The sequence below is a fragment of the Eumetopias jubatus genome, unplaced genomic scaffold (assembly GCF_037043125.1).
Source record: "Eumetopias jubatus isolate StellerSeaLion01/CBP00866 unplaced genomic scaffold, mEumJub1_p1.0 scaffold_10, whole genome shotgun sequence".
Classification (NCBI taxonomy): domain Eukaryota; kingdom Metazoa; phylum Chordata; class Mammalia; order Carnivora; family Otariidae; genus Eumetopias; species Eumetopias jubatus.
Genome location: NW_028274816.1, coordinates 106,507,728 through 106,579,438, shown reverse-complemented (window position 1 = coordinate 106,579,438; position 71,711 = coordinate 106,507,728). Strand labels below are relative to the sequence as shown.

Below are 71,711 nucleotides of genomic sequence, written 5' to 3'. Positions count from 1 at the left end.
AGAATCATGGGCAGAATTTCTCAAGGGAGAAACCGAGGCACAGAGCTGGGGAATGATTTGACCCAGGTCTTAGAGTAGAGACCCCTCTCTCCCCTCCCATCCGCTACTTACTAGGCCATGCTTATCCTTTCCCCAAATGGGGCAGATCTTGTCAGCCTGGAGGGGAGCCAGGGAAGGTGTGGATTCTAGAAGAGAGAACTGGACTGTGGCCAGGACAGCAGAGCTGGTGTCCTCCTTGCCAGACGCTGCGGGCATCATGAGGTCAGGCTCTTGGTTTCGCGTCTCCCTGGAAGGTCCTGACATATGGGTGGATCTTTCCCAATCCCTTGGGGGAGGCCAACATTGCAGACGTGCAAAACGCCCCACTTTTTTGCATCAGAGGCCATATTCAGCATCCTGGGAGAGGAATTACAAGATTCAGCGTCTTGTAAAGATGGGTCAGGCCTAGAAGCAGACGGACAGACAATGGCTCAGAGACAAGGAAAGTAGGGTGTGTGTGTGTGTGTGTGTGTGTGTGTGTGTGTGTGTGTTTGCATTTGTTAGCAGAAGGCTGCCCTGTGGTGACATGCCGCTGCTTGCCAAGATGAGATCAAAGGGAGAAAGACTGGAAGGAAATGTGAAGGATGACCCGATGCTTGGGTGGGGGACTGAGCAGGACCCCACAACATGCACGGACCCAGTCTAGCCGTGGGAGCCCCAGGAGAAGGGAGGGCGTGGCCTGAAAAGCTGCAGGCTGAGACCCAGCCTGTAGGGGCTAGAGTCACCCTCTCTACTATTTGCTGTCAACCTAGAGAGTAGCAATCTTTGGGAACATCTTCTGGCTTAAAACAAAGGTGGGATGGCACAGAAGACTAGACGGAGGCATTTGGAGCAGAGAAGACAGGCAACACAGCCCTGGGGGCCTCCACACGCTTTCAGATCCTCAGTGCCTCCCAGGGTTGGCCAACCAGCCAAGCATTCCTTTATCAAGTGTTTATTTAGCAGCTACTATGTGCAAGGCACTCTTCTTGGAGCTGCGGGTGTAGATACATAAGACGTGACCTCTGTCTGGGGCTCCTGGCTGGCTCAGTTGGAAGAGCGTGCAACTCCTGATCTCAGGGTTGGGAATTGGAGTTCCAAGTTGGGTGCAGAGATGAATAACACATAAACTTAAAAAAAAAAAAAAAAAAAAGACATGGCCTCTGTCCTCAGGAAGCGCTCTCTGGAGAAAAACAAATCTTCTCTTTTGGCTTCACCCCCATTCCACGTAATACGACACCAGGATCCCGAGGCATCTTCTTCCTCCTTGGCCGTTCTTGGCCATGACTGCACTGGCCTCTGCTCCAACTGCCACCTCCCCGAGTTCACACGGGAGCAGGGCTCATCCCGAAGCCCACCCGGCTGAGCCATTCCGTCTCCAGCCACAAAAGTCACCTCTTGAGCTCGCCCCAGGGACCAGGCTGCTCCAAGAGGCACTGCTCTTTGGTGGCACCCTCCCCTCTTCCAGACCCAATGCTGCTTCTTAAGCCTCTACCTACTTGCCGGCTCCTGGGGGTGACCCGGAGAACCTGCATCATTCCCCTGTTGCTTAGCAGATACAATTTGAACTTGTGGGCTATTTTCCAGGGGCCGCCCATGTGTTTCTAACTCTATTATTATTATTATTATTATTATTATCATTATTATTACCCAATGGCATCCCTTCCCATCCCCAGCACACACCAGCGTTTGCCATGGAACTCTGCTTCTGGACAAGAGCGAGGAGCTCTTTAAGGGGATCCCTTCCAAGTTTAGAGTTGATTTATTGAGCAAACATTTACTGAATGGTGGCTGTGTACCAGGCACTGTGACAGGTACTGAGCCGGCTCGGATGGTGACTAGGACAGACATGCCTCCTGCCCTGGGGGAGCCCATGAACTTGCAGGGAGGATAGACACCAAGAATCAAAGGAGAGTGTGGTGCGTGGTCAGACTGGATGGCCACCCGGGGCCCGGGAATCTGGGCTGTCCTTCCACCGTGGCTTTGTAGATCCCTCTGACCTCCTGCTTGGATTCTCCACAGAGCGGAGTGGATCTTGCTGAGGAGGAGGGGAGAATGTTCCCACAGGATGTCCACATGGTAAGACCCAAAAGGCTCCAGCCCCCATTCTGTGTCCCCCTCCCCCTCCCCAGAGGTGAGGTCCCTCCCTTCCAGAATTTGAATTCCGTCTCCTAGGGAAGTGGCAGGAAGCAGGGACAGAACTAAGAGCCTAAGAATTCCACGTGCAAACAAACCCATTGAGCAGGGGTAGTGAGGAGGCACTTCACCATGTCGCTGCCATGCTAGGAACTGTCAGATCCTTCCAGAAAGCAGCCACCTTGTTGCCTGTGAAACCCACTCTCCTCCGCTCTCTGACGGCACTGCCCATGACGGGTGGTGCTGTCGTGTCTCATTGTGAAACTTGTCCATGAATGAAGGCTCTGACACCTCATGAGGCTGTTGGCTGTTGAGTCAGTGTTTAACCACTATAATTGGGAGAAACGTCTTCCAAGTGTCTAACGCAGACGAGACAGACGCTGCAAAGTCCACCCCCTTGCTCGTGGGCCGCCCTCTGCGGAATGGAGAAAACAAGGACAAGTCATAAAGCGCTCCCTACTCCCAATGCTCCCGAAAATCCTCTATAAAACCGACCTAAGTAAGAGGCCTTTGGATCCGATGACTCCTTCCCTCCAAGTGTCAACATCCCAGGTGGAGTTGTTTTCGAGGGTACGGAGGGCCAGGGAGGGTGCTTGCCTGGGGCGCTCTGGCAGGTGCCCTTCTCCCCCTACTTGGTGCCTCTGTCACGGGGGGGGGGTGTATGTGTTGGGGGGGGATGATGCTAATGGTCAAGGAACTGAAATGGGCCCCAGGAATGGTGGGGGGTGGGGGTGGGGGTGGGGCTCCGCATATGAATTGCAGTGCTAGAGGGTTCCTTCTTCGGTGTGCCTGAAAAAGTGAAAGTGGTTGGGGCTCTAAATCAAGAAACGCATTAGAGAAATAAAATTTTCAAAGGCTGCTGCCCTAAGTCTGAGGGAGTTTCTGAGATGGAGAGGCAACTCACTATATTGGAAAGAGTTTCCTTCCTTTCCTTTCTTTTCTTTTCTTTTCCTTTCCTTTCCTCCCCTCCCCTCTTCTTTCCTTTCCTTTTTTTCTCCCCTCCCTCCTTCTCCCTCCCTCCCTCCCTCTCTCCCTCTCTCTTCCAAAATCCAAACCAGTGAGTTGCTACGGAAGGATATTTTCATCCCTCTAGAGCCACACCCCAAACACCTTCCTCTTCTGTCCTCCAGCCTAAGCCCTACAATCCTTTCAGGTCCAGCTAAAGCCTAGCATCCTCACTGCCACCTTTCCCTCATCTCTGGTGGAATGCTCCTTTCTGTGAATTCTCATTTAATTCCATTAAACTGTGCAGCTTGGTGTGATTACACAGCATCTCGTGCTCCCCCACTGTTTCATGCACACAAATCTTGTCTCCTCAACCAGGTTGCAAGCTTCTAGAGGGCAGAGGGCGTTCTGTACATTTTGGACTCCTTCCGAACACTGAGCACAGGGCTGGGTATATAATAGGCCTTTATTGAGATCTCCATTTGCCTTTTACTTCTCATTAAACATCAGAGAATTCATACAGGGGAAAATGTTCATAAGTGTAATAAATGTGAATAAGTCTTTATTTGGGTGGAGTAACCTTCCTATACAACATCAGAGAATTCCTACTGGAAAGAAACTCTGTGTCTGATGTGTCCATGGGAGAGCCCTCAGGTGAGTTTGGAGGTTCGGAAGACACATCTGACTCAGTATTCTGGAACTCAGTTCCATGAATGCAGTGACTGTGGGGAACCCTTTGCTCAGGACGATGATACCTACCATTGGCGTGCCTATTAGAAACCATGAATCCAAAGAATGTGGGAAAGTCTCCCCCAAGATCTGCAGCACCCAACACCCGAGAACTCACTTGAGAGTAAAGAGCAGTGCTAGCAGTGCTGGGGTCGGGGGGAGGATATGATGGTGTTTGAAGCCACCACAGTTCCTGTTTCTGTGTAGCTTGTCTCTAGACCCATTTCCCAGCTGAAGAAACCGAGACCCGGAGAGGAAGCGTTGTACACTTGTACACTGTAGGTGCAATGGGACTATTACAAAACTTTGATTTGTGCCTTTTTCTTTCTTGAACTTGAAATGCTGCTATGACTGATTTCCTTTGTCTTCATCTCTCACTTGGAGGGGGAGGGGAGGGGAGGGAAGGCTCTCCCAATGCTTGTTATGGAAGGAGAGATGGGGCAGGAGGGGCTGCATCACATCCAGGGCACAAGTCCGGATAAAAGCTCTAGTTTCTGGGGACCTTTATTTCAGGTACCGGGGACCGTGCCGGGCGCAAAGGGAGATCAAAGGCGAGAAGAGACATCCTGTGCCCTCAGATAGCTTATAGTCCAGGGAGAGAACAGACAGGTCCTTTAATGGGAGCACATATGAAATGCAGGAAAGGAGCCCCAGGAAAGGCTTCACAGAGGAGGTATTGTTTGAGCTGAGACAGAAAGGATGAGAACTTAGCCAGACAAACAAGTGAGGAGCCCGTAGTTCCTGGTGGAAGAAACAGCACACGCAAATGCACTGGAGTAAGAGAGGCCATGGCCTCTTGAGGATCCTGGAGAAGTTCAGTAGGTAAAGCCTGGCAGGCAGTGGGGGAGGGGGGGGGCAGATAACCCAAAGCCCTTGAATGCCTTGCAGAGTGGTTCTGGTTTCCCTGTAAGTAATGGGGAGCTGTATTCGTTTTCTACAGCTGTTGTAACACATCACCACCAATGTAGCGGCTTCAAACAACACAGATTTATTATCCTACAGTTCTGGGGGTCAGAAGTTTTTCTGGGCCCAAATCAAGGTGTCCATAGCTTGTGTTCCTTCTGGAGGCTCTAGGGGAGATCCGTTCTTTGCCTACTCATTGCTTGAGGCTGTCCACACTCCTTGGCTCATGTTCCTCTCCCATCTTCAGAGCTAGCACTCACAGCATCCTGACCCTTGCTTCCATGGCGCCTCTCCCTCTCTGCCTCCAACGCTCCTGTCTCTCTCTTCTAAGGACCTTCATGAGTACACTGGACCCACCAGATCATCCAGGATAAAGTCTGCATCTCAGGATCCTTACCTTCATCCCATCTGCAAAGTCCCTTTTGCCAAATGAGATAGCGTATTCACAGGTGCCAGGAATTAGGATGTAGACATCTTTAGAATATGGACATCTGGGTGCCTGGGTGGCTCAATCGTTAAGCATCTGCCTTTGGCTCAGGTCGTGATCGCGCCCCGCATCGGGCTCCCTGCTGGGCGGGAAGGCCGCTTCTCCCTCTCCCACTCCCCCTGCTTGTGTTCCCTCTCTCGCTGTGTCTCTCTCTGCCAAGTAAATAAATAAATAAAACCTTTAAAATAAATAAATAAATAAATAGAAAGAAAAACATGCTATACAATGCATGCTTTAATTGTCTTTGATCTTGACCAGGAGAAGGATGATGACTCTCATTTGAGTTTTCACATCAAAGTTCTTTAGGCATTTGTGGTGACCGAGTTCTACATTTCTGTACTCATCCCGTTTACGCATCATTTCTAAATAAATGGAAAAGCTTGTAACAGTTTATGAAGCCCTAAAGAACCCTGGGTTTTCTCTCTCTGTAAATGAACTACCCCACCCAGCCAATGGCGACAGGCCGGAAGGCACAAGGGTCGTCTGTGCCCTCTTGCACTCCTGTTACTGCTAGAGAAAGGTGGCCCGAGGGGCCAGAAGAATTAATGACTTAATGCCTACAAAGCTCTAGGAATAACTTGCTGCAGATAAGGTCTCATTATCGTTAATTGTTGTTATTATTATTGTTATTATTGTTATTAACTCAACTCATATGAAAAGCTGCCACAGCTTTGTTAACCACCTCAGGTCAGGGGTTTAATTAATACCTCCTCTGAATGCCAGAGGCCCCAGGCGCCATGTTCCCGCCTCCACATCTGGGCTCCACCTCCTCTGAGCTCCCCCCACAGGGTCCTCTTCATCCCCGGTCTTCGTAGTCCTCACCTGAACAGGTCCATCTTGCTTCACTGCGGCCAACGCCCCAGCCCTGAACCCCCTCTTGTCCCTTGACTGCCCCTCCCCATAATCTCACATACCTCCTTGGACCTTGCCTTCCCTTTCCTGCAGTTCCCTAGCCCCCCCCAACACACTTCTTTTGACACCCAAACAAGAGCCAAGATTCTGGGGGGTTATGAAAGGAGAGGGTCCCCTGACCCCCCCCCACCACAACCACCCCCCAACTTCTCCCTTGCAGCCCTCGCTTCCTGCACTGCGTTCCAGGTCTCCCATCCCACCTCCGTGAGAACCTCAGGATTGTTCCTCAGGTGGTGAGGCCGGTTGGGTGGGTTGGCTGGTTTAGGGTTACGGAGTTTGGCACTAACTCACAGCCCAGTACAGCTGCCTTCTTTAATTAATTAATTCCAATTTTTTAAAAAACCATCACTTCAATTGGACCTCAGTGCATGCCTCTGGGGCGTATGTCACATCAATTACAGACAACAATTAAGCATGCTGCCTCAAAGAATCTGTGAGCCTCTTTAAAGACTCAAACACAATTCGGACCTAACTACCTTAGATCACTGTGCTGGAGACAGACCCTGAGGCAGAACCCCCAGGGGAGGTATTGGGCTGCTAGAGTTCAGCATAGGAGGATGTTCTGCTGGGGTTCCTGCCCTCAGCTGCCCACATTCCCTAACCCCAGGGTCCTCTCTGCCTTCGCTTAGATACACAGAAGCTAAGCTGTTGCAGGTGGGATGGTGGCCTTGCTTCTCTGGAATAACACCAATGTCCCCCAAATTCCAAACTCACCTCTGAGCTGTCCTAACCGGCTGTCTTGCATGGATAAACATGAATCTCGGGCCCTCTAACAATAGGATGGGCACTGAGTTGATCTGTCCTTTTCCCATCAATAGAGGTCATAGAGGCGAAGTGAATGGAAGCTTTTGCAGCCGTTTGCTTTAGGAAAATGGTTGAAGATGTCACTTAAGGGCAGAGATGATTTCATAATGATGGTTCTTGATTCCCACCTTGTGTGACACTCGGTAGCTGTTCCAGGAATGGTGACACACTGTTGAAGACACGGAACCGAAAGTACGAAAGAACGTACGGCACAACTACGGTATTTTTCCATGTGCGAAGTAGGCAGAGGTGGGCCTGGCTGAAGACCTGAGCCTCATTAACATCGCCCTCTCTACTAATAGATTAAAAAAAAAATTAGTAGACCAGGTAAACATAGCTTTCCTTATCTGTTTAACTCATTTATTTACTGGCATATGTGAATTGACTGTGAATCACTTTGTCCTTTTATGTTTGCCGGAATTGTGGCTGTCCATTTAAGTCCAAACTTCCAGAGAGCAGAGACCACATCTGTTTAATTTGCTTTGTCTGGTATCCAGCAAAGAGCTGCGGCACGATGTCACAAAGTCCGGGACTTGGATCCTGGAGACCCAAGTTCTGGCCATTTGACCCTTAAAATCCAGACCTCATTCTTATTTGCTATTTAGAAAAAAAAAAAAAGGGCAGGGGAGGGGCGCCTGGGTGTCTCAGTCAGTTGGGTGTCTGCCTTTGGCTCAGGTCATGATCCCAGGGTCCTGGGATTGAGCCCCACATCGGGCTCCTTGCTCAGTGGGGAGCTTCTCCCCTGCTTGTTTGCTCGCTCTCTCTCTGACGAATAAAGAAATAAATAAAATCTTATAAATATCTGTATATTAAAAAAATAATTATAAAATGCATTTTGATGAGAGACCAAGTGGCAGCGGGCTGTGAGCCCGATGATGGCCTCAGGCCATGTTGCAGCTGAAACCAAGCTTTGCCCAAAGGGACACGGGCTACCCCAATAGCCTCCCTCACCTCTATCCCCAACGCAAAACAGCTGCATTCATGGGTCTGGCCTTTTAGGGTGTGCTCTCTTTTTCTTCTAGGACATCCTGGCATTTATCTCGCCTCTTCACTAGAATTCAGGCAGGTGTGGTGGGAGGTGAGGGGTCACAGAGCGAAAGTGCCCTTGACCCATATCCCTTTAAGACTGGACAGAAACATACATACACGCCGCCCGAGGGCACATATGCATGCAAGCCCTATGGCAGAAAAGCCCGAAGTCCATCTTTCTGATCTGTCTCTACACCCCGTCACTTAGAGAAGAAGTGAATAAAACAGGAGAGTCCAGGCCAGCTTTCTCCATTCTGTGAAGGGGGCAGCTTCTTGTAGGCAAGGCTCAGAGATAGGAACTGGTTAGTGATTCTCAGCGAAGGATTGGCATTGTAAGATATTAGCGAACAAAGTCAACTTTCTAGAATAGCATCCTAGGTACCAGACCTGGAAGACTCTAAGAGCCGGAAAATCCTGTCTTTTTTGCAAGGTCTAAAAGGTGAAGGGATTGAGTAAAGGTTGCAGCACAGCAGGTATGAGAACCTAGGAGCCCATGACCAGGGCCCTGGCCCCAAGTCTGGTGTGCTAGAAGCAGCTTAGATCAATGAGGGGACAGAGAGCCACAGCCACCGCCCCTATTTAAGTAGAGGCGGTAAGAACTATCAGGGCCTGTGGATACATTCCCGGAAGCTTGGGGAGTGAGGAAATGCAGTGCACTGGGAGCTTGTATGAGGCCGTTTAAAGAACCAGATATATCTGCTGCTGTTTAAATGAAATCTTTGAAGATTTTCAGAACTGTCAAAGTGTGCAGAACTTTATACTAAAACTATTTATTTATTTGAGTATAGTTGACAAACAATGTCACATTAGTTTCAGGGGTACAACAGAGCGATTTGGCTTCTCGCTGCCTTATGCCGTGCTCACCAGGAGTGTAGCTACCACCTGTCACCATACAGTCCTATTACAATATCACTGACTATATTCCCTCGCAGTGCCTTTTACTCCTGTGACTTATTCATTCCATCACTGGGAGCCTGTACCCCCCACTTCCCTCCCCCCATTTTGTCCAACCCCACGTTTCTTCCCCTCCGGCAACCATCAGTCTGTTCTCTGCATTTGTAGGTCTGATTCTGCTTTTTGTTTGTTTATTCATTTGTTTGGTTTTTTAGATTCCACTTCTAACTGATATCATATGGTATTTGTCTTTCTCTGACTTAGTTCACTTAGCATAATACCCTTTAGGTCCTTCCTTGTTGTTGTAAATGGCAAGATCTCATCCTCTTTTTATGGCTGAGTAATATTCCTGTGCGTGTGTGTGCGTGCATGCAAATGTGTGTGTCTACTAAACCTTTTTTTTAAATGGCTTCTATGGGGTGCCTGAGTGGCTCAATCAGTTAAGCGGCTGCCTTCGGCTCAGGTCATGATCACAGGATTCCTGGATCAAGCCCTGTGTTGGGCTCCTTGCTCAATGAGGAGTCTGCTTCTCCCTCTCTCTCTGCTGCTCCCCCAGCTCATGCCCTCTCCCTCTCTCTCTCTGTCAAATAAATATATAAAATCTTTTTTTAAAAAATGGCTTCTACTGGGTTTTGTCCACTGCCTTAATGAAGAAGTTAGTGAAGAACTATCCAAGGCCAGGAAACCAGGATGACAGAAGCCCGATCTTCCAGTGAGACCAGCTGTGGGTGCTTGCAAGAAAAAAAAAAATTAATGGTGCTTGCATTGACTGTCAGTTGTAATGCCAGCCACTGAAGAAGGGGGCATGGGCTTTGCAGTCTGGCTGAGAGCAGAGGCCCTCTTCTTATGACATGTCGAGAGAGGACACTGGTCTGCAGCCCCCTGCTGTGGGTAAATACATGTAAGGGAAGAGTTAAGAGACAGCAGAGCACCTGGGATCTCCTTGTTAAGTCCTGCGGCCCAAGGCCTTCCAAAGTACTGGTCACCAAGGCCTCAGACACACAGGAGCAAGTCCTAGGGTCCTGAAGAGAAGAAAAGGGGAAAACACATGAAAGAAAGGAGATGCAGGTGTAGAACTGAATTATTCTCTATCACGTGCCAAGGCTACCTGTTTTTTTTTTTTTAAGATTTTATTTATTTATTTCACAGAGAGAGACAGCGAGACAAGCAGGGGGAGTGGGAGCGGGAGAAGCAGGCTCCCCGCTGAGCAGGGAGCCCGATGCGGGGCTCGATCCCAGGACCCTGGGATCATGACCTGAGCCGAAGGCAGACGCTTAACGACTGAGCCACCCAGGCGCCCCAAGGCTACCTGTTTTTGCCCACAGGAATATGTAGCAGTCTTTCAGAGTCAAACCCTCCATTGTTTTCTAGGTTGAGTGATCGACTGGGCCATTAAGCCTTCCTTGGCCCAAATTTCCTTCATTGGGAATAATAATACCTGTCCTGCTGGCCTCACAGAGTTGTTGGAAGATCTCATGAGATAATGGACATAACTTCCCTGCAGAAACCATAAAGCACTCCTCAAGTGGAAGGCGATAATATTACTGTTGTAATTACTAGGAGCCCTTCAGAGGGCTGGCCTGTGGGTGGAGAGTCACAGACACTTGGAAGGTTACCTTGCTTCTTTAGCCATCGCTCTGCACACCGGTCTTCCAAGCTGGATTGCCCTGACAGGCAGAGTAGGGAATGGATTAAATGTCCTAGAAGGGCAAAACTAGACATCTCAGTCAGATGTTCGGGGCTCACCAGCCCCCGTGGAAGCCAAGTTCTTTCTTACAGTAAATCTTTTTTTTTTTAAGATTTTATTTATTTATTTATTTGTTTGTTTTCAGTAATCTCTACATGCAAGGTGGGCTCAGGGGTACAACCCTGAGATCAAGAGTCACATGCTCCACCAACTGGGCCAACCAGGTGCCCCTAAGTCTTTTCTTTTATTATTTATGCATGCTTATTTCCTCCTGCTCTGCCTGGAGATGTTCTCTCTACCTGCTGAATTACGATGTCACCTTTAGTGTTTATCCACTGAAGACGCTCACTACTGAGGAACACAACCCAAAGGTGCCAAATTACACTCCCTGGAATGTGGAGTCCAAGTATAATAAAGACTGAGCATTTGTTTTCGGAAGGTGCCAAGGACAGGGCTAGCCCTGGAACCCTTTTGTGTATCAAGTTTCAATCTCTTCCCTAACCCTATCCCAGATTCAGGCCATTTTACTTGCTATAGGGACTTTTTTCCGGGGGTGGGGGGGGAGAGGGAGGGGTGGCTATTTTGGAGAGAAGTAGCTGCATCTGTATTGAAAATGTGTGAAGAGATAGGTCTTAACGCAAAGACATTTGTTAAGTGTGCTTTTAATAATGGAAGGAGAATGAGGAGTTCCAATGGAGATAAGATTTGGGAAACATCAGGGAAGTTTGGTTTACTGTGGGAAAGGGTCATCCTGACCCTCCAAGTTGCTGTCTTGGGTCCTCTCCTCCCTAGGCCTTTACCTTGCCTGCCTCACTTCCTCTCTCTGTATGCCAAGCACTTGCAATTATGGACACCCTCTCTTGGCTCAGGAACTTGGATAAATGCTACCTTGTTAGCTAATAGTACCATTAATTATATTAATGATTAATAGCTAATTAGTCATAATGCTGTAATACTTTCAATGGAGGCTTCCTTTCTTGCAGCAGTTCAATGTCTCAAGCACACACACATGCTCTATTCCTGGCCACAGAACAAACGCCGCTCTAAATTTGTTTTTCTGACCATTCCGGCAATCTCTAAATTTCTCCAGGTTTTATTAGCTGTCCCCATTTATCTCGTGACTGACCACTACTGCTTATATTTTGCCTCCTTTATTTCTGTCCTCTGTCACTCACCCTACCCTCCAGGAACAGAGGCCTCCAGGAAAAGAGGCCACGGGTTCTTTTTTAATTTTATTTCATAAGCCAAAGGCTCCTTTACTTCTAAATCTCACTTGGGCCCAATTTCCTACTTCGGCCCCTTTTCTTCACTTACCTTTCCTTAATCCTAACCCGCCCCTACTTCAGGGAAACTCACAACCTCTACCCCAAGCTCCCTCCCACTCTGCGTTTTGGCTTCCTTTCAGCAACCACGCCCCCAGACCCAGGGAGAGAGGTGCGCACGCGCAGTCCACGCCTTTACCTGGGCGCTCGGCAGTGGGCGGAGTGGGGGAAGGCGGGGGTGGAGCGGGAGTCGGCGGTTATCTGGGCGGCGGGGCGCTCACATTGTGGCAGCGGGGAGAAAAGGTGCGCCAGGGCCGGCCCGAGGGGCTGCGCATGCGCGCCGCCGCGCCCCGCGGCCGGGATGCCAGGGGGGCGGGCAGAGGGAGGTGTCGGCTCCCCGTTGGGCGGGGATGGGGGGGCGGGCGAGGGACGGGGCCGCGGGCGCGCGCGCGCTCTCGCCGCCGCTCCCCCTCCCTCCCTGCCCCCGGCTCCGCACACACAACCACACACGCACACCCCCTCCCCTGCCTCCCTCCCCGCGCGCCGCCCGCCCCGCCGGCCCCGCTCGCCCTCGCGCGCTCGGAAGGGAGTCGCGAGACGTCGGAGCGGCGGCCACGTAGCGCTGCGGCGGCGGCGGCGGCGGCGGCGGCCGAGGCCGGGTCTGCGGAGCGGCCCTGAGGACAGACGTTGGGCGGGGGGGAGGGGCCGGCCCGGCCGGCGGTTGTTACTCGAGCGCCGCGGCTACAGGCCCCCCGCCGCAGGGATGGACCGCCAAGGCGGCGGTCGGGGCGGCGGAGGCGGAGGCGGCCGGCCAGGGTGAGTAGGGGCCCCTGCCCCCCACGCACACGCCACAGTCGCGGCTGCGCCCCTTGCAGCAGCCTTTCCTCTCCGCCGCCCGCCGGGCCGGCCGGGGCTTGGGCGCCGGGTTAACCCTTCGCCGAGGCAGCTGCGTGCACTAGGCCGGAGCAGCCCCCATCCGGCGGGGAGGCCCGGGGCGCTGCGCTCCTCTGGCCGCGAGCTCGGGCCGGGGGCGCCCGCTTCTGCTCCTTCGGCCCCTCGCTCCCGGACCCGGACCGGGCTCCAGTTTTGCAGAGAGCCCGCTCGCCCCGAGGCCCGAGGGGAGGCTGGGGTTGCCTGGGTTAGCGGGCCGAGGGAGGTTTGCACCGGTCCTCCAGCGAGCATTCCCCTGCCCTGCAGCTGGTGGCGTGCACCCATTGCCTCCCGGGCCCTGCGGTTGCGCCCAAACCTCCAACCCCTGGGAGTATTGTGCCGCTCGAGATAAAATGCATCTAGTGTACACCCGCCCAACACTCACCCCAGAGGGTAATTCAGACCTTTCTCCACCCCCACCTCCTCCTCCCCTCCAATCAGGCTCTACTTAAGATTCTTAGATGGGAGACACTAAAGGTAGTGACACCCCCGTTACATCTGCACATAACATGTTCATTGTCGAGGGATGTCTCCTGTAGAAATGATAAATGCCCCTGCCTCACCCTCGAAGTCTGTCTTCACGATTTGAGATCTCATATGCTCTTCTTTGAAGAGGGCCAGTCTTTGATCACATTTAAGTACATCCCTCCCCCACAACACACACACACACTTCCTGATTGCCAGAGCAGCCCCTGTCATTGCGGATCCATTGTCAGGAATGGCTTGTGCCAATCAGAGGAATGTGCATTTGCTTTTGGAGAGGGGTTCTTTCCACAACCATGTTCTCAGGATGTTCCTGCGTGAGTCTGTCTTTGATTGTCCCCATGTTCAAGCATCATTATCATAGTGTTTTCCTGATCTGCATCTCCAGTGTGCCCTGAGTAATACCTGAGTGATGCTTTTTTCCTCAGTCGATTAGATACATGTGTGTGGGCATTTCGATTTATTTTGTTTTAATATGTAAGAGCGGTCATCAAGGCATAGTTAACTACATAGGGTCGTGTTTTGGGAAGAATGTGTTTTTTTTTTTTTTCCAGAGATGGCCAGGCCTGTGTATTGTTCTGGGAATGGCAACTAGCACATGCTTTGTTGACAACATGTGTATGCTTAAGGAATGAAGAGCTGCTGTGGCTAGCATGTGTGTGTGCCCCGAATGCAGGGGATGATCCCGCCTGTGGCTGATTTGAGAGTGGTCAGCTGCACAGTCCTGTATCAGGACTGTGCACACGTATTCTGATAGATACTACCTTTAGTATAATTTTGTTTAAAATGATCACCTCTGAGTTTTAGTGATTCTGGAAATGTCTGTTTCAGTGGTTCTTAACCAAAGAGATGCTCATGATTTTTATATGCAATTACAGTCCTCTTGAAGCTAGTCCTGGGACAGTCAGGTTGAGATCTATATTATGCAAAAGTGAAAGGAACTTGAGTTTTGTGTTTTGTTTTGTTTCTTGAGGATTGGCATTACAGTACTTTGGTCCTGAGCAGTAAGCAACAAAGTAGATGATATATGTATCCTTGTGTTTTGTTCTTCCATTACGTTCCCTGTCTTCCTGTAAAAAGGAGATGTATGTGAGAATTTCAGAAAAAGTTAAAACTGGAGTCAGAATAATTTGTCTGAATTTGACCAGTTGATGATGTATGTTCCTTGCACTGTTTTCTAAATGTAGCATATTTCAACAGCAAAGTCAGTGGTCTCTTTCATGATACCTATCCATGATGTGTTGATGGAGGTTGACTTGATTTATTAAAAGAAGGCTTTATCATTCCCATAGTAGAGCACCTGCTCTGTGCAGATTTTTTCAACTTTATTAAATATGATTTCATGTCTTTATTCAGGGTGACATTGCCATCAGAATCATCCATTTTAAAGTTTTGTTTTAATGGGAGGATCCTAATTGCAGTTAGGAATTCAGTCCCTGTGTTTAGAATTTAGAACAAGGAATGAACGTTGCACTATTCTATCAACAAGCAGGGGATAAATATCAGCTATTCTTGTTTAAATCACTCTGCATCCAGCTTTTGCCTTTTGATTATGTTTCAACCAAGGGGGATTTATTTCACTTGTGATAGTGTTGTGATGGGCAGTGACATTAAAGAAACATAGTCCCCAGCTCTCCAGGAGCTTACAGTTCTGACAATATTTTTTACTTACAGAATCCTTTGAGACCTTTTATTTATTTATTTATTTTACATTTTTGGGGTTCTGAGAGGCTAACCAATTCATGGTATTAACTTTTTTTGGAAGGCGGTGGGGAGGGGCTTGGAATCTTGCATAGAACCTGTTCCACACACCTGAAGAATAGCATTTATTCTAATAATTAGGCAGTGTACCCTATGAAGTTTGAAAGCATGCTGAGATGGCAAATACTGCATTTTTAATTATCTAATAAACATGCTTGAAGTGGCTTATATTACAGGTTATATTTTTTGTTCATGTCATGCCTGAAGCTTTACTGTCGGAAATTATTTGCCTATCCTAAACCCAGACCATTTCAAAGTTGCAAATATGTTACTTTGTCAGCGTCGTAGGGTGACAGATCACTGAAATCCCAGGGGACAGTGTGCTTCCTTGATTTAATATTGCAGAACCTCTTCTAACCAGTCACTTACCTAGTTAAACACCCACACACCACAGAGCAGCTGATCATAGAGTGTGTATGGCTGTGAGAACAGCATTCTCTGCCAGATTCAGAGCTTGGAGGCTGGAAAACAATTGCATGGCAGTGAAACACTTAAGGAGTAGTGGGGCCAGCATCTCCCTCATTAATACAAACAGCTTGCTTTAGATTCTTCAGCACTCTCAGACACCCTTCCCTTAGGAGGTTTCAGATCAGCGGCTCCTACTCAAGGGAAACAGCACCTACTTTCTGCAACTGTGGCCTCAAGATCTGATTCGTGACGCCCAGAGCTGTTTCCATTTCTGCTCAAAGTATGGGAAGTAATCTTGTAGTGTGGTAAGAAAATACTTTTCAAGTCTGTAGAAAAAAGTTGATTAGTAATGCTACTGATGTGATTTTGTTTTTGAATGTCTGGAGCCTGTCGAAGAAGTAACCTGTAAAAGTGAACTGTTAAAAAAAAAAATCACCCTTTACTCAAGGGTTTTAGATAATTTCACCAAGAATGTGAATATACTCTTGAGTTTCATTTCCCTTGTTGTAAAAAGTCGTTGAAGAGACAGCCAACAACAACAACAAAAACCCTTGTGAATTCTCTTATATTTTGAACCATAGCCTTTGGAACTAGTTATTCTAAAGGAGATGACTGCATTTCCTGGCAGGGAACTCTTGGGTCTTGTGCTCCACCTTTAGGTATGATAGTCTTCTCAGCTGTTGTCACCATTTCTGACAGTTAACGCTTGAATTTACTTTGATAGAGGGAAACGGTGTTGCAGGTAGTGAATTTAGCTGAAGGAGGATCAGGGAGATGGTCCTTTGGAGCCTGGCAGAACAGGATTTGAATCAGCTCCACCAGGTACTGGCTCTACGGCACTACGGCATTGGGCAAATCTCGACCTCTCTGGCCTCACTTACCTCAACAGTAGAATGGGATTTGTTTTAAGGATTAGAGATAATATATGCAAGCTGCTAGCACAGTTCCTGGCACATGTCCGTTTGAAGGACTCAAAAACAGTAGGACACGGCTGATGTGGGAAATAGAGATCACTTTGGCTGACAAGAGGTCTGGTGCTGCGATCTGCATACTTTCATTTGCGCAGATTTGGGATGAAAAAATTGCAAATATTTGACTTGGAGCATACCTAAGTCTTGCAGGTGCAGCGTGCATATTGGAACTTTGATTTGTTGCTCTGTGACTGGCTGAATGTGGTAGAGACAATAAAATTTAGCTCCAAATTCTGCAGCGCTACCCATAGGCTGTCTTGTTTTAAGCCTATTCAGAGCTTGTGTGGTGAAAGGGGTGTTTTAGGACATAAACGTGTCTCAATGAGTTCTGTGTCCAGAGTTGAATCACGTGCAAAGCCTTGTGTAAATTTTCATGGTTAATGCAAGCCATAAAGTGCTTGGTAGAATCAGTGAAGACATCAGATGCTTATTTTAGTTAATCTGTTTGTTTATATAGCAGTTACGTATGATTTTAAAAAACACTTATGAACATTTTCTCCTGAAGAATTCCCATTGCTCATCTGAGGTTTTGATCATAAACTGTTATTAGGGTTATAAGTTTGAGTGCCTTAGGCATTTTTGCTTTGGTGGGTGAAGGAAAGAAAAGTAAAGTTCCCTTACCTGTCAAATTTTATCAACTCTCCACTTTAGGCCTATACCTACAGATTGTGTGTGTGTATTCCCTAGCCTTGTTTTTAGCCTGAAAGGTAATTTTATGGTAAAATATGACATTTTTTTCCTCTTTAAAATACAGTTTAAGAGATTGATTGCTTTGGAGAGTAGATTCAGGGACGTGTATACAGTTTTATTCAGTTCATAGAGCTTTTAAAATAGAATTTCTTGGCTTCTGTAGAATTAAATTATTCTGTCATTTTTGCAGGATATCATTGTGATAAGTCTGTGAACCCCCAAGAGTTACCTAGAGACTTTTCTGATAAGTTAGACACATCAGTAATGCATTAGGATTTACCTCAAGGGACTCTGCTAATCCGTATTTTCTTTATTATTGAGCCACCTAGGGCTTTCCCATCAATGGAATCAGTCACTAGTATTGGATTGCTGATAAAGAAGGATTGGCAAATAATGGTCTTAGACTTGCCTTAGATTTTGCAGAACACTTGAAAAAATTTAATCTCACCCAGATGTATAATAATAATAAGAGCACTTACGCTATGTGAGCCCAGACTAACTAAACAAATAAAATTTAGATGATTGAGTTACATATTTTTTTCTCAGTGATAATCCATTTTGCTAAGAAAACTTTTTCTGGGGAGGAGGGTGCTATTTTTTTTTTTTTTAACTCTTATTTTTTCTGGTTTACTAGAGTCAAATGGCCTAGCGGAGATCTAGTTGCTCCTGTCAGTTTCTTGATAAACCAATCAGTGTGTAGCGAGAAGGGACTGTTGGAAGGGAACAGAAATAGAAGTGATGTGGAGTGTGGCTCCAGAGCCTGATTTCTTGATCTTTTTTTTTTTTTTTTTTTTTGATTTCTTGATCTTGCTATGCTATGTGGTATCAGAGGGTTCTTACTCTTAGCTGGATTTCACAAAGATATACAGTGTTGGGTGATTCCTTTTTTCTTTAATGCTAGTGAAGAATAGAGTCTTTAACCGCTTTGGAATTTAGACTTTTTAGCTTTGGAATTTTGATTCAGTTTTGGAGATTCAATGGAATATAACTTACTAATTACACTGTGTGGCCTACAAAACGAGATTTATAACTAGGCCCTTATGAATTGTTTTCATCCTTTCTCATGTACCATTTTAATGTATCTGAAGTAATGTCAGTGGCCTGTGAACATTGAAACACATGGTGAAGTGTTGGGTTTTTTGAGGTTTCGTTTTGTTTTGTTTTGTTTTGTTTTGAGGGGATGAGTAGAGTGTGATCTTAGTTGTCTAGGTAAATCTATGTTTTTTCCCCAATTCCTCTTAAGACTGTGACCCAGATGCCCAGAGGCTTTTCTGTATTAATAGACTGTTCGAGCTGGGATTTGAAGTTACCTTGCCTAAAAGATCCTCCTTGTAGAGAGCCCTACAGTTTTCTTTCTAGCCTACAAATTCATCTAAATAAACTCAACAAAAGTTTGGGAAAAACCTAATGTCTGTCAGTATAGAATTGTAAGTAAATTAGGGTATATTCAAGCAGTAGAATGAATTTTATAACTGCAAAAAAGAATGAGGAAACTCTTCATGTGTTGCTGTGGGAAAATCTCTAAGCTATACATAAGTGAAATACAGTATGTACTCATTTGTGCATGGTGTCCTTAGCTCAAAATTATGTTTGTAAAATTCACTCATATTTTCGTGTGTAACAATAATTAGTTTTTCCTCATATAATATGCAAATGTATGCAAATTTTATAATTTATTTGTCCATTCTACCATTGATTCACATTTGGATTATTTCTGATTTTGGCTATCATGTGTAATGGTGCTCTATTCACTATATTTTCTTCTGTACTTAAAAATTTTGATCCGGGACGCCTGGGTGGCTCAGTTGTTAAGCGTCTGCCTTCGGCTCAGGTCACGATCCCGGGGTCCTGGGATCGAGCCCCGCATCGGGCTCCCTGCTTGGTGGGAAGCCTGCTTCTCCCTCTCCCACTCCCCCCACTTGTGTTCCCTTTCTCGCTGTCTGTCTCTGTCAAATAAATAAATAAAATCTTAAAAAAATTTTTTTTGATCCATGTGAATGTATACCCACTAAATAATTTTTCATTTAAAAAGTATCCCTCAGGGCGCCTGGGTGGCTCAGTTGGTTAAGCAACTGCCTTCGGCTCAGGTCATGATCCTGGAGTCCTGGGATCGAGTCCCACATCGGGCTCCCTGCTTGGCGAGGAGCCTGCTTCTCCCTCTGACCCTCCCCCCTCTCATGTACTCTCTCTCTCTCATTCTCACTCTCTCAAAATAAATAAATAAATCTTTAAAAAAAAAAAAGAACTTTGAAGGAATACTAGCTTTGTATTTAAAAAAAAAAGTATTCCTCAACTATCCATAGGAAAATTATAATGTCCTATTTTAAATTAAATATTGAAATATTTAGTGGGGCAAAATAATTTCAAACCTTTTTTTTTCTTTTGAGTACATTCTCAAAGACCTAGCTTGGATTTTTACAATATTAAGAAAATCCCCAAGTCAACCTGAGAGCAAACCCTATATACTTTTATCCTTAAAGAGGGGTTAAATATGACAGAATATATCTTAAAAATAGTTACATCTCTTGAAAGATCTGTCTTTGTACCTGATAAATATTTCTTTCATTGCCTCATTTCATAACAATGATATAATAATCCTTCTTGCATTGCTAATTATTAAAAATGTTTACTTAGTATTTTTATAACTGTGGTATATTTAAACTTTTTAGAAACCCAAGGTTTTAAACAAATACCAACAGGAGAAGCTTACTTAAATATAGTTGACCTGGTTTGGAATATTGTGAAGTGCAGCGGACCTGCCGCCAAGCCTGGTGGGAGAAGGTGCTCCTGCGGGCCCAGGTGCTGTAATCACTGCTGGGGCACCATCATTTCCGTTGAGAAGTGCATTTGGTCACATTTTTTTGCTGTAATTGCACTATTGTCATTTTCTCCTTCTTATTGCCCAAACATGGAAATAATGATTAAAAAATAAACCTGTAAAGCAGTGGTTCTCAACCAAGGGCAATTTTGCCTCCAGGAGACGTTGGGCACTGTCTGGAGATACCTTTGATTGACACAAGTGGGGCCCCGGGGGTGCTGCTGGCATCCAGCGGGCAGAGGCCAGGGAGGCTGCGGATCATCCTACAGTGCACAGGACAGCCCCTCGCAACAGGAATGATCTGGTCTAAAATATCAGCTGTGGTGAGGTTGAGACATGCTGCTCTACAGCAGCTCCCTAAGCTGATGCTCCGAAGCAGGTAGCAATTTTAGCATTGACTTTGTTAGATTTAGCACATGAAAGTCATATTTAGCTTATCTGGTCTAGAGAAGAAATAAGCTAGGAAATTGTCTAAATTGTAATAAGGAGGGAGCCTGGGTGGCTCAGTCGTTAAGCGTCTGCCTTCGGCTCAGGTCATGATCTCGGGGTCCTGGGATCGAGCCCTGCATCGGACGGACTCCCTGCTCCGCGGGAAGCCTGCTTCTCCCTCTCCCACTCCCCCTGCTTGTGTTCCTGCTCTCGCTGTGTCTCTCTCTGTCAAATAAATAAATAAATAAATAAATAAATAAATAAATAAATAAATAAATAAAATCTTAAAAAAAATACAGTTTTTTACAGGCACCCCTGTAATATGGTTTTAAATATGAAAACTGATTTTAGTATACGTTTTAGTGAACGAGTCCTCTCAAAAATTTTTTTTTATTAAGCGCTACCCCCAATGTGGGGCTGGACCCATGACCCCAAATCTAAGAATCAATTGCATGCTCTACTGACTAAGCCAGCCAGCCAGGTGCTAATTGTGATCTTTTTAAAAAATAGGCTATTTATAGTCTCCTAGTGGGTAAAACCAGATTATTTTGGAAGATAGTTCTTATCTACAAGATTATTCACGAAGAGAAAGTCTATATATATTATACAGTGTGAAGACTTTTTTTTTTCAAAGCAGATACATTTTAACTGTTATGATCCTAAAGTGTATCTTGTTCTGCTCTAAAAGAAAATATTTGGTTGTTTGATATAAAGTATATTTAAATCTTGTATAATGTGGTAAGTTAAACAATATTGGTGACACAATGTTTAAATTAAATTTGGAATATACATGTATAGTACAAAAATTTTCTACTTTCATATGGCTAGTTACTTCCTGTCAGGTTATGGGAAAGAATGTATACACTTCTGCATCTGTTCCGCCTTGTCAGGTATTATAATAATATCCAAAAGACAGTTTGTCCCACCTCCCAGTCTCTCTTCAACCCTTTCATCAACTCAAATGGAAAGTTAGATTTTCTTTTTCTTTGAAGATAACTTCTGCCTCTAAGGTCAGGTGCTGCAGTGAGCACTAAAAGAGTTGTCCACAGAAGCCAAATATTGCAGAATTGGACCGTCCTCAATCCAGAACTGTTTATTGAATTCCCTCTAGCACTCTTTCTTAAGCTTTTTGACCATGACCCCCAGTAAGAAGCAGTACACGTGTGGTCACGTGTGTTATCTTACATTTATACCCCCACCCACAACTGAAACAAAAACTTCATGAAACAGTACTTACCCTTACTGGTCGTTAGGCCGTCTGTTGTTTTTTTAGTCCATTTCATTTTTCAAAATTGGGGTGGGTCAGGCAGTTTGAAAATCACCCTATGTGAAAATCACCCTTTTGTGCTTAACAAAAATTATTTTCTTTTTTTTTTTAAAGATTTTATTTATTTATTCATTTGAGAGAGTGAGAATGAGAAAGAGAGAGAGCACATGAGAGGGGGGAGGGCCAGAGGGAGAAGCAGACTCTCTGCTGAGCAGGGAGTCTGATGCGGGACTCGATCCTGGGACTCCAGGATCATGACCTGAGCCGAAGGCAGTCACTTAACCAGCTGAGCCACCCAGGCGCCCCACAAAAATTATTTTCTTGAAGTAGATGCAAACAAATGCTAATTGGGTTAAAGGGGGTGTTGGGAGAGTGCTCAAATTAAAAGCTATGCTTAGAGGTATATGTTTGAAGTAGAAATCCAAGTAATGCGGCATGAAGAAAATCATTGTATTTATGACCTTATTCCATGTAGAAAGGTAATTCTTTTTTTTTTAAAGATTTTATTTATTTGAGAGAGAGAGAACGAGAGATAGAGAGCATGAGAGGGAAAAGGGTCAGAGGGAGAAGCAGACTCCCCGCTGAGCAGGGAGCCCTATGCGGGACTCGATCCCAGGACTCCAGGATCATGACCCGAGCCGAAGGCAGTCGCCCAACCAACTGAGCCACCCAGGCGCCCCGAAAGGTAATTCTTAAAGACCAAAAACTCTAGAAGGGTTGAGGTTGGATCCTCATTTTGCCTAGTGTTTTTTTGGTTTTTTTTTTTATTAAGATTTTATTTATTTGACAGAGAGAGACACAGTGAGAGAGGAAACACAAGCGGGGGAGTGGGAGAGGGAGAAGCAGGCTTCCCGCGGAGCAGGGAGCCCGATGTGGGGCTCGATCCCAGGACCCTGGGACCATGACCTGAGCTGAAGGCAGACGCTTAACGACTGAGCCACCCAGGCGCCCCTTGCTTAGTGTTTTAAGCTATGGTATTCCAAGAGGTAGTACACTTACTGTTGCTTAGTACACACACACACACACACACACACACACACACACACACACACAGTCTACCTGTTTGTTTATTAAGTTAGGTAGAACTGAGGATTAACGAATATGTGGAAAGATTTTTTTTAACTCTGTAATATGACTTTCTTCAACACAGAGCCTGGTTTAGACAATAATTTGCTTATGTAGAATGGTTACAGAATAAAAATCTACCAAGGATTCAGTAGTGAGCGTTTACTTCTGTGTGAAAATCTGATTCCAGGGTTGGACTGTATTTCAGAGACAGCTCTATCAGAAAAGCACTCATCAGAACCTAGTTCTCCAGAAGGATAAAACTTTAAAGTTACTTGGTTGGCATTGTCTTTCATTTCTGTCCCAGAGTTATATATACCGTCGGTAGTTTTGTTATTCATCAACCTTTACAAAACATTTGCCATTTAAGCCTCTATAACCCTTTAAGGTAGTGTATTATTAATTGCCCCATTTTACCAGCAGGGAAATTGAGACAAAGTGAGGGTATGTAACTTGCCAAGTTAAATATGTTCTTTTCTTGGCAAAGAGATTTTATAAGAAAGGACCCGTTAAATCATTTTATTTTGCCAATTAAAAACTGAAGTTGGGGTGCCTGGGTGGCTCAGTCGTTGAGTGTCCGCCTTCGGCTCAGGTCATGGTCCCAGGGTCCTGGGATTGGGCCCTGCATCGGGCTCCCTGCTCAGCGGGGACCTGCTTCTCCCTCTCCCTCTCCCCCTGCTTGTGTTCCCTCTCGCTGTCTCTGTCAAATAAATAAACAAAAATTCTTAAAAACAAAACAAAACCAAACCCTGAAGTTTAGGGGCGCCTGGGCAGCTTAGTCTCATTTAAGCATCTGACTCTTGATTTCGGCTCAAGTCATGATCTCAGGGTTGTGAGATCGAGCCCCATGTCGGGCTCGGACGCAGCAGGGAGTCTACTTGAAGATTCTCTCCCTCTGCCCCTTCCTCCCGCTCACTTGCACACACACATGCTCTCTCTCTATCAGCTAAATAAATCTTCAAAAAAAAAAAAAAACTGAAGCTTAAAAAATAGAATTTAAAAATCCATAAATATTTCTGGCTTTTAGAAACCAGAGACTGAATAAGTCATTTGTTTTAATTTTTAAATTAACGTACAGTAAAATTGACATTGTGGTGTGTACAGTTCTGTGAATATCAGTACATGTTAGCGATTCACGTAACCACCACCACAGTCAGGATGCAGAACAATTCCATCACCTGAAAAACTCCCTGCTGCAGCCTTCATACACTCCCCTCCACCGCATCCCTGGCAAGCGGTGACCTGTTGCTCATACCTATCCTTTTCTTTTCTGGAGAATGTTCTGTAAATGGGATCATACCATATGTAACCTTTTGAGACTGACTTCTTTTGGCATAATGCCTTTGAGATTCATCCCAGTTTTTGTGTGTATCAGCAGCTCCTTTTTATTGCCAAGTAATATTCCATTCTGTGGATGGATTACAGATTGTTTTTCCATTCACCTCTTGAAGGACATTTGGATTGTTTCCATTTTGAGATGATTATGAACCAAGCCTCCAGAAATATTCATGGACTGGTTGCTAATTGATAGTCTTTACCAAGTAAACCTGAGAATGTTTAAAAACATCAAAGCCTGAAAAGACAAAGTTTTTAAAAATCTCACTTTGGAAAAAAAAATCTCACTTTGGAGAAAAGTAAACAGATAAAGCAACATGCTTTTTTAATTCAAAGAAAATCTTTCAATTAAAGTGATTATAACTCAATTTTTGTTATCCCAATAAGTCTCTTTTTAAATTTTTTTAAGATTTTATTTTTAAATAATCTCTACACCCAATATGGGGCTTGAACTCACAACCCCAAGATCAAGAGTTGCAAGCTCCACTGACTGAGCCAGCCAGGTGCCCCTCTTTTTAAATTTTTTTTTTCAAGATTTTATTTATTTGACAGAGACACAGCGAGAGCAGGAACACAAGCAGGGGGAGTGGGAGAGAGAGAAGCAGTCTTCCCGCGGAGCAGGGAGCCCCATGTGGGGCTCGATCCCAGGACCCTGGGATCATGACCTGAGCCGAGGGCAGACGCTTAACGACTGAGCCGCCCAGGTGCCCCTCTTTTTAAATTTTTTAAAATAAGTTTTTAATTTTGGAATAGTTTGAGGTTTACAGAAAAGTTGCAGAAAGAGTATGTGTATACTCCTCATCCAGTTCCCCTGATTGTTAAATTCTTACATAACCATGTTAAAGTATTACATAAACTGCGGAACCAACATTGGTATATTACTGCCAACTCCAGAGTTAATTCAGATTTCACTGCGTTTTCAGCTAATATCCCTTTTCTATTTGGAAACATCCTAAATCAGGCTTTTAAACTCTATGTTTAAATGAGCTCGAATATCTGTTCATAGATTAATTTTAGTCATACATGGTATGCGTCATATATAATGTGTCTAGATCTCCACTTAGATTAAGTTATCTTTAACATTAATACCTTGAAAGTTATCTTTTGGCATTTACAGACAGTTATGCCCAAGGCCATTTTAGGGTACGCTTGAAGATTTTTTTCCCCACCCCTCTGTGTTCCATATAAAAACATGATCTGTAATGTGGATGAGTGTAACTCTTGCTCAGTGGTACCCCTTCCAGTGAAGTTACAAGTTGCTGTCTCCGAGAGCACATGGGACACAGCCATCTTTTGTTTACCAGGAAATTAACTTGTCTGTTAATTCCAAGTGGTAGTCACCAGTCTACTATGCTGGATGGTTTCACATTCTGTGATGACTGGCTCTGAGAGAATTTAAGTATTAGATGGCTCTTCAGAAAAAGGTGCTGGCCTTGAGGCAGAATACCATGATAGATAGGGAAGTACTTGGGTATCTTTCACTCCACACTTGCTAATGCAAAGAATACCTCCTAAGGCAAACCATGGCATCTAAACTCATGATATTAATTTGAATCATTCCTTGAAACTGTTTGATTTATGGAAGGGGAGGAAGGAATTGGCAACATCAAGTAGGTGTGGATTTTTAAAAATCACTCTCCTCCCAAAATAAGTGGAACTCTTGAGTGTTCCCTCTATTAACATGCCACATTTTTTTCTAAACAAAAGAATCCTCTTAAGCATTCTAGGAAACAAAAATGTGGTCAAGAAAAGCTTCAAGAAGGAAGTGCATTTGAGCTAGGTCTTGAAAGATGGCTAGGATTTTATCATCGAATGGCAGGGGAGCCATGTTTTAGGTGGAAGGAAAGAATGGCATAGTCAAAGGTTTAGAGGTGGAAAAAAATCAAGGTGTGTTTGAGGAATAGCGTGAGGATGTTAGGAGAGGAGGCCTTTGGGAGCCAAGACTGAAAAAGTGGGGCTCAGGTGGTGGAGGGCTTTTGGAATGCTCTGCTGAGGAGTTGTATTTTATTCCAAGGCTTTAGAAACCAGTAAAGGTTTTGTAGCTAGGGAGTTACATGATCCAAATTCTTTAGGGAAATGGAATTTAGAAGATCTCTGTGTAAAGCGGTTTAAAATAGGGAGTCAGAGGGGCGCCTGGGTGGCTCAGTTGGTTAAGCGACTGCCTTCGGCTCAGGTCACGATCCCAGGGTCCTGGGATCGAGCCCCACATCGGGCTCCCTGCTCAGCGGGAAGCCTGCTTCTCCCTCTCCCACTCCCCCTGCTTGTGTTCCCTCTCTCACTGTCTCTCTCTCTCTGTCAGATAAATAAAATCTTTAAAAAATAAATAAATAAAAGAGGGAGTCAGAGAGCCTGTTATAATCTGTGTATGAGGTGATTAGGGCCTGAACTGGGAGGTTGTGTTAGCAATTGGAACAGGGAGGACAAGGCAGTTTGTAAACCTAGATTTGTTGGTTCATTACATAGTGGGGTACAGGAGCGGGAACAGCCAAAAATGAGCAGGAGGTTTGGAGCCTCAGCCAGAGACTATAGCTGATTCATTTGGATCTTCCATAGACTTGACCATAAAATAAACACTTAAAATCAGTAGCATCCTAGAACTGAGGGAAAATATGTAGCAGTCTTGTTTTAGAAACAAATGTATGGCTTAGAATTGAGGACACATGATATTTGCTGACTCAGGATGGAGGGAGCAAACCAAGAAGGGAAGAAGGTGGGTTTTTATTTAACAGTGAGAACTGTGGTTATCACCTGTGCTTACGTCCGATTTTTGTGCAGCCAAATGCTTCAAACTGTTGTACTCACAGTAATGCCACCACCCCAACACTGAATAAGAAGAGAATCCCGGTCATCTCACAGTGCAGCGAATTGAGAAAACCATCTGGAATGATCTCTGCTCATGCCTGTGTGTCTGTAAATGTGTGTGTACTGTGTTTGCATAACACAGTATAGGTGGACCTGCCTATACAAAGGTGGCAGAACCTTCTGTGTAGTGTTATCAGCTAGAGAGCACATAGAAAGCAGCCTGAATGCCAGTTCCTGCGGAAACACTGGCTGTGCACTTGAGCAGTATAGATCTACACCCTCACCTGCAGCCAGATCTGCTTAGTTCCACATAAGAACATAGTTTTTGGCTTGGTTTTATTGTTCTGTCCTTGGAAAATTAAAAGCAAAATACAGTGGTGGCTACTGTCTAGAAGGTTGGATTCTAATCTTGACTGAGTGGTGACCTTCCTAGGTGAATTGTTTCACTTCTAACATATTTAATTTTTCCTTTATGTTTGATCATTATGTGTGAGCATATATGGGTATCAAAGTTTTATTAAATCAGAAATATACCATATTGCCTGCATTACAGTTTTTAGAGATATGAGTTTAAGTTGTATAAAATATACAGTAGTCCTAGTATGAAGGAATTTTCACACTATATTTTACTTGCTCTCTAATTCCTTAGTCATACCAAAAAGTTAATTTAGGGCGCCTGGGTAGCTCAGTCGGTTAAGCGACTGCCTTCGGCTCAGGTCATGATCCTGGAGTCCCGGGATCGAGTCCTGTGTCGGGCTCCCTGCTCAGCAGGGAGTCTGCTTCTCCCTCTGACGGCCCCCCATGCTCTCTCTCTATCTCCTTCTCTCTCAAATAAATAAATAAAATCTTTAGACAAAAAGTTAATTTAGATTTAATTGTAGTTGTTATAATGTTTTTTTCTCCAATGTCAGGTTAGGGTCCTATTATGTTTCTAAATTGTGATACTGTTTTTGGCCTTTCAAAGGAGATAATGCTGCTTTTGAAAAGAAAACCTTTTTATATTATAGAAATTCTCAAATATAAAAAATAAAAGGTGTCGGGTGCCTGGGTGGCTCAGTTGGTTAAGTGACTGCCTTTGGCTCAGGTCATGATCCTGGAGTCCCGGGATCAAGTCCCACATCGGTTCCCTGCTTAGCAGGGAGTCTGCTTCTCCCTCTGACCCTTCACCCTCTTGTGCTCTCTCTCTCTCTCTCTCTCTCTCTCTCAAATAAATAAATAAGATCTTTAAAAAAAATAAATAAAAATAAGTAAAAAGTGTGACAGACCTAATATGCCCATTTCTCATGGCCAATCTGTTTCATATATATCCACCCTCACTACACTCCCCTCTCCAATTACTTTGAAGCAATTCTAGGGACACCTAGCTGGCTCAGTTAGTAGAGCATCTGACTCATGATCTCTGGGTTGTGAGTTCGAGCCCCATGCTGGGTGTAGAAATTACTTTAAACAAATTCTAGACATCATATCATATTTTTTATAAATATAAGAATTTTTTTTAAGATTTTTCTTTTTTGTTTATTTATTTGAGAGAGAGAGAATGAGAGAGAGCACATGAGGGGGGGAGGGTCAGAGGGCGAAGTAGACTCCCTGCCAAGCAGGGAGCCCAATGCGGGACTCGATCCAGGGACTCCAGGATCATGACCTGAGCCGAAGGCAGCCGCTTAACCAACTGAGCCACCCAGGCGCCCAAGAATTCTTTCTTTATAAGACAACTGCAATACCATTATTACACTAAAAAACTTCCTGAACATCATTAAGTATTCAGTCAGTGTTTATATTTCCCAGTGAAGTCATAATTGTTTTTTCAATTTGTTTTTTTTGACGAACACTGGCTAGAATGTTGAATTAGAGTCCAAAGAAGAATGATTAGTTAATATGCCTGTTAAGTCTCTTTAATCTGTGGGTGCTCCTTCCTTTCTTCTCTTTTTTTTTCTTGCGGTTTTAGTTGAAGAATCTGGATCATTTGTTGTATAATTTCTCATAGTCTGGATTTTGCTGATTGTATCCATGTGGTGTCATTTAACATGTTCCTCAGTCCCTTTTATTTTTTATAAACTGGTTGATTTTTAGATCTACAAGCTTGATCAGATTGAGGTTCAGTTTTTCTTGTGGATGTCAGGGGAAGACTGTTTAATAGGTGCTGGCATACAATTCTACCCGGAGTCATATAGTGTTGGTTGTTTCTTTTTTGGTACTGTTAATCAGCCAGTGATGATCTTTTCCTGTATCTACTCATTGGGGGTTGCAAAATAATATCAAGTGCTATAATTTCTTCTTCAACTATTAGCTGGAATACCTCTATAAAAAGAAATTTCCCTTCAACAAGTATTTAGTTTCTTTAAGGTATAGATCTGATAGGAATGGCAGACTAAATGCTTGATTCTTGCCCTTCACTTACCAGTTTTTAAAAGAGTGAGTTGGTTCTTTTAGTATCCTCTAAAGATAACCAATGGATTTAAGCATATTTGATGTGTTTCAGTCCACTGCTATTGTTAATCCTTGTTGATACTCAGTTGTTCTATCTTTGTGCATTAGGAGCTTCTCTTGCTGGCTCCTGAGTCTTTTTTGTTTTGTTTTGTTTTTTAATGTTCAGTGTCACAGAGTTGCATTTTATTTTATTTTATTTTATTTTATTTGTTTTATTTATTTTTTTAAGTAGTCTCCATGCCCAGTGTGGAGCGCAATGTGGGGCTTGAACTCACCACCCTGAGATCAAGACCTGAGCTGAGATCAAGAGTCAGATGCTTAGCCACTCTACTGACTGAACCACCCAGACGCCCCCTGAGTCTTTTGAAACAGCCCTCGTAGTCTTTTGATAGCTTCCTTGCTTTCCACTATGACAAGATGTTCCAGACACATCTTACACATTTTCTGTCCTCTTTCCTTTTAATAGAAAATATCTGAAAACCACAGTACATTCTCAGTACTGAGCTAAACACAGGTTAGAATATTGAAGTAGTATTTTGAAAAGAACTACCTGCCCTCAGGGGTTCATAGTCTTTAAAGTTTTTGTTTTTTTTATTCATTTGATTTATTTGTATACATTTTTGATGTGATAAAATCAGATTTTGATTTTTAAAGCCAGTCTTTGATTTCATTGTATAACAAGTACATATAGCAAAGTGAGATGAATGTCTAAAATAAGTAACTTTTTGGGGCGCCTGGGTGGCTCAGTCAGTTAAGCGGCTGCCTTCAGCTCAGGTCATGATCCCAGGGTCCTGGGATCAAGCCCCGCATCGGGCTCCCTGCTCATCGGAGAGCCTGCTTCTCCCTCTCCCTCTGCCTGCCACTCTGCCTACTTGTGCTCTCTCTCTCTATCAAATAAATAAATAAAATCTTTTAAAAAAAGTAAGTAACTTTGTATAATTTAAGAAAATTTAATGTGTAATAAAAAGGAATAAATGAATTTAAAAAGAAAGATAAAACCTTGAAATGATATATATTTTACAAACATGTTATACCCTGTGGGAAGAGTAGTTTGTTTTTGCATAAGTAGGTAACCATATAATTTATTGTCCAGACTGGGAGGTACGTGAGAGGGACATTCTTAATAATTACTTTGGGAGAAACAGGTATAAACCAGGACTTTGCCCAGCAAAGTAGAACATATGCTCACCCTACTTATAAACTAATTGACAATATCCATAAGCCTCCTGAGACCAGGGATTGTATCTATTACATTCACAATAATGTCTGTGGCACCTCACATGTTATTGGTGCTCAGTAAGTATTTGTTGACTAAGAGCCTGCTGATACTTAGAAGCTTGGTGTAGATTTTAAGTGTTTTTTGTGCTTAAATTATGATTGCACTTTTTCCCCAACTTTCTTTCATTAACACTTGCATCTAAATGACCTGTATATTGAATCTGAATGGTTATGATGAATTCATTTATTTTTTAGTTTACAATTTAGCACAATTAGATGTTTATTATAGAAATACATGTTCATTATAAAAATATGAGAAAATCTAGATAATCTCCTTACTACCACCTCTCCCCTCCACTTCCAAGAAAAAAACACCAAAATCATCTGTCTTCTGGTTGGATTTTAAGGGAGAAAAGAGCATAACAGTTATATTTTCAACTAGTTCTTGCTCTTTCAGAATCCCTCTGACTCACCTTTTAGCCAGTGGGCCTTGTTTCCTCCATTTATAAAAGAGACTAGTACTTATCTGACAGGAACTTTGTGACTCTTAGATAAATGTGGTTTTTTAGTGGGGAGGAGCTGAGGAGGGAGGGAGGGAGTGATTACTTGAACAGTGTTTCTGTGATCAGAACTATCTTCGGTCGCTCTAGCCACATTTCTTAAAGATACTGCTGAGAGTAGTGATAGAAAATTTGCATTGATGTGAACTACTGTGAAAATTCTTTGATTGTGGTAAGGGAAGTATATGTGGAGTCAGAGTCCACATTACTGACTGAAATCTTTTCCCCAACGTAAATAGATGAAGGGAAATTAAGTTTAGTCATATGTCCTCAGGCCTCTGACTGGGCAACCTGCTTGGTCATGTTGGCTTGGTTTTCTTGACCACTGACTGGATTTGAGTAATGACAAAAGTTATTTAAAAAACACAACAAGCAAGCAAATAAATATTTATTCAGGTTTTTTATTACATCTATTTATAGCACATAGATTGTGAAGAGCTGTGGTTTCCCTTAGATTAAGAAACTATATAAAAATCATCCTCCCCACATAAATGTTTCCTCCACCTACTCATTTGTCTGCAAGCCAGGAGTCTGTTCACTTCCTCTTGAGCTCGGTGCCTTTGCTGTTCATAGGCTCATTTTTTTAGACATTCCAGTGCAGTTAAAATATAAATCTCTAAAGTGTGTATTGTTACTAATTAATTTATTTCATACCCTAAAAGTAACTTCTCTGGAGTTTCTGAGCAGATAGTGTCTTAAAACAGATTGTTCATTCAGAAACCTGGATGTTTGGGGGCGCCTGGGTGGCTCAGTCGTTAAGCATCTGCCTTCAGCTCAGGTCATGATCCCGGGGTCCTGGGATCGAGCCCCACATCGGGCTCCCTGCTCGGCGGGAGGCCTGCTTCTCCCTCTCCCACTCCCCCTGCTTGTGTTCCCTCTCTCGCTGTCTCTCTCTCTGTCAAATAAATGAAAATAAAATCTTAAAAAAAAAAACACCTGGATGTTTGGGATTTTTGTCTTACTGAAACATGCACATTCACAATTCACTATGGAGAACCGTATTTGGGGAAAATGTAATTAAGAATTCTATGTGGAAAAATAACTTTTGTATTTGAACGTCTTCCATCAGCTTTTCCCGCTCAGGTTATTACTGACCAGCGTTGGGCCAGGAAGCAAATAGAATAATTTTGCTTGATGCTAAGGGTTTTTTTTTTTTTCCTCCTAACAAGCAAATTATTAAATTGCTACATGTTCTGTAGGTTAGCCTGGAGTTAAAATTTCAGTGTTATGTCACCAGTAACAGAGAGGTTTGTCAGTATGGTGCGTGCGTGCGTGCATGCGTGTGTGTGCACGCGCACGCGTGTTCATAAGGATTGAGCCTTTCTTTCCTTAACCTGAAGAGTTAAGATGAGTTGTTGTATGAAGATGTATTAAAATTTCCCCCCCTATGCTTTACCTGTTATCTGGCATTTAATGAAAAAAACTTGCTCGAAAGTTGCAGGTCCCTTGAGGGCAACAAACACTATACTCAAAATGAAACTAGGTTACTGTTTCTGTAACATGCAGTGGTTTGTATCAAAAGCTGTTTTGGTCTTAACTTTGAGATTATCCCTTGTTCTTTGAAGTGGTCATATTTTAACTTGGAGTGGTTTTAAATTTTAGAATTTCCTGAAGTGAACATAAAAATGTTTTAATGTTTTCTTATGTTGTTGTTGTACACAAGTTTATAGAAAACTTATCTCCAGACAACACATTTCTTTAGTAAGACCAAAAGAAAAAAATACTTAAGATTTGAGAAAGTATTGAAGACTGACAGTGTTTTAGGAGGGTATTGCACATGGTTTTAGGTAGCTATATAATAGATTTCCTTTGCGTTTGATATCTGGACTTTTGTGATTTAGTACTTTGTGTTTTAGTGTTAGAACCGTCTTTATAGTATAACCAAGAGAAAATTAGGCGCTTTCCATTTACTCTTTACTCTTACTACTTTTTGTAATGTATCCTCTTATTTCTTTGGGTTGATAGGTTCTGAAATGAGGTGGAGTTTAAGATTGTGGCTTTATCATACTTTTTCCTCCTATATACAATTTTTTAAAAGCTTAACGATCTAACCTCCCAGTGTTATGAATTGCACAGTGTTTTCTTGTAATGGATTCTTTGTGCTAAGAGGTGTTCCTTCCCGTCAGCATTCATACACATTCAGGTCTCTCTCATCTTTCAAAACCAAACTCAAACCTTTTCCCTGTTTTGACTCCGACTCCAGCTTCTGTTCCTCCGCTTCCATTCCCTCCTGGTCACGCCCTCGCTAGCTGGTTGAGGAGGCCCCACAGTTAGGGAGTGAGAGCTCAAGAACCCAGCCCAAGTCTGAGCCCTGAGCCAATATACTAATTAACTCAAGACTGCTTTTTTTTTTCAGGGAATAGGAGGCTCGCCGAAGGACAAGGGGGCCTTCAGGTTAGGGAATGATTCAGCCACTAAATTCTGTGGTCAGTTTTCTCTGTCTTACTCAGTGTTTTGAGCAGCATTTGCTGCAGTTGATCAGTTCTTCTTTCTTGAGAAAATGTGTTTATGTCCTGGCTTCTGTGCCCTGCAGTTTAGTGTTTCCTTTTACCTCTGTGTTTATTTCTCTTTTCTTCTTTGTTGGCTCTTTCTCCTCTGCCCTGAGGGTGCCCCAAAGCTTTCTTTTCTCTATTTATCCTGTCTTCCCAGCCCCCAAATTTAAATTCTTTCTGTTTGCCAATGTCTCCCAAATATTCACCTCTAGGCCTGACTTCCCCTTGATCTCCACACTCTTCTAGCCAACTGACTACTTGACATCTGTATTTAGAAGTCTAGTTTGCATCTTAAACGTCACTATATCAAGTAGGATGCTTTGAGTTTCAACTGATAGAAAATCCAATTCAAAATAATTTTAAAATAGAGAAAGTGTATCATTACAAGTAACAAGGTGCCTCAGTCTAGGATTGGTTTAAGTCTGGTTTAGTGACATCATCAAGGACCCATGTTCTTTCCACCTTTCTACTCTGCCATCTTGGAGATATCTCCTTTGTCTTTTGGCCATCTCCCATCATGTGTGCAAGATGGGCACCTCCATTCTAGGCATCATACCCAGACAGGAGGACATCCAGCAGGGGGTGGTTATTGCTTTATTTTGCTTTTTAAGAGTTTAGAAATCTTTCTCAGAAGCCTCCCAGCTGACTTCCACATAAATCTCACTAACCAAAACTTGGTCAAGGGCCCACCCCTACACCAGTCACTGGCAATGGGAATATGGACATGTAAACAATTTTTATACAAAATAGAATGAATAATGATACTAGAGGTAGTAGTTACAAATACAGGAGAAGTGATGGGGCTGGGGAATTTCAGAAAGAATAAGTAGTGTTTGAACTGAATATTGAAAAATTAGCGAGGTTCACTTGTTAGGGAGGGGATAAGGGCATTCTTGGCAGATGGGGCAGGATACACTGATGACTGGCATAGAGAAATTCTGGGATGCTCAGGAAACACTGAGTAGACCCTAAAGCTGGTACATAGGATTTGTGGGGGGATGTGGAGAGAAATGGGATTAGAGAGGTAAGGTGAGGGGTCTAACCTCGAAGGAGGTTTGGCTTTAATTTTTCAGTAGTGGTTGTCACTGTAAAGGAATTTTAGCAGAAGGTTTCTCTAGTCACTGCAAAAGAGGTACTCTTCTTGGAGTTTGAAGCTGATTGTCTTACTTATATTTTTTGTTCTGCCTCTACCACCTGTGTTTTCCTCTTAGCTGTAGGAATGGAAATTTAAGTTGTGTATATCATCTTTGATCTAGTTCTTCCTTTATCCATCACATCTAATAAGCAAATTCTGTTGACTTCTCCCTTTTTGCCTCTCTGCCACCTTTGGTGTTGCATGTATTTCTCAGCCCTGCGATCAGAATCCTCCATTTTTTGTCCCTACTCTGTATTTACAACGTTATCACCTCCTAATCCCCGGTCACACTCCTTTGGCTGGGACTTTGTCTTCATCAGCCCCAGAATATACTGTGCTTATTCCTGATCACAGCTCTACTCACACAGCCCTCTCCTCCACCTGTCTTTTCATTTCCTCTCTGCCTTTTCAGATCCCTCCCATTTGTCAGGACCTAGCTCAGATCTCATGCCCTGCACAGGGCCTTCCATAGCCTGTGCATCCGACATCTTTCTTGCTCTCTTAAATAATTATATGGCACCTTTGAAAGAAATAGCATTTGTTTTATTTGGCAATTGCGACTTATTTTTTCTGTATAGTTGCTTGTTCTCCAGACACTCTTTAAGCTTGTGAAGATTAGAGCCAACACAGTAATTATTTGAAGGAAAGAGTAATTAATATCTTCTCCTTATATTAGATTCTTGGTGCTTTGTATGTAGACGATAGTCAGAGCTTATGAATAAAAAGTAGAGTGTGAGAATTGGACAGAAAATGCTTCATGGGGGTGCCTGGACAGCACAGTCGGTTAAGCGTCCAACTCTTGGTTTCTGCTCAGGTCGTGATCTCAGGGTCATGAGATCAAGCTCTGCATGGGGCTCCAAGGTCAGCGCCAGATGGGCTTAAGACTCTCTCTCCGTCTGCCCCTCCCCCCAACTCTCTCTCAAATAAATAAATCTTTTAAAAAATGCTTAATGTATAAACCCTTTTTAAGTATAGATGTCACCTTTATAATCAGGAAAAAAATAAAAAAGCTATTTCTCTGGAGGAAAAAAAAGGAGATCTGGGCATTCATAACTAAACCTTGTGTTTGAATAACAGTTTTAGTAAACAGAGTCCCATCACTTCCAAGACTATGAGATGCTGAATATACTGTCTTGTGAGATTCATAACCATAACTCACTGTCTTGTGAGATTCATAACCCCAACCCTGGTCATCCACTTCTTTTCTGTGCTCAGCTCTACTTCCCAAAAGGGAGAGAGGATCCGTTGGGTCCATTTGCCAGCATCCAGTATAGAACACCTCTACTGAGTAAAGTTGTGCTCTATGCCATCACTTTTGCCTTTAATTTTGACATAGTTATGGCATGGTCACCTGGTTTTATTTCATTCAGCCTGCAACATATATATATATTTTGAAGGACCATTAAAAAAAGGAAAAGGCAGTAATGGATATTGGCCAGTATCTGAGGCTTCATGGATTTCTTCCACATCCTGTTGGGCATCTTGCCTTAAATGCTTTCTTACTAAGGCAAAGGACTGAATAGAATCATCCAAGGATTGGTGTTAAGTGTGGTCATGTCTCTCTACCCTGAGAAAGTGTGGTGGACCCAGTTTTGGAAAAACCGGTTTTGGAAAAACCTAACCTATACCATGGGTAAGGTTGTGGGCTTGATCTCATTTGTATCATACCTATTTCAAGACCATTCATAATATATTCCCTTAACCCAGGCATTCCCAACCTGAGATTCATGAGCTAATTTTAAAAATTTTATTTATTTATTTGAGAGAGAGAGAGTGAGCACGAGTTGGGGGGAGGTGCAGAGGGAGAGGGAGAAGCAGGCTCCCCACTGAGCAGGGAGCCCGATGCGGGGCTCAATCCCAGGACCCTGAGATCATGACCTGAGCCGAAGGCAGATGCTTAGCTGACTGAGCCACCCAGGCACCACAGTAAGCTAATTTTAATGTTCAAAAGTCAAAAGGAAATTATAGTAAAGCTGGACGGTTTAACCAAAAAGTTAGATGGCTGGTTTGTTTTTTTTTTTTATGTTTGGTTAGTAAGAAATAAAAAAGTATGATCTAAATGCAAATTCTGAGACAATATTTTAAAAGCAGTGCTCCATGGGAACCTGATGGGGGAGTTGGGGGTGGAGAGGGGCAGGTGTGACATCCCTTCCTGTTCAAAAGGTTGGGTGACCAGATGGATTAGGCAAAAGAAGGGAAACAAATAACACAGACAGTAAGTGTCAGTGCTGGAAGGGAACCCCTTAGCCAGCAAGGTGAAGTCGCCTGCCCAGCGGAGCAGTAGAGCGTAGCAGAGCCCCGGTCACGGGGGAGGGCATGGTCGCCGTGGTTCAGGGTCACCACGTCCCTGCTGTTAGAGCACAGCCCTTAGTTTCTGGCCTGCCTCGCCATCCAGTAGTGTCATTTTTATGTGAACTGTCGTAATTTTCAGGTAATATTTTTTCAGACCACCTTGAGACTATTAGTGTCCAGGTAGCCTGTTTCATTTTCCCCCTTTTGTTGAGATAGAATGCATCAACCACATAATTCACCATTTAAAAAATGTACCGCTCCGTGGTTTTTAGTATATTCACAAGGTTGTGCAACCATCACCAGTATCTGATTCCAAAACATTTTCATCCCCCGAAAAGAAACCTGGAACCCATTAGCAGTCCCGTCCTGCCTACCCGAGCTCCTGTCAGTCACTAATTTACTTTCTGTCTCCAGGGATTTGCTTATTCTGACCACTTCATATAAATGGAATTGTACAACGTGTAGCCTTTTGGGTCTGGCTTTTTTCGCTTCGCGTAATGTTTTCAGGACCCATCCGTGTTGTACTCTGTATCAGTACTTCATTCCTTTTTTTTTGACTGATAATATTCCATTGTATGGATATACATTTTATTCATGCATTCATCAGTTCATGTATTAGGATGGTTTCCACTTTGGGGCCAGTATGAGTAATGCTATGAACAACTTTTTGTATGAACATTTATTTTCACTTCTCTTGAGCATATACCTAAGAGTGAAATTGCTGGGTCATATGGTAACTCTTTGTTTAACATTTTTGAGGAACTGTCAAGCTGTTTTCCACAGTGGCTACACCAGTTCGTATTCCCATCAACAGTGCACGAGGGTTCCTTTTTCTCCGCATCATCGCCAACACTTGTTGTTTCTTGTGTTTTTGGTTTTAGCCCTTCTGACAGGTGTGAGGTGGTATCTCACTGTGGTTTTGATTTGCATTTCCCTGATGATGAATGATGAGCATCTTTTCATATGTCTGTTTAGCCCATTTCATTCTATATATTTATTTATACGGAGGGAAAGAGAGAGAGTGAATGGGGGGTGCAGAGGGAGAGGGAGAGAGAGAATTTTAATCAGGCTCCACGGTCAGTGTGGAGCCTGATGCCGGACTCGATCTCACCACCCTGAGATCATGACTTGAGCCGAAATCAAGAGTTGGATGCTTAACCAACCATGCCACCACGGCCCTCTGCCCATTTCATTTTTCAAACTTATTTTCCCTTCCCTATCTTTTGCCTTTTTTCATCTTCATTACCTCATGTTCACTGTGGAAAAATGTGTGCAGCAAACTCTAAAATTACATAAATCTCTGCTCTGCCACCCATAATTTGTAACTTCTTTAAGAGTTTCTCAAATAAGGAGAAAGGAGCCAGCAGTGAACCCCCCCACCGACCTGCTGGGTGGGAACTTTGCCTGTTACCAGATTCTATCAGCATGGGTACATTATTCTGGTTTTCCAGGGTGAAACTGGGTGCGATCAGTTGCCTTGTGCAAAGTCATATACCTGGATAAGTAGTATGTTGGGGTTCATACAAGATCTTTTATTTTACATTTAATGTTACTCATCACTGTTCTTTCATTCAACTGTTAATTCACTTATCATGCATATGCTGTAGAGACTGAGAGGAAGGAGGGTAGGAAGAGGAGAAAAAATTAATTTATAAACCTAATCTAAATATACATTACAAATAAGGAGAAGTAAAATCTTCTCTATGATATGAGGCTTAGCTTGGGGTTTTGGGATCCCTAGGGGTTCCATGGGCGGGTTTCTGGAAATGGGCAAACTCCTTGAAATTGCATGTAAAATTTTGTATGTTCATTTTTCTGGGGGAGAAGATTTTTTATTTTCCAAAGATTCTCAAAAGTCCAAGAATTGCTGCTAAGAAGAATAACATACAGACCTATGGGAAGGAAAAGGCAGGTGGTATGTTACCATTTGTTTTTTCCCATTGGCCATGTTTTGGGTATGTTATGGTTTGGGTTAAACCTTCTCATCTGCTGTCAAATATTTTTGTTTTAGACTATTTGTTTATACCTGCTGATTGAAGACTATTTCTGTTAAACTTTTTTTTTCCGAGTATTAATTTTTTTAAAAGATCTTATTTATTTATTTGAGAGAACACGAGCAGGAGGAGGGGCCGAGGGAGAGGGAGAAGCAGACTCCCTGCTGACTCCCTGCTGAGCAGGGAGCCAGACTCAGGGCTTAATCCCAGGACTCTGGGATCATGACCTGAGCTGAAGTCAGAAGCTTAACCGAGTGAGCCATCCAGGCACCCCCCAAGTGTTAATTTTTGAAGTGTAAAATATCTTCTGTTAATTAGAAAACAGTAACAGTCCTTTGTCTTTTGGTAGGTCTAATGTGTAAATTCTAGCATTTTCTGATGTTTATATGTCTGAAATATTTGTGATTTTTATTTCTGTAAATGTGAGAATGTAATGAGGGCCTTTCTCAGTTATTTTCTTTTTTTTTAAGATTTTATTTATTAGAGAGAGAGAGAGAGAGAGAGAAACAGCATGAGAGGGGAGAAGGTCAGAGGGAGAAGCAGGCTCCCCGCTGAGCCGGGAGCCTGATGTGGGACTCGATCCCAGGACTCTGGGATCTTTCATTCAAATTCATGATGATCACTTCATTTGACATATAGATAGGCCTCTCATCATAGCCACAGTGTGAAGAAAGATTCACAAGGCCTTTTAAGTCTCTAATTTTTCTTAATAAAGCTAATGAGCAGGATACCAGTTAATAATGATCAGGGTACCCACACAGGTAGCCATTTTGAAAACAGACTAGTGCATTAACTAGTTGCATTCCATAAAGCAACTTTGGTCAAGGCCAGACTGAGACTTTCCAAGATTATGTATCTTGTGGGTATGTTCTGACTGTTTAAAGGCATAGAATTTCGTTTGAGCATTCCTGTAGCCAGGACTTTGTCAGACTTTTAATGGAAAAGATAGCAGTAATACAAAATTCTTACTCTCCTTTTAAAAAAGAACTCCTTTGTGGGGCGCCTGAGTGGCTCAGTCGTTAAGCATCTGCCTTCGGCTCAGGTCATGATCCCAGGGTCCTGGGATCGAGCCCCGCATCAGGCTCCCTGCTCGGCGGGAAGCCTGCTTCTCCCTCTCCCACTCCCCCTGCTTGTGTCCCTCTCGCGCTGTGTCTCTCTCTTTAAAAAAATAAAATAAAATAAAAAGAACTCGTTTGTTTAAATTATATTCTCCTGTCTATAGATGACGTTTGTGAATTGAATAATGGAAAGATGTTCTGAATATACCATGTGATTATCCAGGTCCTGCAGTGTAGCCTACTTAGTATTTGATTTCTTCTTTGGCCGTAGGGGGTTAGGGGTGAAAGTTAAGGTTGCTTAAGCCACTGTGATGAGTAATGCATATTCGTTTTTATTGTCTTCTGTGGAAATGTGGGGACTGTTGATGCTTGAAGGTAATCAGGTGGTACCTTAGGAGGAGCACCTCCTTAGGAGGAGCACGGCTTCCATGTCCTCTTCTCCCAGCTTCTCTTGCGTATTCGTGAGGAAGCACAACGGCAGTCTCACTTAAATGCATGTGTAAAAAAACTACAGTGGAATTTTATTTTTATAAAAGCTTTGTCTAAAACTGAAGGTGACAGCCATTCCTCAGTTCCATTTCTTACAGATAATGGATTAGATGGACTGCTTAAAAAATAATTGATGTATGAAATTGTATTAGGTGAGATTGCATTAAAATTAGTTGTATTTTTCAACTATATGAAATATAGGCATCTGAGAACATTTTATAATATTTATCTAAAATATGGCACAGTGATGTGTGTCATTTGAGGTTTTGCTTGTTGTAAGGTTGACTCCCACATGTTGTGTTGGTAGTGTTTCTCGTGCAACCCAGGTTGATTTTGTGCTCACCCTTGAAATGAAGGACATTTATAGGATGCTGCAGATCTTGTGACACTACTTTTTTCGCTGTAAAGTTTGTATCTGTAACTTGCACTTTACACATCGAGTTTATTTTTTTTTTTAAAGATTTTATTTAGTTATGTGACAGAGAGAGACACAGCGAGAGAGGGAACGCAAGCAGGGGGAGTGGGAGAGGGAGAAGCAGGCTTCCCGCCGAGCAGGGAGCCTGATGCGGGGCTTGATCCCAGGATCCCGGGATCATGACCTGAGCCGAAGGCAGACGCTTAACAACTGAGCCACCCAGGTGCCCCACACATCAAGTTTAAAGTCCACAGATTTATTTAGGTTTCATCCATTGAAAACCTAACAATTTTGTTGGAAGAAAATGAACTGGGGGCGCCTGGGTGGCTCAGATGTTAAGCATCTGCCTTCGGCTCAGGTCATGATCCCGGGATCCTGGGATAGAGCCCCACATCAGGCTCCCTGCTCCTTGGGAGCCTGTTTCTCCCTCTGCCTCTCTCTCTCTCTCTCTCTCTCTGTCTCTCATGAATAAATAAATAAAATCTTAAAAAAAGAAAATGAACTGAAACATAATTTAAATCTTTACTTGGTCAGACTGGTTACTGTGAAACACAAAGTGCAGAGGAGTCACTCTGAAAACTGAAATGTACCCGTGTGAATTTTTTTAAAAAGATTTATTTATTTATTTATTTAAGATTTTATTTATACAGAGAGAGACACAGCGAGAGAGGGAACACAAGCAGGGGGAGTGGGAGAGGGAGAAGCAGACTCCCAGCTGAGCAGGGAGCCGGATGCGGAGCTCGATCCCAGGGCCCCGGGATCATGACCTGAGCCGAAGGCAGACGCTTAACCAACTGTGTCACCCAGGCGCCCTCCATGTGAATTAATCCAATATTCAAGGCGTTGTGGAGGGAGGTGGGCATTCACTAGCTACGGTTAAAACTTAGACCCTTGAATACTAGTCTAGAATTTTATTTTTTACTTTGTGTCATTAGAGGTATTTTTTTTGTTCAAGGCCTAAATACATCTTTTGTACATCTTTTGAAGTAATTGTTATCTACCATGTTAGCTCAATAGAAGATGGTTGGTAAACTGGGACGAGGAGTTAGAAAACAAGAATTCCAGTCCTTACTCCATCACTTAACAAGCAATGACAGGGTGAAAGTTATTAAATTGAGCCTTAGCTGTGAAATAGGAACAACAGTCCTAAGTCAGTGTAGGGCAATGCTGCTTACAAACAAAACCCTATGTGGTTTCATTCCTGTCTTGTTCATGTTGAGTTTCTTGCATGCAACCTGCCTGCTTCCCTTCTTCATCTCTCTGACTTCTGCTTGTCCTTCAAAACCAGCTCCAGCTTTGTCTCATCTCTGAAACTTCCTCTGCCGGGTCCACCACCTTCTACACCAGTTAATCACCTCCATTTTCTGCGCTGCCTCTATTCCTTATATGTAGAGGTGAGTGTGTTCATTCAAGAAACGCTTATAACAGTGCTCTGTAAGCATCTATACTTAACTCATTTAATCCCGGTAACACACCATGAGGTAGACACAATTATTATCCCCATTTTACAGTTGCAGAAAATGAGACGTAGAGAGGTTAAATAATTCTCCCAAGGCCACCTAGCTCTAGTATGTGTCAGAGCCAGGTTTCCAGTGCAGGTGGCCAGGCTTCATTGTGGGCTCTTCACCCCTGGGCTGGGCTGTCTTTTGTAGTTGTCCTTATAACGTAGTACTGTGATTACTGGTTCCGTGTCTGCCTCCCTAGTTAGACCTTTGAACACCTTGATGGCTCCAGCTTCTACAATGCCGAACACATAGTAGGCACTTAATACATATTTAACAGATGTATGATAAATGTGCTCTGTGCAAACTGAAAAACAGCATATAAATGCAAGTTATTATCACCACTACCGTATACACTTGGTCAGTCAGAGAGTACAATTCCCCGAGCTTTCAGCTGTGCAGTTTGTTTTCTTGGCCCCCACATTTCAAGGTGGCTGAGGGATAGAGTGGTAAAATTTCAGGGTTGACAGTACCAAAGCTCTGGTTAAAAATAAACTGTAGTTATTGGTCCCATCATTAAGCCTGTTTGGTCACACATTCTTTGCCATATAATGTAGCTTGTTTTATATAAAAGAAGATCAGAGAGGTCCGAATAATTCTTACTGCACTTGTTAAAATTACATAGCAGTTTAGGATCTTAAGTAGTCAGATTTCCATTGTCAGTATCTTGAAAGTTGTTTTACTCTTAGAGGTTCTTTTTAAGAAAAAGACAAGGACACAGTAAGATTTCATTCATTTCAGACAAGTAGAACCTACTGTATTAAGAAAAAAATTAGGGGTGCCTGGGTGGCTCAGTTGGTTAAGCATCTGCCTTCAGCTCAGATCATGATCCCGGGGTCCTGGGATCGAGCCCCACATTGGGCTCTCTGCTCAGCAGGGAGCTGAGAGGGCTCTCTGCTTCTCCCTCTCCCTCTCCCCCTGCTTGTGCTCTCTCTCTTTCTCTCTCTCTCAAATAAATAAAATCTTAAAAAAAAAAAATTAGGAGCACCTGGGTGGCTCAGTTGGTTAAGCGGTCAGCTATTGATTTCAGCTCAGGTCATGATCTCAGGATCCTGGGATCCAGCCCCGGGTCGGGCTCTGCACTCTACGTGGAGTCTGCTTGGGGATTCTCTCTCTCCCTTTCCCTCTGCCCCTTACCCCCACTCACACACACTCTCTCTCTCTCAAATAAACAAATCTTTAAAAAAATTAAGCTTTTAGTGTGGACACGAGTTTTAAACTCAACTTAATTACCAGGTAGGGAAATGAAATAATTATTTCGTAAGGAACACATTCTTGTAAAAAAGTTTTTAAAATTATAATTCAGATATTTAAATTTTTATTTTTGCCGGTACTGATAGATTATTTAGTATTTGTGCTTTTATTTTATGCTAATTCCCAGTATTATCTTTCCTACTTCAGTTTTTTTACTTATTTTTAATTTATCTTGCTTAATTGTGTTTGTTTTATTACATGTAATATAATATACATATATATATCTGCCCTTCAACCTTTTCTGAAATAAATACATTGTCCTTACCGACCTTTCCTGATTTTTCCCAACTAGGTGTGATTTTTCTCTTCTGAACTTTCAGATTTCTACTTTTTTTTTTTTTACTCAAGTGAATAGTAGTTGTTAAATAAGCTATGTGACTGTCCAAAGACTTTGAGATTAGTTGTTACTTGGCAAGTGTGTCACTAACATACTTTCCTAATAAGAAAGAAGTGAGTAGCCTTCTGCAAAAGACATAAGCTTTGAGTAAAGTATCAGACCATTATTATCACAGACCTGACTGTCATCCTGCCCATTCTTCCTAGTGAATCTTTTTTTGGGGACGAATTTTACTGATACGCACTTCTCTTTCCCTCCTTGTCCCTTTCCATTTCTTGATAGTTGTACTTCTGGCCTGAGCCTCACGGATAGTTGTATGGTTTAGAAAACTCTGCACTCAGGACCACGGTCTGGCAGTGCACAGGTCGTTCGAGCTTTGGAAATGGGCTGATGGAAGTGGCTCTGCAGGTGGGATAAGCGTAGGTGGCAGAGTGATACGCTCTACGGAGTTCCCCTTTCAACCTGAAAAGACTCGCCCCAAATAGAATGTTTTTAACATAGGAGGAGGATGTATAGGTACGTGTTTTAATAGAAAGAAAACTGTTGGATTTTTCGAAAATTAACTGTTAAAATGTTTTAGGGAACAAAGTTATTTTTCTTTTAAGACTAAATGTAAATAAACATTCTTGAAGACTGTGCAAACTTATTTTGCAGTCCACTTGGGGAAAAAAATGGCATGAGAAAGAAGCGCATTCTGGAAGTTGTACTTTACTATCTATAATATGCTATTATATTTTCTAATTTTTCTTTTTTTAAGATTTATTTATTTATTTTAAAGATTTTATTTATTAATTTGAGAGAGAGAGAGAGCATGAGCGGAGGGAGGGGCAGAGGGAGAGGGAGGGAGAAGCAGACTCCCTGCTCAGCAAGGAGCCCGATGCCGTGCTCAACCCCAGGACCCTGGGATCATGACCTGAGCTGAAGTAAGAAGCTTAACCAACAGACACCCAGGCGCCCCTAATTTTTTTCTTTTTCTTTTTTTTTTAAAGATTTTATTTATTTATTTATTTGAGAGAGAGAATGAGAGAGAGAAAGAGAGAGAGAGAGCACGAGAGGGGGGAGGGTCAGAGGGAGAAGCAGACTCCCCGCCGAGCAGGGAGCCCGATGTGGGACTCGATCCCGGGACTCCGGGATCATGACCTGAGCCGAAGGCAGTCGCTTAACCAACTGAGCCACCCAGGCGCCCCCCCTAATTTTTTTCTTAAGATTGTATTTTCTTCCCAGTGGCTGGTCAAGCACGTGGAGTGCCAGGACTGGTTGCTTCTCAATTTGTATATCCTTTAACAAACATACCACATTTTTTCCTAAGTTGTGTAATGTTAATTATAGCAAGACACTAAGGAATGACCCACTTTAGTTTGGAATTTATTTTAAGAAGCAGGAGAAAATGATCTCTAAGAACTTGTTTTAATACCAAAGAGAGATGAATTTAAACAGCTTTAAATATCAATGAGGGTTATTTCTTTATTTGCTGCTTCTGTCTGCTTTCAGGTTCTTAGAGCTCCGTGTATTCACCTAGGGAGTATTCTAAAAAATGAAGTTAAGATGATTTGTAGTAAGTAAGTTAGAACTGAGGATACACATTAAGAGTTGGATAATGAAACATGGAATGTTCTGATTTCCCTAATGTGCTTTTGGTTTTGTAAAGGTTACTCAGTTGTGCTCTTAGGAGATAGTTTAAATCTTCTGGAAGGAGAATAAAGGAAGATTATCGTCAAAACTGAGAGAAGGGAAAAGGTGCCAGAATCAAATGAAGAAAGTAATATGTGGGCAGAAAGCCTATGTGTGCCTCAAAGTGAACAGACTACATCTTCTGTTGTGACTGTGTGGTTTATTGATGTTTTTGTGAGTTTCCCTTATTGTGATAATGGGGAGATATGGCAATGCATATGCGTGTGCGTCATTTAAAATAGAATAAAGTGCTCTAACTGTAATTTTTTAAAAGAAAGAAGAGGCTTATTTTATTTTCTAACTTCCGCTGTGAATTCAGCCCCTTCTTTCACTTGGTACTTTTTTCTGTGCCCTCTAGCTGAGGACTGAGATAGCTGATACATGTACGTACTCATAGAGAACTACATTAGCTAGGTGGTGCTGCTGTAGCAAGTCACTCCCCAGTCTCAGTGGCTTAAATTAGTGAAGGCTTGCTTTCTCCCTGCATGGCCATGATCAATCAGCAGGGAAGCTCTGTTCCTGTCACTCAGTGATGCAGGTTGATGGAATAACCGTCCTCTTGTACATTGCTGGTCACCAGGCCAGAGTCGAGAAAGAGGCCTGGAGGGTCTCTTGTTAGCAGTGAAATGCAGTAGCTCCGCAGTGATGCACATCTCTCATTTCACAACATGATGGCCAGAACTAGTCAGGTAGTCCTGCATGGCAGTGGCGGAGACGGCCAGTGCGGCATTGCCTTCGCCAGAGAGACAGCTGAAAACACTTGATAAACAGCGCCATCCTTCTGGTCATAGGCAAAATATACTCCCTCCCTCCACACGGTAGGGAACCCCAAGGTCCTCTCCAGTCATGGCATCAAAGTCCAGGATCTCTTGAGTGACGCAAGGGTGTGATGATCGGTGGTCTGTTGGTGAGGAGGTGATGCACGGTAGTCTCCACGTTGGATCCAGAGGTTGCTTTTCTCGGTCCAGAGACTTGTGAAAGAAATGGACACATGATCATTGCCCCCACATACAAAATGCAATCAGGACTATCAGCAGCAAATAAAAATACTCCCATTTGAAAGGGGGAAGAATAGGAGATAGGCAGCAAATTCTGAACTCTGAGCAGTCATTGAGAGGGCCTCCTCAGGGCTGGGGAATGTTCTCAAATAGACCCTGATTTGGCTCGTTAGGAGTAGCTCACTTGTCTGTCTTCTTTCCTCCCTAGCTTGCCTCCTCCTTTTCTTCTTTTCCTATTATCTTCTTTGGTTGTATGTGAAATGGACAATGAAGAATACACCCCCTTAGAGGAATGGACAACTTTCTTATCTACTTCCTGCCATAGATGCCTGAGAACCCAGAGACCACTTGAAGTCTTGAACAGTCACCGTCTCTTTTAACCCAGTCTGGAGGTTCTTTTGGCAGTATAACTCTCAAAAATTTAATTGGCTTTTTATTTATTAGTTTCCAGTCAGCTCCATGGGCCTTAGCCCCAGCCACAGTTCTTTCCTAATCATACTTAAATTTGCTACGTAGCTGTCTGTCTTAATGGCCCCATACTTCTTCCTTGACTTAATTTTGAATACAGGTATTTCTGCTATACTGCCATACAGGCCTTCCTGGATTCTGCAGTCATACATTAAAATAAATGGGGCTTATGGAAAAAATCAGATTGTGGCAGGGGACTCAAAATCTGTGAAACATTGTAACCAGTACACTAGTAAAAACAACAATAATTATAATAAATGTATTACAATCAATAAATATATTAAATATATATTATAAATATACTAAATCTCCGTTGGCATACGCACCCAGCATCAGTCAGTTGAACCTTTCCAGGCTTAATCCCCTGGGTGGTTGTTTCCTCCTCTGAGATTGGGATCTTGAAGACATTCGCTTACAATAGAGACCAATTTCATTATAATTAAAAATTCGACGTATGAGATGTGTAGGCTTTGGTGATCAAAAACTTTTTTTAAATTTTTTTAAAGATTTATTTATTTATTTGACAGAGAGAGAGCACCAGCAGGGGGAGCGGCAGGCTGGGGGAGAAGCAGACTCCCCGCCGAGCAGGGAGCCCGACGTGGGGCTCGGTCCCAGGACCCCGGGACCATGACCTGAGCCCAAGGCAGTCACTTAACGACTGAGCCCCCCAGGCGCCCCATCAAAAACTTTTAAAAACAGGAGGGGAGACATACGCCCTCAACTTCACCAGCTATAAAGTGGAAGGTTTCGTGGTGAAGCAGGTGAACCAGCGACTACTTGCATCAAAAGAAGGGACAGAAGTAGGGTGTTCGGCTTCTTTCTCACGGCCGTTGTGTACCGCTCAGGCTGTCTCGTTCGTTGTGACAAAGCTTTCTCTTGATCCTTTTAAACATTAACTTGCAGGGGGAGATCTCATATTAACCAACAGGACTTTGGTGTTACACTGACATCACTTCCCCATTTACTAACAGCATTTGAACGAATTCACATTAGAGAAATGGGCTTTGTAGCAAAATACCCTAAGAAACTGCTTAGGTGAGAGGACCTCCCGGTGTGTCTTTTAGAAAAGCTATTTTACTGGGCACCGCCTTAATCCATCAGGAGGTTTAATCAGTGGTTGTAGGGGCACATCCTCTGGCTTGATCCTGCCTCGAGACTGAATTCTCGTTAGCATTTGTAGCTCAAGACTTTCTCTGTTTTTTGTTAAGCATCTGCTTCTTCCAGCCTTACAGATCGCTGACTTTCTGAACTCCTTTAATCCTGATTATAAACCCATCAGTTCTTTTCTGAATTCATCCTTTTCATGTAATAATTTGTCGGATACGGCCAACAGTAACCCAACACACTGTCTTCACAGTCCATTTTCCTGTTAGAGCTGTGAGTTCTCTGTCTTCTGAGATAAGTAGGTGATAGTCTCACTGAGAATTTCACCACTGCTGTCCTGTCAGCCTCCTGTACCCATTTCCTTGCTCCTTTTCACCAGCTCCTAAGCCTTTGCCATATATTTGAGTTTTCTGGATGAGGCAGCACCCACTTCTGGATTTCATCTGTATCAGCTAGGAGAGGCCAGATTATGCATGATGCTATAGTACTAACCAACACAAGATCTCAGAGGTTTTAAAAACACACTCTGTGTAAAATTAAATGAAAAAGAAAGAGAAAATCCACTGCACCGTGCGTAGTCTGTAAATCATTTTCGTCACTCTAGGACCCGGGTGGATAGCAGTGACAGCAGTTGTCATTTTGAAGATTGGTAGTCCCTGTGGGAGAGGGAAAAGAGATCCAGAGGGTCTGATGGGTTAGAAAATGCCCTGTCCTTCTGCATGCCGCTTCTACTCAGGAGGCGCTACCTTCCAGCAGTAGTCACATGGCCCTACCCAACGGCAGGGGAGGGGGCGGGGTCAGGGTCAGGGTCAGGACAGGCAGTCCTGCCACGTGGGAAGAAGGCTGAGAGCCCAGAGGTCTTTGGGAAGAACACATTCATTATGACCACAGAGGATTTCCCCTCAATTATTTTTCTCTGTCTTCCTGCTTTTTGTTTAATTCCTAGCTTTTGCTGGTTAATTGAATTTTACTATTTCTCCTCCCTTGCTTAATTTGAGATAATTATGTGAGTAAGTTTAATGGTATTTGTAGTAGTTCAGATTAGTTCCATGGGTCAGAAGTTTTGGCACATGCAAAATAAGGCTAAGTAGAATTAAAAGCCACTGAGATCTTCCTGCTTAAAATATGAAGTGTGAAATTTTGATATGTGCAAAATATGTGGTTATAGGGACAACCAAACTTAAGTTATTTTCGAGTGTCATTTGCCAGAGTAGAAACAGACCATGAGCCGTGGAGTCAGGCAGGCCTGGGTCGAGCACTGCTTCCGTCATTTAAGAGATATGTAATCTTAGACAAATTATTTAGCCTCTTAGAGGCATAATTTCCTCATTTATAAACACAAACAAGTACAAATACATCTACAGATGTCAAGTAAAACATGGTGGCATTTATCACCAGGCCTTTCTGAAATTCTACTGAAATGAAAGTAAAATCACTTTTTAATTTTTTTAAAAAGATTTTGTTTATCAGAGAGAGAGAGCACAAGCAGGGGGAACGGCAGGCAGAGGGAGAAGCAGGCTCCCCGTTGAGCAGGGAGGGGAGCCTGATGTGGGGCTTGATCCCAGGACCCTGGAATCCATGACCTGAGCCGAAGGCAGACGCTTAACCGACTGAGCCACCCAGGCGTCCCTATTTTTAAATTTTTTTTAAATTTTTTATTTATTTTTTGTAAGCCGGGGGGTGGGTGGGGTAGTGGTGGGAAGGGCAGAGGGGGAGAGAGAGAGAATCCCAAGCAGGCTCCACGCAAAGCACAGAGCCCGACACAGGGCTCGATCTCATGACCCGAGCCAAAATCAAGAATTGGACACTCAACCGACTGAGCCACACAGGCATCCCAAAATCACTTTTTTTAAAAGAACAAATCCATAAGGACAAAGAAAACAGAAGACAGTAACAGAGGAATGACAGAGTAGTTGTGGACTACATAGTAGAGTCATCATAATGTAAGAATATTGATTTAAGAAAAAGCTGTGATAGAACTCTATCAGGAGGATGGAGGGAGGATTGGGAGCGATAAGGTGAGAAAAACCATAGTGGGAGACAAGTAGTAACATCTTAAAATGAAAAAAATCAAGAAATAGAAACATAATCATGTTTAGAAATATGGAAGGAGAGGTGCCTGGGTGCCTCAGTCAGTTAAGCGTCTGCCTTCGGCTCAGGTCATGATCCCAGGGTCCTGGGATCGAGCCCCGCATCGCGGGGAGCCTGCTTCTCCCTCTCCCTCTGCCTGCCGCTCCCCCTGCTTGTGCTCTCTTTCTCTCTCTCTGTCAAATAAATAAATAAAAATCTTTTAAAAAAATATGGAAGGAAATGCTGGGGAGGAGGAGCTAATGTAGTTGAACATTTTCGTTTCCAGGCTATGGGATCAGATAGGATGGAGTCGGCAGAGGGCTACTCTTTTTGTTAGAAACCATGCCGTGTATGTGACTTGGACAACGATGTGTGCTTTTCTTTTTTTAGTGATCACTTCGATAAAAAATCAAAAATGAGTTTAAAAACCACCCCCAGAGTCTTGTGGTGGCTGTTAAATAGGAATAAGGAGAAGCACCTTTGCCTGCTGGTGCACATGGCAGGCCCTCAGCGAATGCTAGTTTCCTGCCTTCTGTCAGCTAGACGGGGTATGTGCTTGCAGTGACAGTCATACGACTCAGGGATGAGGTGGGTGGCTAAACAGCAATGTGAGCTATGTCACAAAGCAATTTAGGCGCCCCTCTCTCTCTCTTTTTTTTTTTTAATGGATGGTTTCATTTTTCTTGGAACCATATCAACCTGATGGTTACTGTTTCTTAGAATTTATTAGACTTCTGTGCAACTGACACATGAAAAATTCCCCAGCTCTTGAGTGGATTTAGTGAGCTACGCATGGAACAAACTTAAAAATACTTAGCAACTTTGAAATTACTCTGATGAATCTGAAACCAGTAATATCTATGATAGTATCTCTACCGAGATTATACATTATTTAAGGCCATGGACATTTTCTGTCTCTTCTGTCTCTTCTTACTTCAGCTAGCTGTTTTATTTCCCTGGTGCACAGTGCCTAGCTCACAGCCAGCTTTGTTCTTTGAGCCCTAACTGTGGTGGATGGTAGTGACTGATGTTGAAAACAAAGCCAGCCAGCAGAAAGCTCTTGTGTGTTTCACCTAGGACACCTGTTTATATGACAAGACTATAAACTCCCTGTGGACAGAGACCATATCTTCCGTCATATCAGCGTGCCCTGTAGCATCTAGCACAATGAATGCCATGCACTAGTACATAATTCATTTTGTCATCAGCTGTGTACTGAACACCTAAGTGCTTGGCACTGTGCTAAGCTGTAAGGATCCTCAGGGCACTGGACAGATAGACTCCTGCTATCTCAGAATTTGCATTCTAACAAAATTGTGTTGAGTTTAGTAAACCAGTAGCCCAGTAAAATAATGGCCCACTTTATATACGAACCATTTAAGCAGCATAAAGAATTGCCTCTGTAAAGAGTCGAATCATTTTCAGCTGTGTTGTATGATGTATGTGCATGCTATGAGAAGGAAATCATGGTATCTGACCTTTTTTCCTCTTTGCTTTTCTTTGTAGATAAGATGCTCCAAGTCAGTTGCAGCTCTCCTCAGAAGAAAAGTCACTAGTGCTCTGCTCTTGCCATAATACCAAACCTTCTGACCTAAGCTTTGGTGCTGCCACACTGGAAGAATCACACACAGGTTCCAGGAATACCTTTTTTTTTTTTTTTTTGAGTGATTCTTTGTGGATGGAAAAAGATTTGAGTCTTAATAATTACCCTGTTTTAAAGCTATTTCTCTACAGTCTGATCTGCGTTCTGCATCGGGCCACTCACCCATGAGCCACGCAGCCAGCTCTCGCCAGGAGCGGGTGGAAAGCTGCGCCGTGCATGCAGCAGGGATGGCCCAAGAAGATAGCCGTCGGGCTCCAGTGCCATCTGCCTTTTATCATGGTGCCAACCAAGAACTTGACCTGTCCACCAAAGTGTACAAAAGGGAATCGGGAAGTCCTTATTCTGTGTTAGTGGACCCCAAGATGAGCAAGCCCCATCTCCACGAAGCCGAGGAACAGCCGTATTTCAGGGAGCCGAGGGCGGTGTCTGACGTGCGCGCCGTTAAGGAAGACCGGGAGAACTCTGATGACACGGACGAAGAGGAGGAGGAGGAGGTTTCTTACAAAAGGGAGCAGATCATAGTGGAGGTAAACCTTAATAACCAAACATTAAATGTGTCTAAAGGGGAAAAGGGTGTCTCTTCTCAGTCCAAAGAGACTCCTGTTCTTAAGACAAGCAGCGAGGAGGAGGCGGAGAGTGAGGAAGAAGCCACCGATGACAGCAATGACTATGGAGAGAACAGGAGGCAGAAGAAGAAGGAGAAGACAGCGGAGAAGGCCAGCGTCCCACATAGGAGAACCAGGAGAGCTGGCTCCGCGGCCACGGCCGCCACTTCCCCGACTCCCAGGACGACAAGAGGGCGTAGGAAGAGCGTAGAGCCACCGAAGCGTAAGAAGCGGGCTGCCAAGGAGCCCAGAGCGCCCGTCCAGAAAGCTAAGTGTGAAGAGAAAGAGACTCTGACCTGTGAGAAGTGCCCCAGGGTGTTTAATACTCGCTGGTACCTGGAGAAGCACATGAACGTTACTCACAGGCGCATGCAGATTTGTGATAAGTGTGGCAAGAAGTTTGTCCTGGAAAGTGAGCTGTCCCTTCACCAGCAAACAGACTGTGAAAAAAATATTCAGGTAGGTCTCACCACCGAGAGGGCACACTTTCCAGGATAGCACCTGGCTGTTCAGACTCACCTGGTATCTGCCCAAGAGAATAAATGCAGTAGAGGCTGAAGGGACAGTTTTCACCGATGTATCTTTTTTAAAAGCTCCTGCTTTGGTCTTTTCAAAACCCGGGCTTAACCTTTTCTTTCAAAAGCATTACACTTACCTGACGCTGGACTAGTGGGAACGCAGGCACACTGGAAGGGGGAATCTGTTCTAGGTGATTGATTGCCCAGGAGGTAAAGTCAACACCGACTTTGCACTGAGAGTCACTGTTGTGAGACGTGTAATATATAATTCATTCTGGCATCTTCTCTGTCAAGGTGGGAGATACTGAGTGAAGGTCAGGAATAGAGAGAGGTCCCCTTCTAGGTTTGGAAGGATGCCAGATTCTAGTGCAGCTGATGGGGACAAAAACCATAATGACTCAGACCGGTGAAAATGGAAGATCTTCAGGAGTGAGTTTGCTTTTACCAGTGGAGAGATGACAACATTAAATTTATCAAGAGGCTGAGCCCATGGGAATATGCAAACTTTAAACAGAGGCTGAGCTGGTTGAAAATGTTGCCCACCTGGCGGTAGGGTTACGTAATGCTACTGTACAGTATTATTAAGGTAATAGAATGTGGTTTTCAAACCAGGCCGATGTCTTGAAAGGACTATATTGTGATAGGTTAAGAGGTGTGCTAATTATATTCTGTCGAGTGAATTATATTATGTTGAGCTGTATTGGTTTGTACCTGTGAGTGCATATTAATGAATATTCATAAAAGGTAAGTCTATTACTATCTCCATCAGATATGTAAAATACAAATGTGTTGTGCCATATTTAAGCCAAACTTCTTTTGAAAAATACAATTGTTTTGTTTTGGTTTGTTTCTTGGAGTGCGCTTGCTCTGGAGTGCTCCTTCTTTTTCACTTCACCTCTCGCTTTTAATCAACAACTGAGATCACTGCTTTACTTTAAAGGGATTTTTTTAAATATAAACTATGTTTGCCAAAAATTAATTGCTTTTTGATTCATCAGTTGTGACTTGGTCTCTTACACGCTCGGTAATAAAAGAAGGCAGAGCCGTGGCGCCCAGACCCTCCGGTAACTACCACTGGCCTTGCTTGGTTATGAGTTGGTTGTGACAGTTCAGGCCGAGGGCAGTGTGATGCAGTGCTGCACCCTAGGGGTCAGACTCGGGTTCTCTGATGACTCATTGCTGAAAGGTGTATCTACCGATATCCATAAAGTTGTGGTTTCTTTGTTTGAGGGTTTTTTACTTAAATTTGCTTTATTAAGTTACAGAAAGAAAACATTTACTACCTCCTCATTCTGTGGCTTTCCTCACTGTTGCTCACCATAAGGCACTTCAGCTTGCATTCAGGTTTTGTGGATTCTGCTGAAAGGGCTCTCTTTACATTCCTGAAGAATACTGCTTTGTTCATACGTATAAACCCTCATGATCCTGGCGGCCTAGTAACGAGTAAAAACTGAAACCCTGCCCTGCACAGTGGCTTGTAGGGGTAGGTCTGTCCTTCTCTCGAGCGGGTCCAACCAGAGCCTTATTTATTTTTTTCACTCTTCTCAGAGTCCTTGTTTCCTGAAGTGACTGTAATGTTCAGAGATTTCTATTTCCAGTGAATAGCTAACTTGTTCCCTTAAATGTCTCCGAGTTGGTGGGTACCCAGAACTTTCTAGTATTGTTTTGCTTTAACCAGAAGCACTTTATTCTGATACCCTTTAGGCCTGATACTCCAGACTGTTACCGATTCATAATACAAGGAACTGAACTAGGCACTGTTGCGTGTGTTTCCTGCAGATGCGTGTACCGGCGATCGGGGGCTGGCTACCAGGGAGAGGGGGGATGATACTGGTGGCTTAGAAGGGACATGTCCTATAGAGTAAATTAGATATGGGAAAATACAATAAAATCTCACTAATTTGTGTTAATGAAATCTTCCAAATGCCTTCTTTAAGGTACAGAAACATTGTTACACTTCCACAGATCTATAACTGTTAATATGTGTTTTATCTCATTTTTATTTATGCTCATTTAAAATTAGTTTGTATTCCCTGGTAAATACCTGTTAACCGCTTAGTGACCTATGTGTAGGAAGCAGCTGCTCTTGGTAATCCATTTATTTTTGAAAACTTGGTTCTTCTCCATTGGTACTATACTGATTAAAAGCAGTCAAGTCTTTTCTATTAGCGGAACTTTCCACTTCTTTTTGTCTTACTTTTTGTCATTGTTTTCGTACTCCCAAAGCATCTCTAAAAGATGCATCTTGAAAAATAGAACATACAGATGTTGGTGTTGGCATCTGGACTCCTCGGAGGACTGGCATTCGTTTGTTTGGATTCTGGCCTTTTGCCACGAATCTCTAGCATGCCCGTTTCATCAGCCAGTAGGCAGCTACGGCTTTCCGCAAGCCCCTGTAAATAAAGATTATTTCTATTTATCCTGCTCAGTGTGTTTCCTGTAACAAATCTTTCAAGAAACTCTGGTCCCTTCACGAACACATCAAGATCGTCCATGGATATGCAGAAAAGAAGTTTTCCTGTGAAATTTGTGAGAAGAAATTCTATACCATGGCTCATGTGCGGAAACACATGGTTGGTAAGTTTCTTCTGCTTTTCTCTCATGCCTCTAATTTGTCCTTGTTCTTTGGTGTGTTTTACGCTTCGGGTGGGGCAGGATCCGAGGAACGCCTTCCTTTAATCCGTTCTGACTTGTCGAAACTAACTGCAGCATGTCCTCCGTAAGCATCACCGACTGGCCCGGGACAGGTTCCTTTCCAACCTTGTGATTTCTGTTTATCTTCAGAACGTTGCTATTAAGGCCTCACAAATTAAAGTGTAGAAAGTCCAGATGGCTTGAGTTCCTTGCAGTCCCAGCAAAGGACATGAGCTTTCCCAGCTTGAGCTTTTCGGTGGGCTTATTTTGAGCACAGTGCATTCTGTGTTGCAGCACACACGAAAGACATGCCATTTACATGCGAAACCTGTGGAAAGTCATTCAAACGCAGCATGTCCCTCAAGGTGCACTCCTTGCAGCATTCTGGAGAGAAGCCCTTCAGATGCGAGGTAAGGAACGTGCTGCCCCCCAGGCCTAAGGGACGAGCTTTTGTGTTCGTGGTGAGCGGTGAGGGAGAGGTGTGCATAGGACAGGCAAGAGGCCCTCCAGACACACGCCCTGAGCGAGTGCCCCATGTCAGCTCACAGCCAGATAAAGGTCATCTTAACTTCTCAGACTAGGTTAAGCCCGGGAATAACACACGATGAGTTATTTGTCTTCCCTCAGTAATCCAGAGAAGTTGGGTGTAACTTCAGTGCTAATTATTTGAGAAAATCCCCCTTTTATGAATAACTGAGCAGCAGAAATAGAGCGGAGCCAAATAGTTGACACAGCAGGTCCTATTTTAAGTGTGAAAAAGAAACCTAATCTCAGAGACTTTGTAGGGTGGGCTCAGGTAAAGCTACTGTGCTTGGCATTCAAAAATCTCCACTGTGTCCAATACAGAACTGTGACGAAAGGTTTCAATACAAGTACCAGCTACGCTCCCACATGAGCATCCACATTGGGCACAAACAGTTCATGTGCCAGTGGTGTGGCAAGGATTTCAACATGAAGCAGTACTTCGACGAACACATGAAAACACACACTGGTAAGAATTTCTTGGGAAAAGTACAGATATGTCTCAAGCACTTGCTGATCACCTGTGCGTCTGTTTACGTAAAAACCGAAAGCACGAATTTGCATTCTCGGGGCAAATTCTACTTGAAATAAACCTGGCATATAAAAATACAGATTTATTAGCCTGAAAAATTGGGCTTTCACCACTCTGTTCATTTAGAAAAAGGATTATTGGTGAGTGCCTTTTAACTGTGGGTCCCTTCAAGATACTGGATGGATTCTTTGCTTAGGGCACAGGATCTCCTAAAATTGTATGCGGCTTGTTTTGTGTATGTGCCTTGTGCACAATATGTGTGTTATTTTTTTAAAGGAAAGACTTCTGGGCCTTTCAAAACTGAAGGACACTGACTGCTTTAAATAGAATACCCTCTCAGTGTGCTTAAAGTTTGATCGGATTGGATTTCCCCAAAATTACCACTTTTCGGGAACAACTCCCATCAGATGAAGTTAAATCATATTTTAACCATTTTGTGTTTGTAGAGGTTTTTGCTTCCTAGCATGGATGTGAATCTTGTAAGCATTTGACTACCTAGTTTGCAGGGAACTGGCTGAAGTAGTAGCTAGCTCCCCCTGTAAACACTGCATCATTGTATCTCAGCCTTAACTTGGTTTTCTGGGGTTAGCTAGTCTTTGTACAAATTGAACAGTATGAACCATTTTTCAGATTTCAACATAAAATCTAATCATGGGATTCTACATTCTGTTTGTCCATAGAGTAGCAGAGCTAGAAAGAACCACAAGAGATGATCTTGCTTAGCCCCTTGCTCTTTTTTGTTCAACCAGAGCCAGAGGTGAAGAAACTCTACCGTGGCTGGATCGCTTTAGTTCCCAATTTTCTGTTGAAGTCCAGAGAAAAATGCCTGCCCAGTGGGCTTCCTCCCCATTCAGAGCAGAGCACCCTCCGATTTGAAGGATTAGTCTAGATGAAGAGTCATGAGAGGAGTTTAATTAGATAAATTACCCCTTAAAGGGTAATGAGAACTTTAAGTGGATGGACGGCAGGATATAGCAGAGTAATTAACAAATTCTCCTCTTCTAATTTGGTGGCTTTTGGACAGGCTCTTAGTTCCGAGTCGCTTTCAGGATTCAGTTTTTTGTTGTAAAGCAGGAAGCTGTGGAACTAGATAGAAAATAAGCTTTTTTGGAGGCAGAAGTTGTGTTATTCTCACACACGATGCTTGGGACATGGTGGCCCCGGAGATGTTGGCTGCGGCCGCATCATTTGCTGGAAGGAACTGGGAGCCCCTGACACCCCTGCACTGCCCTGCCGTCCTCTTCCCTGCCCTCTCCTGGGCGTCGTTCTCCCGGTTCCCTCTTCTCACCTCCTTCTGCCTTTCTCCTCCTTCCTTCCCCTTTGTCCTTCTTCCTGTAGACCTGAAATGTCCATGATATGAAACCAGAGTATATATTTTGTGACTGTCATGTTTGTTGAATAAAAGTTTATGTTAAATATTCTTCTTTGACCAAATAGGCAAGCTCCACATTTCCTATTTCTCCCAAAGAAATATAGCCACCTAATAGCCTTCTCATTAAAAGAGTAGTACATACTTACTAAAAAGAATATGAGAAAATGTGAAAGTTAATAACAAAACTGATCATCACTGAAACCTTACTGTCAACATTTGGCATACATTTTTAAAAAATTCTTTAGTTTCTTAATACACATATAGTTAGATACTATACATAAGTGTTTATGTATTCATGTATATAGACATAAAACAAAAATTGGGTCTTTATTATAACTGGCTTTTCCTTTTGACTGTACTATGTCATTAACAGCAATATCATTTTTTAAATTTTTTATTGTTATGTTAACCACCATACATTACATCATTAGTTTTGGATGTAGTGTTCCATGAATCATTGTTTGTGCATAACACCCAGTGCTCCATGCAGAACGTGCCCTCTTTAATACCCGTCATCAGGCTAACCCATCCCCCCACCCCCTCCCCTCTAGAACCCTCAGTTTGTTTCTCAGAGTCCATCGTCTCTCATGGTTCATCTCCCCCTCCGATTTACTCCCCTTCATTCTTCCCCTCCTGCTATCTTCTTCTTTTTTTTTTTTTTCTTAACATATATTGCATTATTTATTTCAGAGGTACAGATCTGTGATTCAACAGTCTTGCACACTTCACGGTGCTCACAATAGCACATACCCTCCCCAATGTCTATCACCCAGCCACCCCATCCCTCCCACCCCCCACCACTCCAGCAACCCTCCGTTTCCTGAGATTAAGAATTCCTCATATCAGTGAGGTCATATGATACATGTCTTTCTCTGATTGACTTATTTCACTCAGCATAACACCCTCCAGTTCCATCCACGTCGTTGCAAATGGCAATTTGCATTCCTTTTGCATTCTTTTGCATTCTCATTCCTTTTGATGGCTGCATAATATTCCATTGTATATATATTCCACATCTTCTTTATCCATTCATCTGTCGATGGACATCTTGGCTCTTTCCACAGTTTGGCTATTGTGGACATTGCTGCTATAAACATCGGGGTGCATGTACCCCTTTGGATCCCTACATTTGTATCTTTGGGGTAAATACCCAGCAGTGCAATTGCTGGATCGTATGGTAGCTCTATTTTCAACTTTTTGAGGAACCTCCATACTGTTTTCCATAGTGGTAACAGCAATATCATTTTAATGGTTGTATAATATTTCTTCTGGTAAATTTGCTGTAATAATACCCATCATTTATTATGCACATATATGCCGGGCACTATCTTAACTGCTTTACCTGCATTACCTCATATAATCAGTGTAACTTTTACAATAGTCCTATAAAGTAAAGGATGTTGTCTCCATTTTACATAGCCATTTCCCTACTGGACTTAGATGATTTCTGTTTCCAATTTTTCTACTGTTATAAACAATACTGTGATAAACAGCTTTGTGGTTAACACATCCATGATTATTCACTTAGGATAAATTCCTGGAAATGGGATTATTAGGGCAAAGAGATGTGCACATTTTTTTTTAAGATTTTATTTATTTATTCATGAGAGACAGAGAGAGAGAGGCAGAGGGAGAAGCAGGATCCCCTCTGAGCAGGGAGCCCGATGTGGGACCTGAGCTGAAGGCAGACGCTTAACCATCTGAGCCACCCAGGCACCCCAAGATGTGCACATTTTTAAGACTTGGTGGTATGTATTGCAAAATAGCCACTCTTAACTAGCCGTGCATGAAAATACCCATCTCCCCAACCCTTTCCAATGCTAAATAAAATCCTTGCTGATTTGACAGGTGGAAAATGGTTTCTTATTGTATTAATTTGCATTTAATTCATTGCTAAGTGAGATTGGACATTTTTTTCATGTGCTTATTGAGTGTCAGTATATTTTCCTTCCTGAACTGCTTGTGTCTTTTTTGTATTCATCTTGCCATTGCAGTGTTTGACTTTTTTTTTATTGTTTCTAATACATCTTTATATATATTTACATATCCTGGACCTCGTTTCACGCCAATATTAAAGTACTTCCCGGGGCGCCTGGGTGGCTCAGTCGTTAAGCGTCTGCCTTCGGCTCAGATCATGATCAGGGTCCTGGGATCAAGCCCCGCATCGGGCTCCCTGCTCAGCAGGAAGCCTGCTTCTCCCTCTCCCACTCCCCCTGCTTGTGTTCCCTCTCTCGCTGTCTCTCTCTCTGTCAAATAAATAAAATCTTAAAAAAAAAAAAAAAAGTACTTTCCCCTGGTTTGTCATCTGCCTTTTAATATTGCTCGTAATAGGGCGCCTGGGTGGCTCAGTTGGTTAAGCGACTGCCTTCGGCTCAGGTCATGATCCTGGAGTCCCGGGATCGAGTCCCACATCGGGCTCCCTGCTCGGCGGGGAGTCTGCTTCTCCCTCTGACCCTCCCCCCTCTCATGTGCTCTCTGTCTCTCATTCTCTCTCTCTCAAATAAATAAAATCTTTAAAAAAAAAATATTGCTCATAATACTCAAAATTGGGAAAGTGGCCAGCTGGTGGGGTTGGACACGCCTGGCTCTGCATTCTCTACAGCCTCTGCGGGTCTCTGGTTCCTTGGTGTTAAATAAGGATGACAGGAGCACCTGGGAGAGTACAAGGAGCAGGGTTAGCATTGAAGAAAAGAGATAGCTCTTTTGAGGCTGGAAGTAACCACATTTAGAGTATGTTTTGTTGGGGATTACGGCCATTGCAGGAACTGCCGTTGATAGGGGCTGTTTCTTTGCAGCTAAAGAGAAGTGAGGCAGACCCTGTCCAGGGAGGCTGCCCAGCCCTGAGGCAGGGTTTCTTAGGACGGTGTGGATGTGGGGTGAGTTCAGCATAGAATGATTGCTGATTCTCCTTGTACCAGGTACAGCGCTAAGTGCCTGGCAACACAAGGATGAATTCAGACCTGGTTTTTGTCCTCAAGGAGCTTACACTTCAGGGACAGGGATGGTGGTGGTAATAATAATCATCATAATCATAGAAGTACTACAATGTACTGAGTGTCTACTATGTGCCAGATACTGTTCTAAGTGCTTTCCTTGTATTTTCAACTTCTCACAATCGCCTGTTACTATGATCTTCATTTATCAGATGAGGAAACTCAGGCTCAGAGATCAAATAACTTGTCCAAGGCAGCCTGACTCCAGAACCACATATTTTAATGATTCTGATATAATTTAATGTAGCAAGTCATAAAATGGAGGGATATACGGGACATCATGAGGGCAAAAAGCACCGTTCCAGAGCCTGGTTCTCAGCGTCCAGAGTGAGGCAGTGCACTCAAGCAGATCAGGATCAGAGGGATTGTGGTAAATCGTCTTAATGACATATTGCTGATTTATTAATTTACAGTGAAAAAGCTGAGTGGCAGATGGTTTAGAACTCTTACTTCTTTGGTCAGCATGTTCTTTGCCTAAGTAAAAATATATATTAGAAGCCAAATTATCATCAGAAGATTGGTAGGGACTGGGCGTCACAGGAGGGGAAGATACTTGAGTGATCTTAATGGTGAGTACCATACATCCTCAAATCCAAGAAGCCATCCCTTGTAAGACAAACTTAATTTGTACACTACTGAGAAAAGGCTGCAAATAAAAATGGCATGCCATCAAGTGTAAGGTATATGTCCGTCTCAGAGATGTCAGTATGCCAGGGAATGCACGTCTCAGAATTAACAAATATTGATTTTTAAACATTAACTAAGAACCTACTAAATTGGGCTATTGTAGTGAGCCGGACTGAAACAACCCTAGGTTCACAGGGCTCACAGTCAGGCTGGGTAGGCACGAAAGGTTCGCTGAAGAGCAAGTACATGGAACTAAATGAAGTTGGCTGGGGTTTGGTGGATGGGGGCGGCTGGGCAGGAATTCTGATGAGACGTGATACCAGAGAGCAGTAAGCAGGTGCCAGGTCACCAAAAAACCCCATAAGCCATGAAAAAAGTTTGGACTTTATTCTAAGGACCGTGGGAATTTCTTGAATGGTCTTGAGCAGATTGTGACACGAGTCTGAAAGTTCACCCTGCCTCCGGGGTAGAGAGTGGGCGGGGAGGCGGGGAGCAAGAAAAGAGAAGGCAACACCAGGCAGGTGGATGTCACAGTAACCTAGGGGAGTGGGGGTGATGATGTGGAGCGGTGATGGCAGTGGGTGAAACGAAAGTGATCCACAAGGTAGGGTCAGATGAACATGGGGACTGATTGGGTAAAGGTGGCGCAGGAGGGAAGAACCAAAGGATAGTCCCAGATTTGGGTCTTGAATGCCATTTGTCAAGACAGAAAATAGTAGAGGGAGGAGCAGGTTTGCTAAGTAGGATAATGAATTTAACGTTGCACTTGTTAGTTGTGAGACCTCTACAGGACATTCATGTGGAAATACCCAGTAGGCAGTTTGCAAAATGGGTTTCAAGCTAAAGACTTTAGAGAGATTACAGCTGCACATGTGGATATGTAGATTTCTGATCGCTACCCAAGGATATTCATACTAAGTGGACTGGAAGCCAGATCGCTTGTCCCTTTGAACAGTGCAAAAAACAGCTAAGTAGTCAGCCAAATTCTTGTTCTTTTCTGTCTTCCTGTAAACACTCTGCCTTCATGTGTAATGTTCTTTGTTCAGACTCATTACAGTACTGCTTCTTACAGTCAGCTTAGCTTTATATGTAGCAGCTAGGTGTGTTGTCCTTAGGTGTGTTGATGTTGATATAGATACTTTTCTAGTTACCTCTATGGACTTAGCTTTAATGTATCTTCCAGCCACCCAGTTACCAGCTCTTCCTTAAAGTGGGATGTCGTGCAGGAGTTTGGGATTGCAAATGTTATGTTTTTATTTTTCCTTACTTCAGCCTCATTACAATCTTACCTTGAGGTCTCGTGGAGACCTTAACATCACTCATTATTAGCAGAATTAGGAGATGGGGCCTGATGAGTAGTGAGACTTAGAGGTAAGTGGGATTGTAGGCTTACTTCTGGAACAACAAATGTGGAAAATTTGGCAGGACTTTAAGAAATGAATAAAAGATTACTAAGCAATAAAAAGGATAAATATTTATTTGACAGAGAGAGACAGCGAGAGAGGGAACACAAGCAGGGGGAGTGGGAGAGGGGGAAGCAGGCTTCCCGCGGAGCAGGGAGCCCGACTCAGGGCCTGATCCCAGGACCCTGGGATCGTGACCTGAGCCGAAGGCAGACGCTTCACGACTGAGCCACCCAGGTGCCCCAAAAAGGACCCATTTTTAATTTGAACCCATGGATTTGTGATAGGTGGCTTCTAATAGTTTTTGGCCTTTCTGTGGCAAATCATTATAGCCTACAAGACTACAAACGGACGATGGATAGAGAGATCCCAGATTTGATCCAGGTTGGAACACACAACAGAAAGTTAATGTCCATATATTTCAGTAAGCTTACAATGAATCCTGTTTGTGGATGCAAGGTCTAGTGTGCCTAAGAAGTGATTAGTGAATCAAGTGAAAGTGTTTGCTCCAATTAGACTAATAATTCAGAGAGTGAGTCCTTTGGCTCTGTTTCCATATAGCTGTTGGGAGTAAAGAGTACTAACTCTGGAGAGCCCAGGGGGGTTTGAGAGGTTGTCAAACAGGTGTGCTTTTAAAATACTGTATTATAGGGCGCCTGGGTGGCTCGGTTGGTTAAGCGACTGCCTTCGGCTCAGGTCATGATCCTGGAGTCCCTGGATCGAGTCCCGCATCGGGCTCCCTGCTCAGCAGGGAGTCTGCTCCTCCCTCTGGCCCTCCTCCCATCTCATGTGCTTTCTCTCTCATTCTCTCTGTCTCTCAAATAAATAAATAAAATCTTTAAAAAAAATAAATAAATAAAATAAAATAAAATAAAATACTGTATTATACAAGTAAATCGTGTTTATTTGAGAGAAACAGAAAGTACATGTAGGCATAAAAAATAAAAACATCACTCATCATCCCATTACCTAGAGAGAATCACTGACATTTGTTGTAGTTCTTTCCATACCTGTTTTTAACTAAAAGTGGATAATACCATGTGTGCATTTTCATAACTTGCTCATTTTACTTAATAGACTAGAAGCTTCATAGATTATGGATTTTCATGTCAGTAATTCGATTTCTATACTTTCGTTATACTGTTTTTAATGACGCTGTCCATCATTAAGATGGGTATGCCGTCTTGATTTAATCAATTCTGTTTAAGAGATTTGAGGTTTTTAAGGTAATTGGAGGAAACGAATTAAAAAGATGGAAAACAAGGTAGGCTCTGAAGTTATCTAAAAAGTTGAATACAGGGGCCCTGGGTGGCTCAGTCGTTAAGCATCTGCCTTCGGCTCAGGTCATGGTCCCAGGGTCCTGGGATCGAGCCCCACATCGGGCTCCCTGCTCCCCGGGAAGCCTGCTTCTCCCTCTCCCCCTCCCCCTGCTTGTGTTCCCTCTCTCGCTGTCTCTCTCTCTGTCAAATAAATAAATAAAATCTTTAAAAAAAAATAAAATAAAAAGCTGAATACAAAACTGATCCCTCCTGACTGCACAGTCTAGTCTCTTGAGGAAGCAAGGAAATTCTGGCTTTCAGAGAAGGAGGGCAGCAGGGGCTGTCAGTTTCCCAAAGACAGAGAGAAGAAATAAGGACTATGATAGGGGTGAAGAGGTGTTCTCTGCTCGTGTACAAAGGGGTCCGGAGCGGAGAACAGGAGGGATGTTATTTTCCCTCGTTGTGCAGGGATGCACGAAGCATCAAGGTGTGAAGTGCCGTGTTTTATGTGTCAAAGCACGCTCTGGAGGGAACCAGACTGCAATTTGAAATCCTGGCTCTCTAGCTGTAGAACTCTGGGCAAGTTCCTTAATTTCCCCATCAGTAATGTAGAGATGATAACAGCTGCCTCATACGGGCTGTCGCTGTGAGGATCACTAGAATTCATAGATGGAAAGTGGTTAGAACGGGACCAGGCACACAGGAAGCCTCCATACACCATAGCTATTATTTATGCAGAGTAGAGCAAGGACGCCGGTCAGGGAGCCGTACCTGAGGTGAGAACAGCCCCTTGCAGCAGGAGTTACAGTAAAGGTACAAGCTGCGTACCCTGAGAACTGACGAAGGAATCAGTCAATGCAAGCATATGGCCCCGGAAACATGTGTACGCAGGTGCTCACCCTAGCATTCCGTATGAAGTGGCGAACGGACGTACATGTTCAAAAGCCATCTTGTTTCCTGCTGTGGCCCAGGTAGAAAAGCAGCAGACAGCGTGGAACCATGTCGTGGTCCAAAGAAAAGTTAGGAACCCTAAAAATGAAGCCCTTATTTCCTCCCTCGGTGCCTTTAGAATTATGGAATTTTGTTTCCTTTTTGACTCATCGGCCCCATGCTTCTCAGCCAGGGCCAGGAGCCGCCTCCCAACCCTCCCCACACCCATGGACGTTTGGGAGTGGTGTGGGGACAGTTTGGGTTGTCAGAATCTCTTGGGGGCAGTTAGTAGGCTGGCGCTAGGAGCGCCATGTGCTCTTCAGATGTGCCAGGTGCTCCCACAGAATGAAGAAATTGTCTGCAGAAATGCCCACAGCTCTCCCACTGTGGGAGTCTCTGCAGCGTGGGAGTCCTGGTGGCGGGTGAGCCATCCGGCATTTTCCAAGTCCAACACCAAGAAGTATGCCGCACGCTAATTACGTGCAGGTAGACACCAAGAGACTTCTTTGCTCCACGGGACATTTCTAGCAGTCTTTCTTTTGTTTGGAATTCAGAAATGGCTAACGGACGAACTTTGCCTAAATTTAAGAGGCAGAGATATGGGCCACGGTCTTAGCCGCCTTGAGCACAGGGAACTGACTGGAACGGTTCTTCACGTAGGATGTGAAGGATCACTGCTGTAGATGCCTTTTTTTTTTTTTTTTTAACCATGCCCAGATGGTAGGTTGTATGTAAGTTTTACTCCTATCTGCTCTTACTTGTTAATTCCCAACTTTGGGAGACTCTTTGAATATGACATGCTGTAAGGGAGAGGAGTGCTAATCTCCTGGTTAAATATGCGTGAGCATGTAATTACCGCCTAGTATGTTAATCATTTTTTTGTGTCTGTGTTCATCTCAGGAGAGAAACCCTTTATCTGTGAAATCTGTGGCAAAAGCTTCACCAGCCGCCCCAACATGAAGAGGCACCGCAGAACTCACACAGGCGAGAAGCCCTATCCGTGTGACGTGTGTGGCCAGCGATTCCGCTTCTCCAACATGCTTAAGGCCCACAAGGAGAAGTGCTTTCGGGTGACCAGCCCCGTGAATGTGCCGCCTGCTGTCCAGATCCCACTCACAACTTCCCCAGCCACCCCAGTTCCTTCTGTGGTGAACACACCCACGACCCCCACCCCCCCGATCAGTATGAATCCTGTGAGCACTCTCCCCCCCCGGCCCATCCCCCACCCCTTCTCACACCTTCACATCCACCCACACCCTCACCACCCCCACCACCTCCCGATCCCTCCGGTCCCTCACCTCCCTCCACCTCCAGCTCTCTTTAAGAGCGAGCCTTTAAATCATAGAGGCCCGGGTGAGGACAACTTCCTGCGGCACCTGGCCGAGAAGAACAGTTCAGCACAGCATCATTAACATCCATCTCCTTAAGTGTGTTCTCCACGAGTTGTGTGCCCGTGTGTGAGTTTGCAGAGAGGGAGTTGGTGAGCATTTCTGTAGCTGTCAGACGCTCCTCAGCCTCCACCAAGAGCTTTGTCATTGTCTTGGTGAATCAACACATCCAAGGGAATGAACGCGAAGACCACCTTGAGCTCACGGAGGGAACTGTCATCTAAACCAGGGGAACCACCGAACTAAAGCCCAATTTGCTTGCATTTTCTGGTGACTTTTATAAATTTCAAATACTCAGACTTGTGGAATTTTATAATTTCATATCAGCTGATGAGGTATGCTTGCTTTTATATCCCGGACTTCTCCTCAAAGAGGGGACAGGCCTGGTTTCCTTTGTACTAATCGGGAAGGCTGTGAGATTAATCCAGAGCATTAATTGTATCACTGTGTATCGTAACAAATTCTTTTCAGCTTTTGGTGCTGGCTTCAGAATGGGGCCGGCCGTGTTTCCCAGTATACCCAGCATTATAGAGAAAGACGGGAAGTTTCTTCTTTGTGTAGCTCTCCTAACGCACTCTTTATTTTACTACAGAAATTATTTTAGAGTTTTTGTATGGACTTCTTTAGTGGTCTGTTTCTAAAATGAAATGTATTTCAATAAGCGGTGTAATTTTTTCAGTGTAGCTGGGCCTATGTTGTAAAATAGAAAAAAAATTTTTATAATCATCAAAATGTGATTCTTAAAGATGCATATAACTTCTATAGTTCAAAGTTATTCTTACATCCGTACAACTCAAAGGTGCTTCAGAGACTAGCTGTATCTGAGAGGGTCTCCAGACACCAGGTTACTGCACGGTGAGGTTTTGCTTTCAGAACTTGACATAAGTCCTTGCTAGTTTTTCAAATCTCTGCATCACACTCAAGTGTCGGTGTGTTAGGCTTGTTGACATGCTCCTGTCCTCCGCGTTTCACTTGTGGGGTCATCGCATTAAATGGAACGATTGGCAAGGAGTTGGATCTTTCCCAGGGAAGTCACCTAAAGCTTGCGGGTTTTAAAACTCTGAGTCAAGCTGTTCACCGTCAGGAGGAGGAAGCGGGGGGTGGGGGGGGTGTCTTCAGTCATGTCTGTTTCTCGCTGTCCCCAGAGCTTGCCCGTGTTCCACCTGTCGCGACGACAAATGGAAGTCTTATGATACACTGCTCGTTTTGAGGTTGCTGTGTTTTTCTAAAATTGTTGTGACAAGATAAAATAGTACACTAAAATCACAAACATGATGTTGCTGACAGTAGCTGAGAAGTTGTCATGAGAACAAATTGACTGTGAGTTTTCAAATGTCTCTTCATCCACGGGTATATCCACAACTTTGAGCTATTCTATCACAGTTTAAATTGTAGCGAGGGAAAGAATAACTCCTACATTTTGCTGCCCCGTTCGCTGCAGGTAATTATGTGACACAGTGTTGACAGGTGGTGAGAGCAGCGTCTCTAACACCTTTAAGACAGGTTACTTTTCCAGGTTTGTGAAGCTTCGAGAGAGCACGATCAATCAGGAGCTTATATAGGAAAGGCTGAAGAGAAGGGCTAACCTATTGCTCGTATTTAACTGATCGGATTTCTCCAGACTCAGTATAGCTAAAAATTGTGTTGTTGTTTTTTTCCTCCATCTCAGAGAACTGAGTTCCAAAGCTAGGTCTGCTTTCTTTCTCTCTCTCCCTCTGTGTTTTAATCTGTACATTTCTTCATTTTTCTTTCTTCAGGCTCTTAGATCGTTGCCTGAATCAGAACCCTGCTTTTATTTATTTTTAATTTTTAATATTAAATGTGCAGATATGCTTCAAGCACTTTTCTGGCTGATTAGCTCTGTGGTAGGAAAAAATGGAACTCTCAAGTGAGGTCAAGTCCCTGTTTTGTAAATACCACGTTCTCTACTAGCTTTTTGGTTTAAAATTTCCACACTTTTTCCTTTTGATTATTGCCTTTTTCCTCTTCTATGATGAGCATAGGAAAATTTTGGAATGAGGCAGAAAAGTAGCCCAAGACCTACTTTTCTTTTCTTCCTGTTTGTGGATGTAATTTCTAAAGAATGTTATTTTAAATCTTTGTATATGGTTTTTGGACACCCGGGTACCCAAACCGATGAGGAAAGTTAGTTTCTTGTTTGTGACCATTATTTCTTTAGTGGCTGCCTCCTCGTACTCCACAATCTCCTTCCCATTCCATGAAAAGTTTGTGGATGGATCTACACCTTCATGTAGATGTATCATTACTTAATGGCCAAGCCTATAATATTAAGATGGTTTTTTTAAAGATGTAAATTGCAACTTAATTAATTGGTTATAGTACCTTATTTTATTCTACATAAATTTACCATATTGGGCAGCAATTCTGAATTCCAGACTTGAGACCATTAAATCAACCATTTTATGAAGTGTACTATAATTATACACTGGAAAATTCAGGTAGTCATATTTGATTTTTTCATCCAAGTGAATATAGCCATAAGAAAATGCCTACTACATAGGAAAACCAGTATTAAGCAAATAATCACCACCACCCTTAACAGAAGCAAAAAAAGGATTTTTTTTTTTTTTTTAAATCAGCATTGTCACATAATACATTTCACAGTGAAATGTATTGTGGAACAATCTGGAAACCTCTAATTTTTTTTTTCCCTAAATAAGTATTACCTTCCCTGACTTGGGATTTGTGGTCTTCAGGAACACTGCTCAGAACGTAATGACTCCTTATCAGTGTCATATCACATATAAATGATGAAATGCATTAAGAATATTTGCAACATTCATGCTTCTAAATACAAGAACTGCAGGATTAAGCCTTAAACATATATGTGCATCAGGTTTAATGTGCTTAAGACTCAAACTCAGGGTTGGAAATTTGATTGGGGTCCTTCACTAGGATGAAAGTTGCATTCTGTGGTGTGTTCCCTCCGACATGTGACTTCAGAACTTCATGCCTGCTTGCTATCTGTTTATGAAAAAAGGAACCATGGAGGAGTTTGAGTTCTCAGCCCTTATCTGTCCTTCGTCTTTTAAAGACAAACAAAGGCCACGTTTCAGCGTTATATAGATATCCAATTGCGGCTTTTTCTCATTACTTAATTTTACTGTCCTCAAAGGCTTGTATCATTGGTAGGGTTAAGGCATACTCGAGGAAAATTCCCCAAGGACTTTCTTGAGCTGACATTGCTTTTTTTTTTTTTTCTTTTTCTATGCTTTTCTCGCAGATTTATCATTCAAATATGAACTCTTCCTTAGCCTTAACGAAAGGCTGCTTGCTGCTTTCTCAAATTGAGTCAGGTAGGCTCATACTGAGTTAGATTTTTTAATTTGAATGAAGAAAATAAGATGAAAAGTTTAAAGGCATGTGGCTTCATTTCCGTGTATATTTGTGATTTGATTCTTATTTTTTAGCAAGCCGGGAGTCTCCACATAAGACTTTATGGAAGTTCAAAGAAATCTTTTGCAAGTCAGTTATGTATACTTTCAGTCTACCATTTACATGAATTATTCTAAATTGATGACTGAGCATGACATTACCGTGGTTGTACCGTCTTTTTTAAAAACTACATTTGTTTGGAAGTACCTTTTCATTGTGGTTAGAGGCTCCCTATAATTTGATTGTCCCTAGAATACTAACTGAAGGCAAAATATGCTAAAGAAACGCTTGTCAACTGTATTTTCTAGTTCTTGAAATTGTTTTCAGTTCTTCTGTTTGTCGAATGGATATGTGTGTTTTATTTTTATGTCACTGGAAGTTTTAAATTTTGAGAAGATCAGGCAGAAATAGAAATCCATTGCCGATGGTATTTATTTTCCCCATCTTGCAGATTTCAGTCAGTGAAACAGAATGGTAGGTAGGGTTTTATTGTAAAAAGAAGAGGAAGAAGAAGGAAGAAAACAGAAATTAGGGGAAACCGTTCTGTTTGAGCTACTGTCTAGAAGAGACAACTTGTATGACGTTGCCGATCCACGTGACCAACATTTTGGTGCTGTTCTAGACGGTACGGGAAGTATTTTAATGAAAAGGGGGATAAGTTACATTCAAGAATTTTATCAACTATTCTACCGCGACAAAAACCGGCTCGCTTGGAATTCTTCAGACAATAACATTGAGCCAACAAATACTGGGTTTTAATTTCTCTTTGCCTAAACCAAGATAGGAAATTTCCCAAGAGATCATTTCTTTTCAGGAATGAAAGGTCATTAGCCACAAGAGACAGTGGCGTTTTTATGCAATAAGAACAACTGAACTACCCTGCTCCTGTCATCTGTAGCATTTTTACTAAATAACGATGGCCTTCCAGCCCTGGACGCTACCTCGACAAAGCAAACCAGAGATCCTCTCCACACTTTCTATGGAAGCCATACAAGTTGCCATCAATATGTCCACTTTCATAGTTCTATACTTTTATACTCTCTAGACTTTTTATAGACTCTATGATCAGATCTTTTTGTCTTAGAGGATAGGTTTTGCAAGATTCAAAGGAAAAGCAAACTCCTTGGTTGTCCCAACTTTGAAGCCTTAGCTTCAGTAAATTTGTTTAAAGGACCAGATAATGTACCATTTAATCCAATTCTTGATTTAAGTCACAGCTATTTTGCAGAGTGGCATATCCAGAAAACAGACTTCTCTTTCTTATTCCCTAAGTAGAAGCTATATTTGTTGTAAGAAACTACTTATAAAGTGGATTTCTACTACCTTGTTACTCTATGTATTCCTTGATAATATATGTATTGTCACAGCGTTCCTGGAGTTGTGTTTATTTCCTTGTGACAGATACGTGAGTCCACACTTCCCCGTGATCCCCCCCGGACCCCCTCCCCCGCCCCGTTAGCTCACTGCAGCTCAGTCTTTCACTCTGTTCTTGAGTGCCTTCAAAAAGCCAGCATCCTGGAACATTCTTTCCCTGGTCTGAATCCTACCTCTGATTATTTCATTCTCCTGAGTATTGGAAGTTACCCTTATTCCCCATTGGTTTGGCTCTACAAACTAGCTAGGCCCTTGGATACGAATTCTGGACCTATTCCTGTTCTGTTTACCCATGTCACTTTCAGA

The 71,711-nt window shown here is 43.2% G+C and overlaps 1 protein-coding gene across 2 annotated transcripts; it reads left to right on the top strand.

The window, feature by feature from the left end:
• The first annotated feature begins 12,486 nt into the window (after positions 1-12,486).
• ZNF652 (zinc finger protein 652) lies at positions 12,487-71,400 on the top strand. Of its 2 annotated transcripts, XM_028093690.2 has the most exons (7): positions 12,487-12,622; positions 51,756-51,880; positions 51,970-52,916; positions 55,405-55,552; positions 55,904-56,019; positions 56,456-56,600; positions 66,148-71,400. In XM_028093690.2, the coding sequence occupies exons 3-7, from the start codon at positions 52,017-52,019 to the stop codon at positions 66,657-66,659; spliced, it is 1,821 nt and encodes a 606-aa protein (XP_027949491.2). In that variant the 5' UTR covers positions 12,487-12,622; positions 51,756-51,880; positions 51,970-52,016; the 3' UTR covers positions 66,660-71,400. The 2 variants fall into 2 exon arrangements, with proteins under 2 accessions (XP_027949491.2, XP_027949488.2); XM_028093687.2 differs by having other exon boundaries at positions 51,756-52,916.
• The last annotated feature ends 311 nt before the right edge of the window (positions 71,401-71,711 follow it).

Excerpts from the sequence above, each read along its gene's own strand:
- ZNF652 (XM_028093690.2), top strand. The coding sequence starts at position 52,017 with ATGAGCCACGCAGCCAGCTCTCGCCAGGAGCGGGTGGAAAGCTGCGCC. Across the intron at positions 55,553-55,903 it reads TGTGCGGAAACACATGGTTG|CACACACGAAAGACATGCCA; the intron begins GTAAGTTTCTTC and ends TCTGTGTTGCAG. Across the intron at positions 56,601-66,147 it reads ACACATGAAAACACACACTG|GAGAGAAACCCTTTATCTGT; the intron begins GTAAGAATTTCT and ends TGTTCATCTCAG.